The sequence below is a fragment of the Schistocerca piceifrons genome, chromosome 3, assembly GCF_021461385.2.
Source record: "Schistocerca piceifrons isolate TAMUIC-IGC-003096 chromosome 3, iqSchPice1.1, whole genome shotgun sequence".
NCBI lineage: Eukaryota > Metazoa > Arthropoda > Insecta > Orthoptera > Acrididae > Schistocerca > Schistocerca piceifrons.
Window position 1 is genome coordinate 87,130,887 of NC_060140.1, and position 72,089 is coordinate 87,202,975.

A 72,089-nucleotide genomic window follows, 5' to 3' on the forward strand; every position below is an offset into this window, starting at 1 on the left:
AAGTTTTTCATTTTTGCCTTCAAAAATGATACTTATGTTTTCTTAATTTAAGTAACCTCTATTAACAGCCTTTCATAAAGTATTTATAATTAATAATTTATATTTGAAATGAAAACAGGAATTTCGAGTGCAGTATGTAATCAGGAACAAGAAGACGTCCATCATTCATAAAAACTGATGAATTTTACAACTGTGAGATGTAGATATTTCAAAGAAAAACAATTACTCAGATAAAACTTGAACCAGCAAGTCTCAACTATATGCAATACAGTCCCTCGAAAAACATCAAAGCTGATTATCTCTGAATTCATGGAAAACAAAAAGAACAACCTATTTCTCGAAGCATTTTAACCGTGTTCTACTGCAGAACAGTAAGCAGCGTCAGCCATTTTTATACTGCGTATTAATAGCGCGACAATCAGACCACAACAGTGCACAGACAGTGACTGTACACGATTTTTTAAATGAACGCTACATAGCTGAAACGTGATTGAGAAATACGTCGATTATTGGTAATACGTTTGAATATCTTATTCTTTTAACTTAACTTAGTAATGACGTATCCCATGCATAAGTAGGACCTACTTCCAAGAGTGCAACAACACCAGTGTACGTGTGATACGACTGGCCTCCGACCAATCAACGCGTTTGTGATTGTTTACATCAGGTTTATTCTTATGGTGGACGGAGTATATCCCCCTATGTTTTACTTATGTTTATCCGTGTAGTTCGTTGTGCCTTTGAGACTTCTCCCGTGTATGCGCGTGTTTATCGTCAGTTCATTCTGCCTCCTAGACTACTACTGTGTATGCGCGCGCCTGTTTGTCTTAACTCTTTTCGGTGCATCATCGTCACTATCGCCGTCTCCATCTCGCCGCAGTCTTGTCGCAGTTTCACAGTTGCCGTGGCTGCCGATGTTGCTACCACTGCCGTCACCTTCGCCGCCGACTTCGTCAGCCATATATCCACTAGTAACTTCACCGCCACCAGACAATTCTCCAATCACGACTAATGTTTATACAAGCCCCTCCCATCACCTGCTATCTTCACCTGAAAGTCTTCCACCTTTCATCAGGCCTATCCCATCTCTCAGTCCTCACCTCTCCAGACATGCCTTCCTCAGCGGCACCCTCTTCTGATCCAGCACGAGGACCAGCATCATCAAGTACAGCACCAACACCAGAACTGTCACCACCATACATCACCATAGACTCAGCCAGATCGTTTCTGCATAGGTTCCTGGACTGTGGCACCCCTTTCCAAACAATCCCATCACCTGTTACCTTCAGTTGTGCCCACCACATCTTCCTTACATACGAACATACAAAAGACCGCCAAATGTCTCAGCACTGACACTACCCCTACCCCTGATAAAAAAAGAGCATCTAAACTAACGGAAAGCCCAGACTTCACGGACCGCCACATCAACCCATCTGCCACTAATTCCAGAAATCTTCATACCTTCATCCTGTCCTGACTTCAACTTCCTAAAATTCAGAACCCTCTTCCTTAAAATCATAAAATATATCCCTTACACACCCATTACTTATATAATCCCTAGAAATGACTGGGTCCTCATGAATCCCCTGATCGAAGTTTCAGACCAAACTCCTCCAGATGATCCCTGTGCCATTTTTGGTCCCTATGCAAACCTTTCATCCTTTCCCATAAACTCCAGGACCAAGCAACCACAACCTTCTCACCATCCACCAACCACCGTCATCAGACGGATCGACGTGGACACTATGATGGAGGAGGAGGAGGAGGAGTCACAGCTCAACAGCCACTACATCTGTTTTGATATCTTCTTTTGTGGCACTAATTTTCCACTCATCTGCGTATATATTTTAATTAGTCACTGAACCAACTTTTTACATTTTACTTATGGAATTAAGGATCTGTCTTTCTGTTGTACAAACTGTTTCTCTTGTCAACCACCACATCCAACCTTTATACTATGTCTTTCAAAATTTCCCTCTTATGTGGCAGAAGAACGGCAAATGTATTCGCTGACAGCCAACGCCTTGCTGATATGGGGTGGGGAAGTGAAATTACAAGAAAGAAAAAAAATATTCTGTTGACAGATGTAAGCTGTAGTCCAAAATTTCTAGGATGCAAATGAGAGGGAAAGGACTTTTACCAAAGTGAACCGATCATGACTACAAGAAAATAAGTCGTAAACTTAACTTGTTAAACACAATATGATTTATTTAATTATGAAGAAACAATGTAACAGTTTATTAATGCCATTTATGAGCAACATTTTGGCTCCTTTTTTAATCCCTCTATGTGTATACAGCAGCTCTCACATTGTTAATGTAATTGTATGACAAACGGGTTTCTACAGTAGTTTTTTGCTCTCATTCTTAGGTTATATGATTACAAGTACTTTCCAAATGCTTTGTTTGTAGACTGAGAAATTATTCAAGTAATAAGCCGACTGCTTTTTTTGTGGGGAAGCTATTTCACTCAGCTTCAGAAAATACGAAAAAATTACACATTTCAAAATGTTCTCAATTTTTTTTATTTGATGAAGTGTCCTGAAGAGGATGAAATATTATTTACAAATAGTGCTCCACATAGAAGAATGTATGTGTGGTGCCCCTTTTAAGAGCTGTCAGGGGCATTTTGTCTGGTTTTTCGGTAGATATTTGCATTTTCGTTTTTACAATGTGCAGCTGGAATCAGTCCAAACAAATATTGCTCATCACACATTTCGTACGGTGCCCCAGCGTCAACGGAAAGCGTCGGTTTGTTTCCCATTACTACAAAAATGATTTTAAAGCTGGATTTTCTGTGCCCGTTCGATAAACCTGTCCCAAATGGGTCTAATACGGTATTCGTTGCATCGATATTCACTAATAAGAACATTAAGACACGCAGAATAACCCGTACCCCAGGCAACAACTGAGCAGCGTTGCCGGCAGGAGTGGCCGAGCGGTTATAGGCACTACAGTCTGGAGCTGCGCGACCGCTACGGTCGCAGGTTCGAATCCTGTCTCGGGCATGGATGTGTGTGATGTCCTTAGGTTAGTTAGGTTTAAGTAGTTCTAAGTTCTAGGGGACTGATGACCTCAGAAGTTAAGTCCCATAGTGCTCAGAGCCATTTGAACCATTTGAGCAGCGTTGCAACATGGCGGCAGCAATCAGTGTGTACTAGGGCGGCACGTGTTTGCTGATTTATTTAATTATGAAGAAACTGTACAACAGTTTATTAATGCCATATATAAGTTACAACATTTTGGCTCTGTTTCTGTATCCTGTATTTGTATACAGCAGTTCTCACACTGCTAAGGTAATTCTTCGTGTTTTACTCTACATACATATCGATAAAAGAGTATCACACTAAACTAAGGTGACACCACTCTTTTGAATATCCATATAGTAGTCCGCTTTAAAAATTATTTTGTTTGTAACGGGAAGTAAGCCAGCACTTCCCATTGACACTGAGTGTCGCATGAAAGATGTTACGAGCAGTGTTTGTTTGGACTGACTCCAGCCACATATGCATAGGTATGTACACCTATGAAACTTTCGTCGTGGTTGTATCATATGAAATACCACGTACAAAATTTTTAAACTTCACTTGTACAAATCGCAGAACTCAAAACAGTATTTTGAATTCTATAACCAGCTGTTCAAACGAAAACTGTACTTCAAATAACAACAATAACAATGTAGTCATACACACAGACTTTTTCCCACTTGTAACATTACACAAATGAGATTTAAAAGTTTTATACGTTGTATTTCATACGACACAAACACGACAAAGATTTCACAAATCTGTGTGAATGTATATATTCCAACATTCCACTTGAGACATTCAAGCTCATGCTCAGTGAATTAGTAGGCAAATAGACTTCTGTATAACAGAAGATTATACGTCCTCAGTTCGTTTTCAGTTTCTTGGATCTAAACAATTTGTGGATTAGAAAGCTAGCAATGTGGTAGAGAGCTATACAAAAGGCCATTACAATAGCCAGCACGAAGGCAACGACATCTAGCAGCAGGTATTGGTACCAGGCCAAGTCTCTTCCACCACTACGCAGATGTGGGGCTCCATTGTGGCGAAGTACATACTCGATCCACTTCACAGCTTTAGGCAGGCTCTCTTCCTTATGCTCACGGTATACAGCTGACAAGCGCTTCATGTTCTCGCTGAATCTGTAGAAAGAAAGAAAGAAGGAAGGTTGATGACAATGCATTTCTGCAGTGCCTGAAAGCGATAACAGGTCATACTTCAGTGCGCAACAGTGACTAGAAGAATCAAGATAGCTAATTTTTGGTAAGTCGCATGGAGACATAATGTGAAATATTCGCACTGCAAGTCTGGTCGTTGCAGGGGAAGTAAATATGAAAACGAAGATAAGTGGGAGGAATTTGGGTGCAGAAGGTATTTATGATTGGAACATGGCTCACTTTACGATCAAAAACTTGTGTAACAGAAGATGGACACCCAATGAAGACGTAATTAGGTTTTACAGTGAGTTCCTCCCATCAACAACGCATTGATGGAGACAGTTTTCTAGAAACTGAGGAGCAAATAATATTTTTAAAAGCAAGACAAATAACTAAGTCTAAAATGTGCGTCCATTTTATTTAAACATTTATAAAAATAATATTGACTGGCAGTGCTCATAATAATTCAAGGAGGCGATGGAAATTTCCAGACACCTCAGTACAATATGAGGTAATATAGAGCAAAAGAGTTTTCGGTTTTCATTTCTATGTAATTCTGGTATTATCAAGCCTACTGAACAATATAAATTCCAGTGAAAATGAGGTGACATCATCAAACATAACACTTGTGATATGGTTCATAATAAGGTACAGAATATATCGGTATCTAGAGTAAGCTAAAGTGTAGATACGGATCACACAGAAACGTGTTCTAGTAACTGGAGATTATCCGAGACGCTTGATGTCTCTTAAGAAAAATCAGCCTCATGAGTGACATGGAAGCCCTCCTGTTACCCAATCCACACAATCTGCAATTATCAAAAGGGTAGCAAACTGATTAGAAAATCAATGAAACAGTTTTGTTTCTCAGTTTCAACCGAAAACGTTGGGGATACTGTGGTATACAAATTCCATCTGGTCATGCCACTAGCCAGTATAGATCCAGTATTATTTGGTGAGTTCTGAAGTTGTAAGCAGACTGTCCTAAGTCACCTCTCTTCTACAGTAAAGGAATAGGCTGCTGAGAATGGTTCACTAGTCTTAACAATGCAGTAACTCTGATTGTCCACACTGCGATTAGAATATGTAAAGGCATCGAGCCTGTTAGTTTCACTTCAGTTCCTGTACATTAAGACCACTGAAGATTTAGCAGTGTTCAGTAACGTCGTTTCGAAACAAAAATTACCCATACGTCAGAGTCATAAATCGTACAGTATAGAACGGCATCGTCCAAACTCCTGTTCGTGCTACCCATTTCAGTGGAGCATTTTTGTATAAATAATAAAATATCTATTAACTTATGAATCTAGTAACAACTGATTCATTCACACATAGTATTTTGTACCTTTTATCCTGAATAATCGTTCGAATACCGTCCGAACTCGTGTCTTTTGTGACGTCCCACAATTTGAGCTCTATGCCAACACCAGCGTCGACCATTTTCGCCACGTTATGTTGCTGGTCGCCGAAGATGGGAATCCCCAGTAGAGGAACTCCGTGATAGGCTGCCTCGTTAAAGCTCTGCAGACCGCCCTGAGTGATGAACACACGGACATTGGGATGTGCTGGAAAGCAAAAAAACAAAAAATTTATAAAAGTTGCACAAACAATCAAACTTTTCTAACTTGCCAAAAAATTCCTATATGTATACATGTATCAATAATATGTAAGACAGAACAGTGTACATAGCGGACCAGTATCATTCCCACTCTTCGCTGCCCTTTCCAACTTCATTAGTGAATGGCGCAAGAGAACTACAGTAGTTAAACCTTTGTACAACGCTGAATGCATGCAATATCACTACGCTAGGTATTGGTAGAAGCAAGGACGTTCGGTATTTTTTGAATCGCCTTATGGCATGTGCCCTCGTAGAATCTGTTCATAGTGTTAAGCTACGTTAGCCGTATTTGGGCACTAAAATGAATCAATGCTTTCCGAGATAAACACGTGTTCATAGGAAGGACTGCGCGACGCTTGGTTGCGGATTGCAGCACAGTAGTGCATTGGCGCTCCGTCTTGAGGGCTCGTAAAAATCGCGTCAGTGAGCCGTGCCTCCTGTTATACAGCGTAATCTACAGCCGCACATGAAAAGAGGCTACTGTTTGTCGCATAGGTGTGAACGCGCCATAACAGACCGACCATTATCCATGAGGAACATGTAGCTAGTGCCCCAGAAGCACATTACATCGGATATGGGCACAGACTACGAGAAACGAATGCATAACCGTTGTCAAATATAGATTACCCCAGGTTGTCAATCATTTCCACTGCGCTATCCCACGGAACCTCCTATGCTCTTTTTAGTGCTCTCATGACTGTATCTCTCTTCCTGCATTTAACTGCTGAGACGTCTGTGTGTTAGCAGTACCGTAAGTTTCTCCAGCTAATGAACGCTTGGACAGAGGACTGGGTAGTCCATAGCTAACTTCACTGGCGAAAAGGCGCTCTGTTATGGCTCTGATGGGTTCTAGGACGCTACTGAACCCAAAAAATTGATGGCTTGACACCTCAGACTATCCCTGCGTGCACCCATTACCCCAGCCTATTACTGTATGTCACGGGGTGTACATTTTGAATCTAGTCACCAGAGAGCCGATTGCAACGTCTAAGTGTGGCAAACTAAGTTGCTACCTCGCCAGTGTCTTGCAGCGACTCAAATAATTAGACGTTACGTCCAGGTTCAGTTTACGTCAACAGGAAACGAAGGAATTAGCACTGTTATCGTGGAAAGATCTTCATCGGAATGGTTATGATGACATAGTGGTAAGTTCCTATGGGACCAAACTGCTGTGGTAATCGGTCCCTAGGCTTGCGCACTACTTAATCTAACTTAATGAAAGTTACGCTAAGGACAACACACACATCCATGCCTGAGGGAGGAATCGAACCTCCGACGGGGGGAGCAGCGCGAACCGTGGCAAGGCGCCATACACCGCGTGGCTAACCAATATGGTGACATCTGGATTTTGATGGAAGTCATGGCTTGCACATTGGTGGTCAGATATTCTACGGATCAGATGACCAAATATAGCTGATGATTCTTTTTTCCATGATAGGCACGCGAGGCAGTTATTTCCAAAAATAGAGCCATACACCCAGACAGTAGTAACTCATTGCGAACAATAGAGAAGGGAGTTTCTGCTGCCTAGATCTGCAGGAAGTTCCCATATGATTCTTGCAAAATCGATTAATTTTCAGGAAATGAGACCGACAAATGCTGAAAAGAGATATACAAATTAAGTTTGGTACTTGCGATGTTGGTGACGTACCCAGTACAGACTGCTGAGGCAGCCACTTTGAGACTTTGACGTTGGGCGGCAGGTCGTCCATGTCGGCCTCCCACTTCCACAGCACCCTCTGTGGGATTTTTCTGAAACCCTCGAGAAATGCCAGTCTTTTATCTTCAGGCATCGAACTGCCCATGACAGTGGAACCCATACTGAAGTATACGGCGCCGTGTTCTGCTCCATCCAGCCACTCTTGTAGGTCCTGATCGTGAAAGCAAACACTGAGTTGTAAGCACCTGTAATAGCTGGTCTTCAAGTTCATCAAGGGAATTTCAAGGCAGGTGTGCTGTAAACCGTAACTAAACGTACGTCCGCATCACTCTTTCCCATATGCAAATACAATCATGCAAATATACCACTCCACCAGTAACCAATTGTAAAGAATAAATGAAAAAGAAATATTCACTGTAACAGTCCAGATTCCTCCACGAAATGGAAATGTGGCATTGGTATAGTAATAGTGTAGTCTCTACTTTGGCTATGCACATAACAAAAGATTAGGGCCTAACATCCAGTAAACCATCAGGCCATTCGATACGCAGAACAAACTCTGATTTGATATGGGTCAGAAAGGATGTTGGCAGTTTCTTTTTCAGGGCAACCCTCCTAGCATTCACTTTGACGATTCACATCATATCACGTCACATCACTTCCAAATCTGGATGGCTGGATAAGGCGCTGAACTATGTTCGCCCTGAATGGAGTCCCAGTGTCTTTACCACTGCGTTGCCTCGCTATGACCCATAAAGTCTCTGTCATGTCTCAATTTAGTCGTGAGCAAAGCTTAGAGTCCTGTCACTGTTTGGAAAGGAATGACAAAAAGTGGTCATTTGGACCATTTCGGGAGGGTAAAATCCTTGTATCTGATTAGGTACAGACTGCAGACTCCACAGCGTTCACTGTATCACCAAGTGTCTTATCACGGCCTTTAGAGATGGCTTGTAGGCACAGGAAATGTTCATCATAAGTCGGTAGAATGTCGGAGAGAGTAACACAACTCAACCGTCATCTACATCTGGGTTGAGGTAAACAACGAAGTCCAACGACGAATGTAGGACGTACAGCTGTCTCTGGTGTTTCAGTTTCCCAGGAAACTATGCGCCAGAAGTTCAGAGCAGCTCATCAGTGTGCCAGGTGTCCAGTAGTGCGTGTTCTGCATGCCGAAGTACAGGAACTTAAACTTTTGTGTTCTGCCTCGTCAAAGAGGTCCACCGCACGAGCGTCTAGGGAAGGGATTCCAGTGGTGGTTTCCCGTTGCCTTCCACTGACGATGATATGATAATGAGGACAACACAACACCCACTCCCTGAGCGGAGGCAATCGACGCAGCCGGGAATCGAACCCGCGCCCCTTGGCGTGACAGATCACTGCGCTGACTATTCAGCTATTGGGGTGGACAAGTACAGGGAAGGTCCCATTTATTATGGAGTACGCTTAGGTGAAGCTGTATGCTTGTTTTAGTTGAGCCCGACTTCAGTTTTCAGAATAGTTATCGGCATAAGTTGTCGATATAATAACAAGAAAAGACTGAAAATGAGTCTGTTTGGTGGTGATGGGATCCAGTGGTTAGGGAGGCACCATATCAGATGAACTTAGAGGGGCTCATGGTGGTCAGAGTGGGCTGAGAGGTACTGACAAAGTAATGTAACGACGTCCATATTTTCTGATGTCGTAAAGGTACAAGACTCCCTGTTTGATACCGATAGCGCCTATCTGGATGGAGCTGCTCCAGTGGGTGAAGTCCTTGTAAAATTCGTCAGAGAGGTCACCTAATATGAATCCTGCAGAGGAAGCCTCTGAGTGGAAATTTAGTCCTTAACCTGTCTCTGAGGACCATTCAAGGACCTGTACACAGTCCTTGTTGAGAATTGTAATGGACTACCAATAGAGCTCTTGAAACTCCCCGTACAAAGCACGACACACCTGCTATCATGCACATGTGATCATAGTATGCATATTCCTAATGAACAATTTTCTTTTCTCGAAAGTGATTTTCCCAGCTACTGAGCGGGGTGGTGCTGTGGTTAAGACAGTGGACTCCCATTCTCGTTGATGGAGATTCAAATTAGCGTCAAGATGCTGTGAATTTCATAAATCGCTTTACGCTATTACCAGGATGTTTACTTTCAAAAGTACACTGCCGACATCCTTTCCCTTCCCTCCACAATTCGAGCTCGCGTTCATTCCATCAGTAACAAGCTCGACGTCGACTGTACATTAGATACTCACCTTCCTACCTTCCGTCTTCTTTATAGTTTCGTTATCGAATTTTGTTATGTATCTTGTTTCGAGGTTTTCCATAACTACATGTCCTGGAGAAAGTTGTACCTTGTTGTTCTGCATTTCGATACACTTTTGAGGAATTCATTTGTTGATGGTGTCATGTTTTTGGGTATGTATGTAATGTTATTATGGTAGTCTTTTAAAATTACACACTGCACTTCAAAATTAGTGATAATTTTGTTATTTTTATAAGTCAGGTGGTGTCAAAGTGATTTGTACTAATGTAACGACAGAAGAAAGCGTAGTTACCTTAGGAAGAGGTGCTGGGTTTGGTTCCACATGTAGTCCAGTCAGTTCTATCATGTGCGGCAGGTACGGTCGAGGGTAGTTTATACTGAAATGGTTATTCATAAGCATCAAACTGAAATTTTTTTCAGTTTCATAAACTGATGGAACGTCAGGCCCGAAATATTTTCTCTTGATTTCTTCTTGGTGCGGCATCATTACGTAGAAGTAGCGATAGTTCGTGTAGAGCCATACCCATGTCATGTAAAGCCTCTCCCAGAATGACATGTGGTGTGAAAAGGGCACCATAAAGCTTGGAATGTAAGCGGGATTGCTGGGGTTTCCATCGGTCCAGAGGCTGGGTATGCCTGCGTTTATGCTAATGTACCCGACAAGAGGCGGCGAGCCCACTTTATGAACCAAACCGTAGAAGCACGGCGACAGCAATCGTTCCAAAATTACCAGGTCGAATTTTGGAGGTGACCTGCAACAAATTTGCGTGTTGAGTGCTATTGCTACCTGAAGTCGTTCAAGAAATACTGCATTAATGTAAATGGTACAATATGTGGCTTACGGCAAACAGCAAGCCGGCCGGAGTGGCCGTGCGGTTCTAGGCGCTACAGTCTGGAGCCGAGCGACCGCTACGGTCGCAGGTTCGAATCCTGCCTTGGGTACGGATGTGTGTGATATCCTTAGTTAGTTAGGTTTAATTAGTTCTAAGTTCTAGGCGCCTGATGACCTCAGTAGTTAAGTCGCATAGTGCTCAGAGCCATTTGAACCAATTTGAACAAACAGCAGAACTTCCTTGACAGAAGACAAATAATGACTGGGACTTCATTGCTGCCTGGAGATTGTACAGAAAGATATGGGGCGCTGTTTTTTAAGTAAGTGCCGTTTCGAAATTAAAAAAAGGCGAGCTAAGATATCACAATTTTTTTTTACATGAAAGCATATACCTTTATCTACTTTTCTACATAATTTCCGTCAATACTGAGGCACTTGTCTTAGCGTTGAACCAGTTTTTGAATACCCGCCTCATAGAAGTCTGTCGCCTCACTTGTTAACCACTGCATCACCATTGTTTTGACTTCGTCATCGTCTTGAAGACGCTGACCGCCCAGGTGTTTCTTCAAGTGCGGGAACAAATCGTAGTCAATGGGCGCAAGATCGGGGCTGTACGGAGGATGATCTAGAGTTTCCCATCGGAAAGATGTAATGAGATCTTTGGAATGATTCACCACATGCGGACGGGGATTGTCTTGCAGCAAAACGATGCCCTCGCTCTACTTCCATGAACTGTTGCTTTGATTCTGGTGTGACGTAGGCCACTCATATTTCATGGCCCGTAACAATTTGGCTAAAGAAATCATCACCGTCGTTGTGGTACCGCTCAAGGAAAGTCAATGCACTGTCTAAACGAGCTTCGGTAATTCAAGTGCTCGGTCACAATGCCATACAAAACACTACGAGAAACATTAGGAAAGTCATCCCGCAAGGAGGAAATCGTAAAGCGTCTGTTTTCTCTCACCTTATTGTCCACTTCCTGCACCAAATTTTCATTAATGACCGAAGGACGCCCACTCCGTTGTTCATCATGCACATTTGTGCGGCCATCTTTATATGCTCTCACCTACTTTCTTACCATTTCATCACTCAATGTTTTCTCCTTAAACTGCACAGATCTCATGATGAATATCGATCGCTTTTAGGCCTTTAGCACTAAGAAATCTTATAACAGCCCGTACTTCGCAGTCGCCGGACTCAACGACTATCGGAGGCATCTTAAACACTCATTACACAACGTAAACAAGGAAGAATCAGACTGTAATGGCGTCAGTGCGTAGATTAAGGTACAGGTTTTGATGTAAACATAAAATTCAGATATCTTAGCACGCCTTTTTTTTTATTTCAAAACAGTAGTCACTTTAAAACCACGCCTAGTACTTCATAAATACGTGGAGACTGGACGGATTAAATGAATAACATGTTATCCATTTCTAATGCTTGTTTTCTAACTCTCCCGTAACGCACTGATGGTTTCTGTGATGTCCACAACACCCCCCCCCCCCCCCCGCGCGCGCTAATTTTACAGGGGTCTTACATTTCAGATAAGTATGATAGATGGCTTTTATTTCATTCATTGGTCGACTAGGGATCTTGTTTAAAGCCCACACTTTTGCTATGACATCTCGTTCAGCTGTTACAAAAGACTGGAATTTACGTGTTGTGGTAGTATAATTATCTTGTGGAGAACGGATAATATGGTTGAGTGTACACTAGTAAAAATTAAACGGGATTTCGTAGCTGTACAGGAGTCAGAAGGTTTGTCTTCGTTTCTTGCCCTTGTAACACGAGAGTGGAAGGAGCTGCGGGGCTGCACGTTTTGGTTTGAGCGCGTGGCCGCTAGTTCGTGTATGCTCGTTCGTGGTATCAGTTCAAGGAGGTAGGCAGCAGCTGACCCATTTGCTCGTGTCAGACTTCCCATCGTCTGGAAGTGGCGTCACGAAAGTTGCTACCGCGATCCACGAGAAAGACAGGCATCACAACGAATGTTGCTCGTCCGCCAACATTTCGGGAAAGCTCGGCTCCGTACAGGGCCCACGAGAAATCAATATTTAATTGATAAGGTATCCACAAAAAGGTCTTGACAGTTGTGTGCTACCGAGAGCTAGTATGCATTTAAACGCGCAGTCAAGAATTCTTAAACTCGTCTGAAATATTTACTGGCTCCCCATCGGAGACGGCTGTTGGCACTGTGTGTCACGTGCAGTGACGTAACGTGCCACCGCTTTCTCGTACGTCTCGAGTCGCCACCATTCTGACCCCCACCGACGCGCAAGTCGCCGAGGTGGCGTCAAATCGAAAGACTTGTAGTGGGCAAAAGGTCTACCCGACGGGAGGCCCTAGTCACACGACAAAGACAGTCGTCGCATTCCACATTCGTTCACGTGGACCGTAAACCACTAAACGTACAGCACAGCTCGATACATCAAATTTGAAAGCTGAAGGAGACAGTTATTCTGATGAACAGATAGTCTTTGAAAGTGAAGTATTTAACTACAGGAATCTGCAACGGCTTTTGCACTAACTGATCGGCCTACCATATGAAAGCGCTCATCGACACAAAACGAATGAGCTACGTACATGTTTGTTTAAATATTTAATTAGATAATGGGAGGTATCTGAATTGGATCATTTATTAAAGTGAGCATAACTAACATATAAAACAGATACACGAATATCACTGTAGCATTTGTTAGAAAACGAAGCACACATGATAAACAACATTTACATTGTGAGTTTTCAGTGATTAATAGCGTGCAGCAGTCCTATAAATGGTTCAAATGCCTCTGAGCACTATGGGACTTAACTGCAGAGGTCATCAGTCCCCTATAACTTAGAACTACCTAAACCTAACGAACCTAAGGACGTCACACACATCCATGCCCTAGGCAGGATTCGAACCTGCGACTGTAGCGTCTAGAAGCGCTCGGCCACCCCGGCCGGCAGCAGTCCTATACTGACTGATCCAAGCCCTCTTACTTCATCCTCCGATAGAAAGAACACCACATACGGGTGGCAGATGAAACAATGCCCCCCCCCCTTATTGTTATCCTTGTCAAACGGCTCCTCAAACCGTGTAACTGGCTCAAGGGCGGTGGCGAAAAGGAGCATCGATAGCGGATATCCTTGGCGGACCGAGCGCAAGGTAGTAATAGGGCCCACCACACGGCCATTGACCAGTACTCGCGACGTGGCACCTCGGGGAGCCGCAAGACGACGTGTATAAATCTGTGGTGGAAGGCCATCCGTCGGAGTACGTTTCCTAGTAAGTCACGACTTACTCTATCAAAGACGCGGTCGAAGTCTACTGTCACTAAGGCACCACGACTGCGGCAGGTCGTAGCCAGAGCTATGACGTCACGGTAATCGCTGAGTGCTGTCTGAATGTTACTGTCACCACCAGAGCGATGACTTGACGGATGAAGTGCCGAAGGCGAGCAGCAAGATCCGGCTAAAAATCTTGAAGTCACAATTTAACACGTTCAACGCCTGATCATGTCCAACTCCCCGACCTCCCGACGGCTTGGTGACCGACATAAGCAAGCCTTCTACGAATTTCGGTGGGAGGGCCAACTGAGCTAACCAAGCTCGTCTCACGATCCGCTTCTCCCAGAACCTCGTCTCCTACCTTCCAAACCTCACAGAAGTTCAACTGTAAAACTTGCGGAGCTCAGCTGGAAGAGCACTTGCCTGTCAGAAGCAAAGATACAGAGTTCGAGTTCCGGTCCATCATATGGTCTTAATCAGCCAGGAAGTTTCATCAGCGCACACTCCGCTGCAGGGAGAAAATTTCATTCCGATGACACATGTCAAAGTTTAGGTCGCACACATTCCAACTTTGCGATGCTTCCTACTATAGATAAACCCCCAGGCATTCGTATACTTCCTATTGTGGGTGCGTTGTCTCTATGTGTTCTTACACCCCTTACCATACATGTAACAGGGTGTGGGTCTGGGGGGGGGGGGGGGACGGTCTTCTCTGGAGAGGAAAAAAAACCAACCGCCCCTCCCACACAGAAATTAGAAAATTGTTTTAGCGTCCTACCAACGAGCAAGTCCACCCCCAGGAATGATATCACCCCTGGAAAACTATTGTAGCTATTACATGTCTGCTGTTCAGCCATATGATATTATAGATTGTTTACTATGGCTGGAATCTGCGCAGAGTATCAGGGACTTCAGCCTACAAATTGCAAGATTGAGGTGTGCCAACACCTTGCAGCAATGAGAGCTCACTGTTCTGGGAATTAAAGATGTCTTTAAAACAGCGAGAAACGTCTAAAAACTGGTTCCCTCCTTTTACATCCCACTCTGCCCAGAACGTATTCGCCTTTTTTTGCGCTATCATAGGAGAATTTTTCATTCTGGTTCCCAACTTTTACTGTATCATAATTCTGACACTAGACCACCATTGCTTGGCAACGGAAGTAGATTTCTGTTGAGCCGGGCGACGACTGATCCGGTACAGGTTACCGAATGAAGCTTTCACAAAACAAGACGACCGTTAATAACATGTTGCTTGTCTACTTTTAAAGTTGAACTGATTCGCACACGTCTGGAACCCAGAATTGGTGCATGTAAAAACACTCAAAAAACTTGTGTGTTGCACGTAAAATCCGAATGAAGCTAAATTTTTGAAAGCGAGTTTTAAATTTTATCATAGGAATGCAATTTTTATTTATTTGATTCACTTTAAACCGCCTCCACTCATTCATGTTAGAACGAATTTTATATGCTATATTTAGCTCCATGTTAATCGTCACTCGACATTTGATGAGGACTATTGGGTACAAAAAATTTCGTTCTGACTTTATCCATTTATCTATCTTCGAGCAACGTTTGAACCGATTCGTACGAGTTTAAAGTATAGGAGTGAAGCGCTTCAAAAACCTTACAGAAAAAGGTGTTTTTTGCACGTAAAAAGTTTCACAATAAACGCGTTTTTGCACGTAAATCCGAATGAAGCCAGATTTTCACAGTTCGGAATATTACCAAAGGCCAAAAGAACAATTCATATGGGATCTTCGTAACAAGCTATGGAATGCCAACGCGATGCAAAATAAGTTTCTGCGTGATTCACAATATTGTAACTCAGCTTTCTAAATCAAAAGTGCCGAATCAGGTAGGTTTTTTTTGCTATAGTTTTCTTGATATGTAAATATGATGCTTCAAACCATCGTACTATTTATTTTTTAACTCATCGTTTTGGGTATAAGGAACTGGTTGGGATCGCTGCGTTGGCGGTTAAAGGTGAGAATATAAAAATAGAGGTTGGAATATAAACGGTATCTCTCCAGAAGTGTTACTCAAATATCCTATCATTTGCCTCCTAGTTACCAATCATGAGATGCCACAATACCAGCAAATTCACGTCCAAGCTATCCCACCTCCACACCTCACTCTCTCCCAGACGACGAAATCCTACCTAACACTTATATTTCCTGTTAGAGATAATTCACACCTTCCCATCATTTCTGATGTTGGATTCCCTCCTCATATCCCGTCCTATCCTTTTCTCTCCTTCCATGACTATGGTCCAGTCTCCATCGCACTCACGTCTAACAGAAATCCACAGAGTGCTACTATTCACTGTGTCACACTACATCTCCTGCATATCAGCCCATAAATTACGTTTCCAGTGAACCCCTCACAACATCGTCACTATGTTTCGTCACTAGTATTATTTAGTGATCGCTTGGGGGAACAACATAGTGTACAATGGATTAAGATTCTACTACTGCTTATATCATTTGTCAAATAATATTATTGAATCAAAATAATAAAAGCAATACCACGATATTAGAATAAAACTTCAACTTTCATGAACCGTTGACAACATTCCGTGTGCGCTAACATTAGCCTTGCTACGTGCGATCGTACACTGCCTGCCTTTCTGCGACCGGAAGCTCTCGAGCTACTACGCCTGATGACCCAGCAATAACGACTGCCGCTCTAGCGCGTGGGCTCAAGGGCAAGGGCAAGCAACCTTGAAACTAGTGGCTGAGACCATGGAGATGTTCAAGCGCGAGGCGTCGCACCTCCCGGAGGTTGCACTTGTTCTCGTATCGATCGAGACTCACAACATTCTGCAACTTAGTGCAGCAAACTAACGTGGTTCGTTCTCATCGTAATGAAAACCATTAACTTCATGTTTAAAAAGGCAACAAACAGTTTTTAACAATTTTAAAAACTTTTAACTTTTTTGTTTTCATGTTAAAATGGTTCAAATGGTTCTGAGCACTATAGGACATAACTGAGGTTATCAGTCCCCTAGAATGGAGAACTACTTAAACCTAACTAACCAAAGGGCATCACACACATCCATGCCCGAGGCAGGATTCGAACCTCTGACCGTAGCGGTAGCGCAGTTCCAGACTGTAGCGCCTAGAACCGCTCGGCCACAACGGCCGGCATGTTAAAAACTATAATTGTGTGCTCTGTGAAATTTCAATATGCTATTAAAAAACTGGATGTCATAAGCATAGCTGAAAGTTAAACACCCAAAGCATGCGTGTGCTACTGTTGGCAGCAGAATTTGTTGAATGTAGAAGCAGAAGATGCTGGAGGTGGAGAGGAAAGAGGAAGAATAGAAGACTGAGAAGTAGTAGGACTGACAGAGCAGCTACGTACTTTATGAATTCCACCATCTCTGGAGCACTCAGGTCACTCTCACAAACACCACGGAACTGTTCCTTCCACGAATATATGTTATCGGTTGCTGTAAAATGAGCCATCGTCATCCAGTCCCATGTTGCGCCTGTTCTCAGAAACTTGTACGACGCTGATATGTCAACTTCTGTAAAGTTGGCAATGCTTTTCTGGAAGTAGAAATAATCATTATGTATAACGGCTATTTGATGAGACCTTCAGAGACAAAGTATTTAATTTCTTACAGTTATAGAAGTTTCACAGCAACACCCAATGTACGTCTCTATACTATATTTGCGTCCAAAAATTAAAGCGACAAACCGCTATTTCCCCGCGTTGTGTCTAATTCGCGGTATAATCAGGCAACAGATGTCCGTACGATCGTGTTCTGCATGGAAGATGGCCATTCCGGTCAATGGACAACCACGTCAACGATGACGTAAGGGCACTTATCAAACGGGGTAGTGTTTGCCAGGTAGTCCCACATCCACAATCGGTGTGTACACAGTCACAGATGGAGCGGTATGGCACAAAGAAGACGCCTACCACACTCTCTGCGGTGGAGGGTCATAAGAAAAACTGGCAAACTGATGTGATCCGAAGGATGGGGGTGACAACATAGAGAGACCAGAACAATATAACTAAGACCTGGGCAGGGCCAACCACGTGTGATATCAAAGAGAAAGGAGAGGACCGTTGTTTGGCCATAAGGGCAAGACGGTACTGTCTTAGTACTGCACGGCAACTGGAATCAGACCTCGCAGCATCCGCTGGACGTGTTGTATCGAGACAAACGGTACACAGAAGGCTTCGGCAAAGTGGCCTTCATTGTTGGAGACATGCTGTATGTGTACCTCTCATACGTCTTCACAGAAGGCAACGTCTGAAGTGGAGTCGTCAACATACCACCTGTGCAGTCGAACAGTGCGCCAATGTTCTTTTCACAGGTGAGTCCCGATTCGGTATGGAGAGTGATTCTCGTCGCATTCGCATCTGGAGGGACGTGGAACACGATTTTGGGACCCAAACATTATGGAAAGAGACCGATATCGAGGACGATCTCTAATGTTGTGGGCAAGGATTATATTGACAACATGAACACTTCTTCATGAAATTCTGTGGGTGAATCGGCAAGGTTTAACAGCTGTCAGGTATCACGATGAGATCTTGGGACCTCAAGTGCAGTTGTTTAGAGGTGCTGTGGGCCCAGACTTCATATTGATGGACAATAATGATGGACCTCAAAGAGCAAGAGCGGTTGATGTTTTCTTGCAAACGGAAGATGTTGCACGCATGGCGTGATCTGTTCGCTCTTTCGATTTCAGTCACATAGAGCATGTCTGGGGCGAACTAGCAGCATCCATCAACCACTCTGCAAGACTTGCCAGCAGCTCTCCAAGGAAAATGGGCGTTATTGCCTCAACATGAGACTGCTGACGTCACTCACAGCATACCCCATTGTTGTCAGGCCTGTACTGCAGCCACACATGATAACACCACATTCTGAGAACATTAACCAGCTGGCGGAATGTGTATGCAAATCTGTTAAGTTGGAATAAAGGAAGAACGTTTTTGTCTACCGTGATGCATATTGTTTTTGTGTTCTTTGCATTGTATCTACTTTATTGTCAGCGGTTTACACTGTTTTATGGTAAAATAAACGCAACTTTGCAAAATTTCCGTTTGTTGCTTTAATTTTGGAGACCAGTGTAATTTATACTAATTTAATGTATATGCAACAAGAAAAGCTTTTCGTGTTTTGTGCGTTACACTACTATCGAGTTTTAACAGAGCTTTTCCCAGACGACGCTATTACCTGTGAGAAATTTTACCTCCTTAAAAACCGAATGAACTTCCAATCCGCATCGACAAGATGGATAACGATAATCTTTAGCAGGTACGTTGCCCATCAAGGGAAAAAGTTTATTGTTTCCTATAACCGACCGTTTGGAAAGCCATACGGGAAATACCGAGGCAGAAATGTTACTGCTTGCAATTACTACAAATTTTAACACTCTACTACTGAGTCTTTTTGGGATCTTCACAAGCACGCGACAGCTTATGGAAGAGGATGGTCTTACAAGACAACATTCGCAGATGTTAATAAAAGACGTTGATGAAACTTAGCGAGTATGTGGAATATTAAAATACTGCGATACACACTTTTTGGTTTTTGTCTAATTTCGCTTTTAATGGATAAAACACATCCCATAAGGTAATTCAACACATTACGTTTAGTGTGAATATCTTCGAACCTACGATATGTAAAAATGTGTTTCAAATAAAAGTTTTTCACAGGACCACGCCCTTTTCTTAGTTTTCAAGGAAACTAATGGAGAGTTTGGACCTAGAATTTGAGAATCTCTTTTTGAAGTCCTAAATGTTCTTGTGTCAGCATCGACAAATGGTGAACTCCCGTCTGACTATTTGACAGAAGTTTTCTCTCCCAGTCTGGGAGACACATCGGTACTATTGTAAGATTCTTGAGCGCGTCAATGTAAAAGAACCGTTTTGAACCTCGTACCTGATAAGGATCTTGTTTATCTGGTGATCCCAAAAGGCGGGGCCGGCCGCGGTGGTCTAGCGGTTCTAGGCGCGCAGTCCGGAACCGCACGACTGCTACGGTCGCAGGTTCGAATCCTGCCTCGGGCATGGATGTGTGTGATGTCCTTAGGTTAGTTAGGTTTAAGTAGTTCTAAGTTCTAGGGGACTGATGACCACAGTAGTTAAGTCCCATAGTGCTCAGAGCCATTTGAACCAAAAGGCGGGATGTGACGTGTGCATCCGCTGGCTATAAATGGCATTTGATGTTGGAAAAACATCGTGAGAAGGTTTTCAGATCTAGGTCTGCTGACTGATTACGGTATCAGTCTCCACTTGAGATATGATATAATGAAGCTGAAGCCACTAGTACATAATCAGTTCTTTTTGCCAAGGCTTTCCAGTGTACTGAAATATGCCTGATACAAATCAGGATATTTAGAGGCTCGAATATCAGAATCTGAGAATCCTGCTGAATTTTATTTTATATTGTGTTGTCTATCATGTGCATTATGTGAAAAATTTATATTTTAACTTTTTCTATACATATTATCAGTATTTAAATGATTTTCTACCATAACAATGAGTTACTTATAATTTTCAGTTAGCAAAATACACGTGTGTGAAACAGGAAACTAAAAAACAAACAAAATTATTTTAAAAAATAAAATAATTACAATAATAATGAACATTTAGGTATTTTAATTAGCTATGCTGAAAATATTCTGACAGTACATTTACAGCTTTTTCCAAAATTGGTATTTCAGAGATCAGCTTTATTACACATGGTTGGATGTGGTGAGAAAGCTACAACTACATTAAGTAGTGTGTAAGCTTAGGGGCCAATGACCTAAGCAGTTTGGTCCCATAAGATCTCACCGCAAATTGACAAAATTTACCAATGTAACGCAGTGCGATTTTCCTGTGTAGGTGTATGTGGCAGATCCAGTTTTTGCGCTATCTTACCAGCACAGCTGCCAGAAATACGAAGCTAGTCCTTATAAGATGGGGATACGAATACGTTACATCGAGTAATGCTGAACTTCATTAGTGATTCGCCTCCTTCGGAATCCAAAGAACACACACATTTAGCACCCGTCGCTAAAACCTGATGAGTTGCCGTTTTTAAAACAAAGTTATGCGGTATTCGGTCAAATACATTGATGAAAGTGGTCAACTGACTTTTAATAACACTATATTAAACTGGTTACTCAGAAAAATGCAGCGTAAGGTCTGAAACAAAAGAAAAGACACATCACATCATTGAGGAACCACTCGTATTTACCACTATGGGTTTGTGCACACTCACGCTAAGACAAGCGTCATTAATGTCGACAAATCAAATACCTGCGTTCCACAAGAACAAAGTCTGCCGCAAAATAAACGAGTCTGATGTTTCAGATTTGTATAATTATCAAATACATACAATGATTGAGAACAGCCATCTAAATAGAACCTGCATGAGTTCACAAATGTCAGCATTCATTCCAAACAAATTATAAAAATAATTCTGCTTGTCGTCGAAGGCCACAAAAAATATACTGAAGAGCCAAAGAAACTGGTACACCTGCCTAATACTGTGTAGGGCCCCCGCGTGCATGCAGAAGTACCGCAACATGACGTGGCATGGACTCTACTAATGTCTGAGGTAGTGATGGACGGAATTGACACCATAAATCCTGCAGGGCTGTCCATAAATCCGTAAGAGTATCAAGGGGTTAATATCTCTTCTTAACCGCACGTTGAAAGGCATCCCACATACGCTAAATGATATTCATGTGTGGGGACGTTAGTGGCCAGTGGAAGTGTTTAAACTCAGAAGAGTGTTCCTGGAGCCACTCCGGCAATTCTGGACGTGTGGGGTGTCGCATTGTCCTGCCAAGTCCGTCGGAATGCACAATGGACATGAATGGATGCAGGCGTTCACACAGGCTGCTTACACACGTGTCACATGTCAGAGTCTAGACTTATCAAGGGTCCCATATCACTAACTCCAGACGCCCCCACACCATTATAGAGCCTCCACCAGCTTGAACAGTTGCCTGCTGACATGAATTCATCAGGCTGTCTCCGTACTCTTACACGTTCATCCACTCGGGCCATTTGAAACGAAACTCGTCTGACCATACAACATGTTTCCAGTTATCAACAGTCCAATGTAGGTGTTGGGGTGTTGAGGGGCCCAGGCCAGGCTTAAAGCTTTGTGTCGTGTAGTTGTCAAGGGTGCATGGTAGGCCTTCGGCCCCGAAAGCCGACATCGGTTATGTCTCGTTGAATGTTGCGCACACTGACACTTGTTGATTGGTTCAAATGCCTCTGAGCACTATGGGACTTAACATCTATGGTCATTAGTCCCCTAGAACTTAGAACTACTTAAACCTAACTAACCTAAGGACAGCACACAACACCCAGTCATCACGAGGCAGAGAAAATCCCTGACCCCGCAGGGAATCGAACCCGGGAACCCGGGCGCGGGAAGCGAGAACGCTACCGCACGACCACGAGATGCGGACGACACTTGTTGATGACCCAGCATTGGAATCTGCGGTAATTCGCGGAAGGGTTGCACTTTTGTCACTTTGAATGATTCTCTTCAGTCGTCGTTGGTCCCGTTCTTGGAGGTTCTTTTTCCGGCCGCACCCATGTCCGAGACTTCATGCTTTACCGGATTCCTGGTATTCACGGTACACTCGTGAAATGGTCGTACGGGAAAATCCCCACATCATCGCTATCTCGGAAATGCTGTACCCCGTCGCTCGTGCGCCGTCTATAACACCACGTACAAACTCACTTAAATGTGATAACCTGCGGTCGGCTGAAGTGGCCGTGTGGTTCTAGGCGCTGCAGTGTGGAACCGCGAGACCGCTACGGTCGCAGGTTCGAATCCTGCCTCGGGCATGGATGTGTGTGATGTCCTTAGGTTAGTTAGGTGTAAGTAGTTCTAAGTTCTAGGGGACTGATGACCACAGATGTTAAGTCCCATAGTGCTCAGAGCCATTTGAACCATTTCTTTGGCGCTTCAGTGTAGTTGCTTGATAGGACGCGGAGGCTCTTTTCATCTGTTCCTTCAGATCATGTATTTTCGTATTTTCAGCTGTTACACTTTTTCTGTTAGTTTTAATTTATTACTGGTGTTGCGTCCGCCATTTAAGTTTAACGACAGTTTGCCCACCGCAATTTTTGAACAGACGAGAAATGAGGTACCTTGGACGGGTCGGTGGTGATGAAGGTGACCTGGTGGCCTCTCTTGGCCAGCTCCAGACTTATCATCCTGAGGGGTAGTTGGTGACTGACGGCCGGGAACGCCACGACGGACAGGATCTTGGCCGCATCCGAGGCTCCCAGCACCGACAGCATCACCAGCAACAGGCCGGTCATCATGGCGTTCGCCTGCCGACAACCAATAGCTGTACTGCACTCGTTACACACGCTCACGTCTTGATGACAGTTTATGGGGCTGTTATAAATGATCCAACAAACCCCAGTTTATAATCTTCACCATATTACAAGTGCAGTAGAAGCAGTGAAACGATATACGTATTATACAGCAAGGTAACATGACACTGTTGAAGCAAGAAGAAGATCGTTAGGGCAGCTAGTATAAAAGAGAGGCGAAGGCTTGAGACTAGAGACAGAGTTGTAGATTGAAAAAATGTTGAATGTGGAAACGTCAAAGACAGAACAGGAAACATGTAAAATTTGTGTATAGCAAATACGCAGCAAATTAATTGATTACATGTAATAGGAACTCAAGAGGGCATGAAAGCACTTGATAGCAGATAGGTTCGCCACCATCAGCCATTCGAGATACAACAGGCTCCTTTCAGATTTCTGCATGCATTACGAAGCAGTTTCGTCTACACAGTTTCCAAGACATCATCTTCACGGTCTTTTCCTGCCTGTTGGAAGCCAGTAAGAAACACCGTTGGGCTATCTATTTTCTTTTCTCTTGGAAGCCAGCAATAAACTTACTTGTGCTATCTACCGCCCTGGCTACACGTCCGTTTGACTTTAATGACCCTCATAGTTAAGTGTTCCTATTGCCTATCCCCCAACAAATTGTTCGTTCTCGTGTCTCTACGAGTAACTTTGGACAAGTCTATCCGAAATCTCGCTGAAAAACTACGTGTTTTAATGGTTTCCGCGCCAAAAGTAGCTTGTTTTATCTGTGTGCTTTATAGTTTACGTTTCTTGCCTATTTGTGTATTTACTAGGCACAGTATCACATTTTAATAACAATGGAGTGTAGAGTTCCGTCGTCTTTGGTATGGATAGGGACGACAGTAGTTGAGTCTGGACGATAGCTAAGTTATGACCCTTCGCTCACAGCTCAAGGTGCTGCTGGGTTTGATCAGACATCTTGAGGCTGTTGCCAATGGGCTTCAATTTGAGGGCAGACATGGGGATATCTAAGGGACATCCAGCATGTCCCATGTGTCCCCCAATCATTTCACTATTGTGGCTGCCCTGGTTACACCTATGGACGAGTAAAAGCCACTTGAAAGGCCGTCCTGCGTCGTCTTACAACCAAGTGCCAGTGTCTGTTAAACATATTGAGTCACATGCAATTATTTGCTCTGTTTCAGAAGAAGCATATTGGCCTTCAAGATACGGGAGTTCACAGAAAACGAGGTAGATGGGAGTTCCAAAATTAGCCATGTAATAAGTGTCTTTAAAGATACGACAGTAAAGGAGCTGTGTACTTTCTGGTGCATTTTTCACCATATCTACATCTGTGTCATAAGGGTTCAAGGAGATTTATGACCTTATTAGTATAATTTGATCCTAATCGGACAATTTATGAATTTATTTGCGGAATTTACTAACCAATTAGCATAGTTTGACAATAATCTCTGAAATTATCTTAATTTATGACCCAAATTTACGATTCAGTTAGCATAATTTTTTACCCAATCACACCTTCTCTTGAATATGACCTGCTCCCTCACACCTCTAGGCCAAGGGGAATTCAAGGGCAGTTATCCTAGTGGATATCTGAAGGTCAAAGATATCGGGTAAGATGGTAGAACTTTAAATGTCACAGCCAGTCCGAAGATGTTTGCCTATATTATGTCACAAGCAAATATGACGAGTGAGACGGCTGACGGTCAAAGAGTCAGAAAGATGTATTCATAAAGTGTCATATGAATCGCTATGACGTCACTTGCCATTGATAGTTCCCACTTCCCTGCTCCTCCTCCCCCCAAGAGGAATCACTTCCTGCACCTGACACTATGATTTATAACATGATACAACAGAGAGTGTGCCCACCCCTCCTCTCCCTAAGAGGAATCATGTCCTACAGCTGATGAGAATGGTGGCTTGTAAACAGATCTTTCATATATATCCTAATGTAGTAAACGTCGTCGAACCCATCATTTTCGACAAGTACACCAGAGTGTGATCACTCCCCATTAGTACTCCCAGTAAATACAGATATTTTGTTCTCCCCATTCGTATTAAGATTTTTTTCCACATACTGTGTAAAGTAATTTGTAGGCCCTGCTTGCACTTTAGCAATAGTTTACTCTTGTTCGAGTAGCACTTTATACTTTTCCTTTGTGACATTTGCTTTTGTCAAATACAACAGTTTCCTTTTTCTGAAATGGATCTTCTTTTCCTGTTTCAACAGTAACCATCCTCAAAGGACTAATTTCTTCAATAGGTTTGATACATGGATTCTTTTTCTTAAGACTTTTGGAGCCACATCATTTGTAAGAACAGCAACAATTTATGGTACTTTTTCTTAAGACCTATGTACAGCAGCAAGCGTATCATCCAGTCCAACAGATGTTGACACAAATAATCACCTTTTTTTAAGCAGATCCCGATGGGAGTAGATACTTGTAAATTGATGTCACACATATGGTATAACCTAATGTAGTAAATTCCTTCAAACCCATCATTTTCAGCAAGTCGACCAACATTTGATCACAGCATTGGTATTTACACTAAATGCAGGTATCTTGTATCCCAAATCTACATCCAGAATTTTCCATAATCTATGTGTAAATGTACATGCAAATGAAAAAAGTTTTTTGTACAAGAATATATGTATTCTTATTCCCTACCCTACCAGGCATGACTTGGTGTTTTTAGCATCGAACCGAGATACAGATGACCAACCCAACCTTAGTATCTACAAAGTGTTTGCAGGAGCATCTTTTCTTCTTACTCTGAATGTCTACACAGAAAAACTACCATAAACACACAGTGCTACCTGCCAGAGAAACTCCATATATACACTGAAACACATGGACTGTGGTGGAGGTGGATTGCTATAATACAGCTCTACATCTCCTGACTCTTACAAAAGTTCACTCCACATTACCCAACAAAGGGGACATCCGTTCTTACTTTGTCATATATTATTGACACAGAATACCGATCAACTGCTGCTGTCAAAGCTTTGTATACTCTTACTCTTAAAGATGCAAGATGTATGTGGCAGAGGGAAATAATGTTCGAGGAATAGATTTTATCCAATTACAACGACATAACACAGTGCCCGGCATCACCATTTTGTGTGTGTGTGTGTGTGTGTGTGTGTGTGTGTGTGTGTGTGTGTGTATGCGTCACAAGTGCCCCATGCGTCCAGGGTATCGTTCAGATGAGGATCCACTTGTGCTACGTCTGGGTATAGTTTGGAGGGGGATCCACCCCTGCTGCATCCAGTGTGGTGTTCAGTGGTGGATCTACTCACATTAGTATCAGGTATGGTTCAGATGATATCGACCTGTATTAGGTCTGGGTAGGGTTTGGGGGTCCCAACACAAACACACAATAGTGCACATAGTTCAGTTGGACTGTTGTTGTTGTGGTCTTCAGTCCTGAGACTTGTTTGATGCAGCTCTCCACGCTACTCTATCCTGTGCAAGCTTCTTCATCTCCCTGTACCTACTGCAACCTACATCATTCTGAATCTGCTTAGTGTATTCATCTCTTGGTCTCCCTCTATGATTTTTACCCTCCACGCTGCCCTCCAATACTACATTTGTGATCCCTTGATGCCTCAGAATATGTCCTACCAATCCATCCCTTCTTCTAGTCAAGTTGTCCCACAAACTCCTCTTCTCCCCAATCCTATTCAGTACCTCCTCATTCATAATGTTATCTACCCATCTAATCTTCAGCATTCTTCTGTAGCACCACATTTCGAAAGATTCTATTCTCTTCTTGTCCAAACTATTTATCGTCCATGTTTCACTTTCATACATGGCTACACTCCATACATATACTTTCAGAAATGACTTCCTGACACTCAAATCTATACACGATGTTAACAAATTTCTCTTCTGCAGCAAAGCTTTCCTTGCCATTGCCAGTGTAATATCCTCTCTACTTCGACCTTCATCAGTTTTTTGCTCCCCAAATAGCAAAACTCCTTTACTGCTTTAAGTGTCTCATTTCCTAATCTAATTCCCTCAGCATCACCCGACTTAATTCGACTACACTCCATTATCCTCGTTTTGCTTTTGTTGATGTTCATCTTATATCCTCCTTTCAAGACAATGTCCATTCCGTTCAACTGCTCTTCCAAGTCCTTTGCTGTCTCTGACAGAATTACAATGTCATCGGCGAACCTCAAAGTTTTTATTTATTGTCCATGGATCTTAATAACTACTCCGAATTTTTCTTTTGTTTCCTTTACTGCTTGCTCAATATACAGATTGAATAACATCGGGGAGAGGCTACAACCCTGTCTCACTCCCTTCGAAACCACTGCTTCCCTTTCATGTCCCTCGACTCTTATAACTGCCATTTGGATTCTGTACAAATTGTAAATAGCCTTTCGCTCCCTGTATTTTACTCCTGCCACCTTCAAAATTTGAAAGGTAGTATTCCAGTCAATTTTGTCAAAAGCTTTCTCTAAGTCTACAAATGCTAGAAAGGTTGGTTTGCCTTCTCTTAATCTAGCTTCTAAAATAAGTCGTAGGGTCAGTATTGCCTCACGTGTCCCCATATTTCTACGGAATCCAAACTGATCTTCCCCAAGGTCGGCTTCTACCAGTTTTTCCATTCGTCTGTAAAGAATTCGCGTTAGTATTTTGCAGCTGTGACTTATTAAACTGATAGTTCGGTAATTTTCACATCTGTCAACGCCTGCTTTCTTTGGGATTGGAATTATTATATTCTTCTTGAAGTATGAGGGTATTTCGCCTGTCTCATACATTTTGCTCACCAGATGGTAGAGTTTTGTCAGGACTGGCTCTCCCAAGGCTGTCAGTAGTTCTAATGGAATGTTGTCTACTCACAGGGCCTTTTTTCGGCTCAGGTCCTTCAGTGCTCTGTCAAACTCTTCACACAGTATCATATCTCCCATTTCATCTTCACCTACATCCTCTTCCATTTCCATTATATTTTCCTCAAGTACATCGCCCTTGTATAGACCCTCTATATACTCCTTCCATCTTTCTGCTTTCTCTTCTTTGCTAAGAACTGGGTTTCCATCTGAGCTCTTGATATTCATACAAGTGGTTCTCCTTTCTCCAAAGGTCTCTTTAATTTTCCTGCAGGCAGTATCCATCTTACCCCTGGTGAGATAAGCCTCTACATCCTTGTATTTATCCTCTAGCCATCCCTGCTTAGCCATTTTGCACTTCCTGCCGATCTCATTTTTGAGACGTTTGTATTCCTTTTTGCCTGCTTCATTTACTGCATTTTTATGTTTTCTCCTTTCATCAATGAAATTCAATATTTCTTCTGTTACCCAAGGATTTCTATTAGCCCTCGTCTTTTTACCTACTTGATCCTCTGCTGCCTTCACTACTTCATCCCTCAAAGCTACCTATTCTTCTTCTACTGTATGTCTTTCCCCCCGTTCTTGTCATTTGTTCCCTTATGCTCTCCCTGAAACTCTGTACAACCTCTGGTTTAGTCAGTTTATCCAGGTCCCATCTCCTTAAATTCCCACCTTTTTGCAGTTTCTTCAGTTTTAATCTACAATTCATAACCAATAGATTGTGGTCAGAGTCCACATCTGCCCCTGAAAATGTCTTACAATTTAAAACCTGCTTCCTAAATCTCTGTGTTACCATTATATAATCTATCTGATACCTTTTAGTATCTCCAGGGTTCTTTCATGTATACAACGTTCTTTGATGATTCTTGAACCAAGTGTTAGTTGGACTATCTACTTGTAATTTGATAAAGTCAGTTACTCAAACATTATTTCCATCTGTAACACACAGCCTGGATCTTTAGAGTATATACCGATCTTCGACAGCTGCAGCGATCGGTACTCTGTGTTAATAGCACACAGTAAAGTGAGATTGTGTGAAGTCTTTGTCAGGTGGTGGTGGTGTGATATTTATACAAATGATCAGCATGTCCTGACTCTCAAGCACACTACTGTATACAGTAAATGACACTAACAATAACTAGAATAACACACAAAGAATAATACACAACATTCCATGTGTTTTGTTTGTGATTGTTTGCTTCACCGTCATGGGGAAGCGGAGACAAGAGTAGTGGGGTTCCTGAGGTGGGTGCTGCAAGCTAAGGAGCTGGACATCACTGTCAGTCAGCCGATTGTCAAGCACTAGGAGAAGAAGCCGTCGTTATTATGACCATTTCCTGTGCCTATTATTAAAATATGAAATTCATTTGTAAGTATTCAAATGAAAAATGACCTATTTGTAAAATGAAGTCAGTCTCCGTTAGTATTCAGCGGAAAGCACTGCATGTAAATGTGAAGATTCGATATATGTCGTCTTCTGTAACAATATATAAATGTCGTAGAATAAAACGAGACAGAATTATTTGGGAGGCATATACACTCGAATAGTAAATTTTATTTCCAACGTATTTACTTTGAAGAAAGTACTGACCTGCCCAACTACAACGAGAGGTTATAATCTGAAGGACTGACATATTTTGACTACAGAAAATTACCATGACGTGTAATATGTTTGGAAAGTACGAGAACTGAAAATTTATGTTGGGCAGAGTGATCATTGCGAAGTGGGAATATTTTCTTGAAGTTATACTGAAAGATCACGTCACACTAGTCTAAAATATTGTCAGAATGAAGAGAGCATGTTCTTTACATAATCTGACTTTACTTTAAAGCAGAGACATTATTGTGACAGTTGCTTTCTTTAGCCCTGGAGGTATTAAAAGAGTGGAGGTCACATTATGTCACAGACTTGAAGCCAATGTCCGCGATCTTAACTAGCCTAAAACTTTATGTTCACCGCATACATACCCCCCCATAGTTCACCTCAGTGATACTGCCCCGTGACATCACTCTGTGTCGTATTACTAGAGTAAATACGCATTCAAGAAGAGAAAAACGTTAGAGATTGCTTTCTTGACAACAGGTTTTTCACGTAAGTTCTATAATTTGTAGTATTTAAAACAGTTCTTGATCGCACACGGCAGAAATAATTAACAAGAAGCACTTGTCAACATCAGTATGCTAATGTTTTTGGGCTACTTAAAACGGCGCCCACTGTGGGTTCAAAACAACGTAAGTCTACAATGGTACGTTCTTTCTTATTTCAACTTTCACGTCTTTACCGATCTGGAAGAGAGTTTGTGATCTATGGGAACCATAGCAACGGAAGAAACACTGAATCTAGATTACGATAATTTCACGAGGATTGACTTAAATATTGCTCACCAATAATGTTAGAGCTGTGAGGACGGAGCTTGAGTTGTGTTTGGGTAGGTCAGATGGTAGAGCACTTGCCCGCGAAAGGCAAAGGTCTCGAGTTCGAGCCTCGGTCCGGCACACAGTTTTAATCTGCCAGGAACTTTCATATCAGCGCACACTCCACTGTAGAGTGAAAATTTCATTCTAGAATGTTAGAAGAGTTTTTACTCCTGATCCGTAGAAGATATGACCTGCAACCTTAGAAAATGTCTCCGGAGAGACAGCAGATATTGCGTCCGGGAGTACGAAGTATGAAAAATCTACGCTGGACGTTGTGGCCGAGCGGTTCTAGGCGCTTCAGTCTGAAACCGCGCGCCCGCTTCGGTCGCAGGTTCGAATCCTGCCTCGGGCATGGATGTGTGTGATGTCCTTAGGTTTGTTACGTTTAAGTAGTTCTAAATTCTAGGGGACTAATGATCTCAGACGTTAGGTCCCATAGTGCTCAGAGCCATTTTATGGAAAATCTACCACGAGTAAACGAATTCACTATTACCCCTCGAAGACGTAACTGATACAGAACGGCCGTGGGAGGCTGCTTGGATTGAGGGGGTACAAATATTGTTGAATAATCTCGTCAGTGTAATTGCATCTCGTTATTAACGAGTTATATGTGTATTATTCACGCGACCAAAGCTAGTGCACATTCCTATCGTATTCTGTGTGATTGAGACACAATCTGCGATCCTAGCGCGGATGTCGAGCGAAATACGGGATGCGGGTAGCGGGAACAAAAGAGAATAAATCAAGAAAGAAACAGAATCGAATCATCATACTACCGGGAGACAGAAAACATGGGACGAGCATCCAGACTCGATTGAGAAGACTCAAGATCAACTTCGAATAAGAAGATGAAGTAAAGCAGAAGAAGTAGTCCTCTGGGAAGAGTGGTTTCTTTTTGTGCAGGTGGTGCAGCTGGTACTAGTGTGGAGAGTGTTCACGCCGGCTGGCAGCTACCAACACGCCACGACGAGCAGTTAGCGCCTGCTGCATAGTCACGCCGCCTACACGTGGACACGAGGATGCGGTCTGTGTGCCGACGCCGCGGCCCAGGTATATGCAGAGGACGCAGTCCGCCTGCCTCCATCACCTCTCGCAGCAACGACTAGCAACAAGATTAGAAGCTCGATGAATCAAATCGATTGATAACAGCATCAGAACGATTGATAACAGTATCAGATCGATAACAGTTCGTGTCCTGTACTGCGAGTGTAAAGTGAAAAACGCTCAAATGTGTGTGAATTCCCAAGGGACCAAACTACTGAGGTCATCGGTCCCTAGACTTACGCACTACTTAAACTAACTTATGCTAAGAACACACACACACACGCCCGAGGGAGGACTAACCTCCGACGGGAGAGGCCGCGCAATCCGTGACGTGACGCCTAAAACCGCACGCCCGTAAAGTGAAGGGACCGTTAAGATAGGACTGAATAGACTCAGAGAACAGTAGGTGATTCAGAAAGTACAAGTCGTATTAAAGTAAGACTGCCATCGGTCTACCCATAATAGTCACACTGCCCTGTATAGTAACTGTTAATTGTGACAGCCGTTAATTTAAACAGTTAGCAGAATTGTAAGCACGAGTTTCGTTTGCGGAATGGACACGAAACCGGAAAGAAAGGTTAGCCACTCAAGCTTTAAAGATGAGAAATGAAATGGCTGCTAGTAATTTAAGGCTACAGAAAAAAATGGAAGAAAAATTTAGCTCTTGAAATAATGGCTCTTAATTTAGAACTAGAGAAAAAGAGGCTGAAAATTTAGCCAACCAGTTGCAAATAAAGGTTAGTAACCCTTGACCTAGGTTTAGATATATGCTAAAATATCTTCAGAAGCAGTAGGCCTTGTTACATCACATGATGGTTCATTAGATTAGAAGAAACCAAGCGGCTCTTGTCAAACAAAACTGACAAAACAAGAATTATCGCAAGCGATGGCTTTAGATAGCAGCCAGGTTACATATATCGTACATTAGAATGAATGCTCTCTCGTAAATGCCCACAGGTAGAGTCTCTCGTCAACATAAAATTATAATAGGCTTCACAGGATAAAATATTTGCATAAGTTATGTGTACCTTATGCCAGAGACTAAGGCCAACCAGGTTGGTTGCAGCAAAGATTTTGTGTTGGTTGTGTTGATTTGCGGAAGGGGACCAAACAGCGAAGTCATCGGTCTCATCGGATTAGGGAGGGTAATCGGTCGTGCCCTATCAAAGGAACCATCCCGGCATTTGCCTGAAGCGATTTAGGGAAATCACGGAAAACCTGAACCAGGATGACCGGACGCGGGACTGAACCTTCGTCCTAGCGAAGGAGACTCCAGTGTTCTAACCACTGCGCCACCTTGCTCGGTCAGATTTTGTGTAAAAATCAATTTGTATAAAAGATTCTTGCAGGATTTACTATAGTATTCTTCGTTACAGATAAGCAGATAGACTTGTGACAGTTTACACCATACGTAGCTATGCTGCAGCAAAGCGGTTGTACCAAAATACTCTGCTGGCAGCAGAAAACATTGGTTCGAACACCTTGGGGTTATGTTATAAAATAATACACTTGATGAGCCACTTTATTTGTATAGAAATTTGTATCATATAATTATTTTTCCAGACAGTAATTCGGTATTGTGTCAATATAAAATTGTCTCTGTCGTTATGTGTCAAAATACGTAATATTTCGAGTACAAACACGGTAAAATCACACGCATGCACCACTTGTTGGCACTACTGATACAATCGCATTACGTCACCGATTACTTGTGACATAGCCATCGAGCAGCAGAAAACACAGTTAAAGACGGGTCACAGAGTTGATTGGCAGCTACGGGAGAGGAATAAAATGGGTAATGGGAGGGGAGAGGGCCTTATCCAGGTTGCCTGCTCCTTTGTTATCTTCAGCTGCCACCAGTGTGGCTACACCCTCTTTGGGAAAGTAAACAAAGGATGTACTGTCATTTATAGCTGATGTAGTGGCTTCCCCAAGACAGGGTTCCTGGGTGCATGGCCAATTATTGCAGATAACAAAGTTGCATTTGGCACAGGAAACAAAGGTATTTGTCAGGTATCGCAATAGGAGGTTCCCAGTAAGTTTCAATTCTGCAACAGCGTGTGCAGAGGCGGAGTGTTGTTTAGTAGCTGTTACAAACGGTAAGAAACCTAAATTTTTATTAGACACAAGGGCACAAATGTCAAGGCGAGTTTTATCTCTTGAGTAAAAAAAAAAAAAAGCAGTTGAACCCTTCACGTTAGATGTTAGGTGGGGTACTGATTTGGAGTCACTAGGTTCAGAATTGTTGGGATAGAATGGCAAAATCACTACACAGAATGCGTTTTGTAATAACTTCCTGGTCTGGGAACATTTCAGCTATTAGTCCACGTTCCCTGTGTGGGAGGAGGTCGCTTTGTAGTTAGACTTGGTAACTGCAGGAAAAACTATGCAGGATTGATGGTTGGTTCGAGCCTGAGGCTTGACAATGGATGTAAGTAAGCTGCATTTAATGCATATTAGTGTGTCGAAAAATCCAGAACTGTACCGTTACATTATCGCTGGAAATTGGAGTAATCGCAAAAGGAATACCTGGAAGTAATCATCTGGAACCGTGTTAAATTACCAGAAGATGCAGTGAGGGCGGTGCGTTTTGTCAAGGGTTCGTACAGTGAATGCGAGAAAGTTGCAGATAAGCTACACAAACTAATACTGAGCTTTACCAGCAATCATTCTTTCCACATGATTCGGGCAGGGACGCAGGATAATGTAGTCTCTGCCACACACTACGAAACACTCTGATGTTATTTACTGTAAGACGTAACGACATTATAACAACTCACTGACTCGAAAATTACGGCTACATCTGTCGATTAGGTCCGCATATTAGAGTTCCGGAGCTCGTATTTATGTTCAGTTAAAAATCCACTGCCGGTATTCGTGTCTACGTGCGAGAATATTTGCAGTCCCAAGTCGCGCATGGTATCCATGACATTACCTCCATTATTTCGGGATAATACTAAATTAACTGCCTTTCTTTGAATTTTTCTTAAGCGTCCTCCATCAATCGTTTCTGGTAAGAGTCTCAAAGCGTGCAACAATACTCCTAAAGAGTAGACACCGTTGCTCCCACAGTGGAGCATAATCACCATGTTTTCCTCGACCAGTGTAGGCCCTGCGCCCTGTTTAGTATAATATAAAACGTGAAGAAAGTTAAAAGATGTGGAATTTATTACCCACTTAAACGAGAACTGGAAGATTACAGTGCACAAGCGACAATGAACTATGCTCCGAATGCTGCAGTTGAAATCTGTGTCATAGTGTGAACGCAAGTGCTGCAGGTAATACGCTACGGCGTTACCTGCTTGTACGTATGTAGCACCAACATATATCTGACGGGGTGGAGGGGTGGACACAGCTCACTCGACTGCCCGTGCTCACCTGCAGAGGCGCGCAGCAACCATAGTGTCTATACAGGGTGTTTCACAAGTGATCGTCAATGATTCACACATGGAAAGTACAGGCCAAAAGCAGCAAAAAATCTCCATCATGGGCCCACAGATCAACCTTTGTCGAGGTACACCACATTTTCTGTTGAGGCTCATGTGTCTAGGAAAACATGACATCTCTAAACTTTAAAGTGTTCGAAATGTTGTCCATGCGTCTGAATGCAACACTGAACTCCTCTCTGAAATGCGAATCCTCTCAGGTAGTCATGGAGAATTCTGTGAATGCTGGAAGGCTGCTTCAATCCGCAAGCGTAATTCAAGAGAGTTGACTTCGCTAGCGTAGACCAGGCTTTTGACATGACCCCACAAGCAGAAATCCATGGGATTGAAATCCGGAGACCTTGGAGACCGTCCTCTATGTATCCAGTATTGACCATACGTCCGAGTTAAAAGCCGGCGCACTCGTAAATGAACATGTGCTGGAGCACCGTCATGCATGAACCACATATTCAGGCGCTGGTTCAATGGGACATCATCATGTACATCTGGGAGTACAGTACCACAAACCGCATGTACTGCTGTCTGGTTAGTCTCTGTGGTAGGAAGTGTGGTCCAGTTATGCGGTCTCCGAACAGTCCTGCCCAGACGTCCAACGAATAACGCTGTTGATATCGTGATACTTATGTTGCATTAGGATTGACATCGAGCCAAATGTCACAATTACGGTAGTCAGAAATACAGTCACGAGTAAATCCAGACTCATCAGTGGACAGTGTACTGCTTACAAACAGGGGATTCAGGATGCACTGTTGTTGCACCCATTGGCTGAAAGTCTCTAGGAGGGAAGTCTGCATTGTTGAGGGATTGCACTCGCTGGAGATGATGTGGGCAGAGCACTGCCGATGTAAAATGTCACACACTGCTATGACTCAAGACACGCTCTTGGGTAGCAATCCTCCTCCTTGATGTACTCGGAACTTCGTGTACAATGCGTGACACTCTTTCCTCAACATCTGGTGTTACGGATCTGGCTCGGTCTTCTCGTACATGGTGTGCCAAACTCCCGGTTTCTCTAAGGCGCTGATGTAACTGGCTAAATGTACGCCTGTCGGGCTGCCTGCTCCTTCATAGAATCGTGCAGCCTCAAGGCCACTGCGGTTCGCTTTGCCATACTTTAAGTGCATGTCAGCGTACTCTTCACTGGTGTACCTCTGACAAGGTGTCTTCATGTTCGTAACTAATTGCGACGACGGTACGGCACAGTGCACAGAGGGGGAAAGCGAAGTAGTTGCACAAGCATAAACAAACAAATAGTCGATCCCAAACCTTGAGATACCAACGTAACTACCGCGGTATCCAGATGCGTTTACAGTGGTTCTCAACTCGAATTAATGCGATACGTCGGCAATGTTGATTTTCGGACCCATGTTTACTGGAGGCACTTGGTTACTTCTGGCCTGCACTTTCCATGTGTGAATTACTGACCATCACTTCTGAAATACCCTGTATATGCGCTCTTTAGTAGAGAGGTCTCCGCTGTGTACTGTTTGTCCACAACAATTGGACAATCCTCGCAGTGGCTGTCGGGAAAGGCAGGAGTCATGACCTGCCCCCGCATTCCCAAGGGGAGATGAATGGTGAAAGGAAGGCAGTATGTACCGTCGAATCACGTTGGCTACCCCGTAAACTTCCTCAGACGATTTTAAAGAAACTATGTGGTAAAAAAAAAGGTTTTTTCGTCAGTTACAGCTTTATATGTCAGCTTCATAATTAAGGGCCTATCATTTCGCTAATGATCATAGTTATTATGATGCTTTGCATACAAGAAACATACTGGGTAAAATTCGTAAAGTTTGCAATGAAAAATAGAGGTCTCTTGAATTTGCGTTCGGTGCATATTAGACCATACATTGCTGCACATGAAATTTAGCTAACGTATTGAACTTTCATTTAGACTTGAGAGGAGGAGTCTGTCTATCGCTGATATCGATCAAACTGATTTGTATGCATCGCACTTGTGGTGTCACCGCCAGACACCACACTTGCTAGGTGGTAGCTTTAAATCGGCCGCGGTACATTAGTACATGTCGGACCCGCGTGTCGTCACTGTCAGTGATCGCAGACCGAGCGCCACCACACGGCAGGTCTCGAGAGACTTACTAGCACTCGCCCCAGCTGTACAGCCGACCTTGTTAGGAAAGGTTCCCTGAGAATTACGCTCTCATTTGCCGAGACGATAGTTAGCATAGCCTTCAGCTAAGTCAATTGCTGCGACCTAGCAAGGCGCCATTTATCCTTTGCTATGTATCTAATGAAGCATGTACAGTAACAAGACCAATGTTCACCAATTGTGGATTAAAGTTAAGTATTCCAGCAGCTACGTACTTTTCTTTATAGCATTCATTACGTATCCTGTTTCAGACCTCACGCCATCCTGCGTGAGTTTAAGCGCGTGCCTTTCGGTTACAGACAGCCAGTGCACAACAGCACTCATTTGCGATCGCGCGTGCCAGCAATAAACCGGGAATGGTATACTCTTAACACCACCTGTATCTCAGGAACGGTTTGAAATATCGAAACGAGATTTTGTCAAACGACAGCGCAGAAAGAGAAGAGTATTTTTGCACATGGCGAACAGGTCAAAATTCGTTACCCATCGTAAAATGCGAGTAACTGTAGACTTTTGCGATAAAATGACGTAATTCTGTTAGTGTCATCGACAGCTGGTGAAATGAGAATTATTGTGGCTTTGCAGCAAGATACTGTAAGTGGAGAAATTACTCCTTTATATTTATACCGCGAATCTGATTTTTCATAAGCTTTTGACCCGATTTGTTCTGAGTTCCTCCTTAAATAAACCACTGTTCCAAGATGCCGTCGCATGTGCAATCTGAGTGGATTGTTAGGAAGGTGGCATTGCATAAACACCGGATTGTTATGACAGAAGATGCAAATTTTGAGAAATGTAGGTGATATTCGAAATTCACCACTGACGAAAGACCAGTTTTCAGGTTACAGCAAACATTAGTTGATAAGAGTGTAGAAAGGGGGTGGACCAATGGCCACATCGAAAATCTTTTACATTTGTACCATGAAGTACGTTGTTTGTCTGAATTAACACACAACAATGTAAAAAAATATGTAGTACAAAGAGATGGCTGAAACATTTCGGGACAGTATTCAAACTATGGACAAAGTGTTACTACATTAACAACAATGTCAAACGGGAGAATAACACGCATAAGTGCACAGCGTTTCCGGATGCGAGTGAAAATCAGACATTTCGTACAAGACATGAACATCATTTCTAACGACCTGTTTTTAGATGCTGAAAGCAAGTCAGATAAATACGTTTCATCACGGACGACTGATGATGCTTTACTTCAATAAAACGAAACGCGTGTGCTGGAAAAAACGCACATTTTCTTGTTGTTGCAAAGACGAAATTAAAATACTTTTAATAATTTCTCAAATAATCCCAGTAAGGTGTAGACCTATTGAAAGAAGCGTAAACGAAGGGCAGATGAGTTGACCACCAATAGATTGTTGCTTGTACAACGTTCATTATTGTTGGCTATTACCCGGCCCATAGCTATGTTACATCCATTATTTAACAGTTGTTAAGAGTTACTACACTCAACAAAGGCTCAAACAGCCAGCGACTGCCACAGTTTTCTTGCTACCGTCGTCTATACTTTCTCTCGCTGATATACACTATTTTAAAACTGGGAAAATGTACGGATGGCCAAAAATTCGACTCGCAGACCTTTCCCTGGCACGTGTGCCGTAGCGCTCAGCCGTTCTGGCACTTTTCCCGCACTGCCACGTCACATTATCCGAACATGAAGAGGGGCAAATTACGAACAGGCGAACGCGTCGCCTTTAAATGGCGGTGCAATCTCACTTTGTATGACTGTTTCATGTTTCACATTTCTCAACAACATATATTGAAAAGAACAAGTTTTCACTACTATTTATTTTTGGCGCACTGAAGACGGAATCCCAGTTTGATTTTACGAAGAGTACTCTACGGCATTGGATCCTTATGTCGCTTGCATTTATAGTGAAACTCTCGCCGAGCACAAAGTGCCAAGCAAATGAAAAAAGGCGCAGGTGACTCCAGTAAACAAGAAGGGTAGAAGAATGGACTTGCAAAATTACAGACCAACATCCCGAACTTCCGTTTGGTGCAGAAAAAATGGTTCAAATGGCTTTGAGCACTATGGGACTTAACATATGAGGTCATCAGTTCCCTAGAACTCAAGAACTACTTAAACGTAACTGACCTAAGGACATAACACACACATACACATACTGAGGCAGGATTCGAACTTGCGACCCTAGCGATCGCATGGTTTCAGACTGAAGCGCCTAGAACCGCTCGGCCACTCCGGCCGGCTATACTGCTAACTGTGAATGAAGGGAAACAGGCAGATTCGACATTTCTAGGTTTCCAGAAAGCATTTGACACAGTGCTCCATTGCAGGCTGTTAACGGAGGTACGAGCATATGGAGCAAGTTCACAGATATGTCAGTGATTCGAAGACATCTCAAATAATAGAACAAAGTATGTTATCCTTGACGGCGAGTGTTCATCAAAGACAGGGATATCGTCAGGAGTGCCCCAGGGAAGTGAGATAGCAACGCTGTTGTTTTCTACATACATCAATGATTTGGCGGACGAGATGGGCAGCAATCTGCAGTTGTTCGCTGATGGTGCTGTGGTGTACAGTAAAGTGTCAAAGTTGGTGACTGTAGGAAGATAAGACGACTTAGACAAAATTTGCTGTTGGTGTGATGAATGGCAGCTAACACTAAATGTGGATGAATGTAAGTTAATGCAGATGAGTAGGAAGATCAAACTTGTGATGTTCGGGTACAGTATTTCTGGTGAAATACTTGACAGTCAAGTCGTTTAAATATCTAGGAGTAACATTCCAAAGCGATATGAGGTGGAGCTTGCGTGTGAAAACTTTGGTAGAGAAGGGGAACTTTAGGAGAGAGGACAGTGGTTCACCAGTAAAGGAGAACGCATATAGGATGCCGGAGCAACCCGTTCTTGAGTGCTGCTCGAGTGCTTGAAATCCGTAACAGGTCGGACTGATGGAAGACATCGAAGCAATTCAGTGGCAGGCTGCTAGATTTGTTACTGGTAGGTTGGAACAACACAGAACTGTTACGGAGATGCTTCAGGACCTAAAATGTGGATCTCTGGAGGGATTGAAAAAATTTAGAGAACCAGGATTTGAGGCTGACTGCCAAACGATTCTACTGCCGTCATCACAAAGCGCACTTGGACTACGAAGGTAAGACACGAGAAATTAGGGCTCACGCGGCGTATAAATAGTCGTTTTTCCTTCGCTCTATTTGTGAGTGGGAACAAGATAGGAAATGACTGGTATTGGTACACGGTACCCTCTGCCGTGCAGCGTACCGTGACTTATGGAGTAGGTATGTAGTTGTAGATATACAGGGTGATTCAAAAAGAATACCACAACTTTAAAAATGTGTATTTAATGAAAGAAACATAATATAACCTTCTGTTATACATCATTACAAAGAGTATTTAAAAAGTTTTTTTTTCACTCAAAAACAAGTTCAGAGATGTTCAATATGGCCCCCTCCAGACACTCGAGCAATATCAACCCGATACTCCAACTCGTTCCACACTCTCTGTAGCATATCAGGCGTAACAGTTTGGATAGCTGCTGTTATTTCTCGTTTCAAATCATCAATGGTGGCTGGGAGAGGTGGCCGAAACACCATATCCTTAACATACCCCCATAAGAAAAAATCGCAGGGGTAAGATCAGGGCTTCTTGGAGGCCAGTGATGAAGTGCTCTGTCACGGGCTGCCTGGCGGCCGATCCATCGCCTCGGGTAGTTGACGTTCAGGTAGCCTTTTTCGTAGGACTCTCCATACAGTTGATTGTGGAATTTGCAGCCCTCTGCTAGCTCTGCGAGTCGATTTTCCTGGGCTGTGAACAAATGCTTGCTGGATGCGTGCTACATTTTCATCACTCGTTCTCGGCCGTCCAGAACTTTTCCCTTTGCACAAACACCCATTCTCTGTAAACTGTTTATACCAACGTTTAATACACCACCTATCAGGAGGTTTAAAACCATACTTCGTTCGAAATGCACGTTGAACAACTGTCGTCGATTCACTTCTCCCGTACTCAATAACACAAAAAGCTTTGTGTTGAGCGGTCGCCATCTTAGCATCAACTGACGCTGACGCCTAGTCAACAGCGCCTCAAGCGAACAAATGTACAACTAAATGAAACTTTATAGCTCCCTTAATTCGTGGACAGATAGTGGTTAGCTCTGCCTTTCGTCGTTGCAGAGTTTTAAGTTCCTAAAGTTGTGGTATTCTTTTTGAATCACCCTGTATAACTTTTACCTTGTACAAACTGTCGGCAAGCGGACAGGCGCGGATAGTTTCATAGATTTCAGCACTCAGCTGCCACATAATCATCTTTTATTCAGTTTCATGATCGAAAAAAATGTCACTCACTCACACACACACACACACACACACACACACACACACACGTATGTATGTTGATCGAAATACACAATAGCAGCACTTTTGTAACCTCATTACGGAGACGTACAAACTCTGCCTGAGGAAATAAATGTAGACGTCCTGGACAGTTTTTATGTTAACGGGATTGGTCTTCAAAGATGGACTTACCTCGTACATCAATTAGTTACTTCAGCACGTGCCCGGGGGCGCTTTCAACTGAAACGGCAAACTGTCTCGCAAACAACTGAAAGGCAAATGTTACATTGGCAGTGTCCTCAAAACGTTACGATACTTAAGAGGCTACAATGAATCCTTGAAACCTCGCATGTTCTTTAACGTCGTTGAGCTTAGAGATTTGAACAACGCGACTTTCCTTTTAAGTGCATCCCGATCAAATCAGAAAAAAGTTGTTCCTCGCCTTACAATTTCTTACTGTTCCTATTCTTTGCGTTTCTTCCCCTTGTGTATGTTCTGTTTTGTTGTTCTACTGTGTTTACCTTGTACCCATTTTCTATGGTGAACTGTCTCATTATGTTTAGTTCTTGTGTGTAGCTATGTCTGTCCACTGGAATTCTGTTCAGTTGTCAAGGAAGTATATGAGTCTGGCCTATTTGTGGGCTGTTGGGTGGTTTGACATGTTGTGAATTATTGTGGAGGTTTTTTTAAATATTGCGGACTAGTATTTGGGCTTTTTATTTTTCGTGTGATGTCTAGGAAATGTATTGTTTCTCTGTTTCGCTTTCAAGGATGAAGCGGACAGTACTGATATCTTTATGTAACTGTAGCATAGCGCCATGTGTTTCATCTATCATGCTAATTGTGTCACTAACATAACGGCACATGTATAGTACTTTGCACTATTTAGGTTTTATAATTTCATCAAGGATTTTGTTTTCAATGTGGTTAAGAAAGATGCTTGCCATCAAGCCACGTACGACTGATCTCTTCACGAGTCCTTTCTGTAGGATGCAGAATTCCTCTTTAAATTTGAAATAATTTAGCTTTGCAATTACTTTGAAAAGAGTTGAGACTCTTTCTGCCTGTGTTTCTGGGATAATTTTTTCTCAGTTGCCTTTCAATTATTGTGATTGTTCCATCAATTGATAGGTGAATGTACATTGATGTGATGTCAAATGAGAGTAGTATTGCTGTGTTGCGTATATTCATAGATTTTATTTTTCGGTTAGGTCACTGGTGTTTGCTAGGCTTCTGTTTGTGGACGTATAGTGTTTTTGTAGAAAATTGTGCATGTGTTTCGCTATTATCACAGGATGGTGCAGTTCTGAAATTTGTCATAGATCTGATCAGAACATCAGGCTTTGGAGAAGGTTGATTTGTTGCTGTGGCGCATCGAATGTCACAGCCCAGTAAAGCGAAAATCCAGCAGTGCTGATTATCAGTTCTGTTTTCAGCTTTGTGTGTGATATTGTATGCATCTAACTATGATACGAGCGTAAAAGTTTCAACGAAACAATAAACGCACCATCCTCCACAATGTTACTGCTACGTTATTAATGTGGACGCCATATGTAACAGCTGACAGCAGCTCAATATTGTCGTGGAAGATAATAGCATGCCGGAGATTAATTTTGAAGAAATTAATAACAGACTATTGGTGTGGAGGAACTTCAGACTACATGTTAACTGTAAGAGTACAATCATGACAGTGTTGAAAAACAAATTTATGTAGCCTATAGGACATGGGGAACCAAAGTATGCCTAGGATTAAAAATTGTAAAACTTCATTAAAATTTATTGGTAAGGTAAAGAGGAATGTTATTAGTTATCTACACTCCTGGAAATTGAAATAAGAACACCAGGAAGGGGAAACTTTATTGACACATTCCTGGGGTCAGATACATCACATGATCACACTGACAGAACCACAGGCACATAGACACAGGCAACAGAGCATGCACAATGTCGGCACTAGTACAGTGTATATCCACCTTTCGCAGCAATGCAGGCTGCTATTCTCCCATGGAGACGATCGTAGAGATGCTGGATGTAGTCCTGTGGAACGGCTTGCCATGCCATTTCCACCTGGCGCCTCAGTTGGACCAGCGTTCGTGCTGGACGTGCAGACCGCGTGAGACGACGCTTCATCCAGTCCCAAACATGCTCAATGGGGGACAGATCCGGAGATCTTGCTGGCCAGGGTAGTTGACTTACACCTTCTAGAGCACGTTGGGTGGCACGAGATACATGCGGACGTGCATTGTCCTGTTGGAACAGCAAGTTCCCTTGCCGGTCTAGGAATGGTAGAACGATGGGTTCGATGACGGTTTGGATGTACCGTGCACTATTCAGTGTCCCCTCGACCATCACCAGTGGTGTACGGCCAGTGTAGGAGATCGCTCCCCACACCATGATGCCGGGTGTTGGCCCTGTGTGCCTCGGTCGTATGCAGTCCTGATTGTGGCGCTCACCTGCACGGCGCCAAACACGCATACGACCATCATTGGCACCAAGGCAGAAGCGACTCTCATCGCTGAAGACGACACGTCTCCATTCGTCCCTCCATTCACGCCTGTCGCGACACCACTGGAGGCGGGCTGCACGATGTTGGGGCGTGAGCGGAAGACGGCCTAACGGTGTGCGGGACCGTAGCCCAGCTTCATGGAGACGGTTGCGAATGGTCCTCGCCGATACCCCAGGAGCAACAGTGTCCCTAATTTGCTGGGAAGTGGCGGTGCGGTCCCCTACGGCACTGCGTAGGATCCTACGGTCTTGGCGTGCATCCGTGCGTCGCTGCGCTCCGGTCCCAGGTCGACGGGCACGTGCACCTTCCGCCGACCACAGGCGACAACATCGATGTACTGTGGAGACCTCACGCCCCACGTGTTGAGCAATTGGGCAGTACGTCCACCCGGCCTCCCGCATGCCCACTATACGCCCTCACTCAAAGTCCGTCAACTGCACATACGGTTCACGTCCACGCTGTCGCGGCATGCTACCAGTGTTAAAGACTGCGATGGAGCTCCGTATGCCACGGCAAACTGGCTGACACTGACGGCGGCGGTGCACAAATGCTGCGCAGCTAGCGCCATTCGACGGCCAACACCGCGGTTCCTGGTGTGTCCGCTGTGCCGTGCGTGTGATCATTGCTTGTACAGCCCTCTCGCAGTGTCCGGAGCAAGTATGGTGGGTCTGACACACCGGTGTCAATGTGTTCTTTTTTCCATTTCCAGGAGTGTATATTAGGATAGACTGATACACGTACCTTGAAAGCCAGCAACGCTTCATAAAATGTTCGAAATATCGATAGGAGGTTTTGGATGAGTGGTAGTGTGGAAAGGAACAAAGAGTGAAAATTTCATTCTGGAAACAAATATTTTTGTTAATTTCTGAGATCCATATGTTATTCTCAACAGAATTTGACAGTATTTTGCTGTATTATTATTATTAGTCACATTATCTTTTTGAGTTACTTGCGTAACTGATTTATTTTTAACAGTGCTTGACAACTATTTAAGTAAAACTTAACATTCACAGATAAACATTTAACAAATGAATGTGGTAAATGTGCGGGTGAAATTCTCCTAGGAAGAGCAGTTTCAAACCTGGCAGACTATATTTACATAGCACTAGATGTGAATTCTTTTCCTGTTGTAGACATTATTGGCTACTTTCTCGACACGGTTAACGGAAATTAACCCAATTAGCCGAGAACACACTCATCGCAAATATTTTTTTGAATTACTTTCGATTGCTCTTTAAGGAAAATATGTTACGATACAATGACTCCTAACATACGTTGCTTTAGCGTTTCATAGAATTAATGGGAAAGGCGATAAAAGTGAAGCCGATGTCCCCCAACTCGTAAACTCGCAACTACTTGAATCAGAGGTCATGACATATATACGGGGTGTTCAAAAAGTCTCTCCGCAGTTCCGTATGATTATTCGCCTGCCTGGGTTTTTCACCGAAACAATAAACGCACAACGATACTGCAGTGATATTCTGTACCCATTCATAGGAGAACTTGGGTTAAGTGAAATTCTGAGCGGTTATTTTCGTCAAGATGGTGGAACCGCGCATACAGCTCGCGTTTCAATGCTACTGCTTGCTGATGTTTTTGGGGATCGCCTAATTTCACAGGAACTTCTGCCTCCACGGATGCCTGACCTAGCACCACCTGACTTTTTCTTCTGGGGTGCAGAGAAAGCAACTGTCTATAAAAACGTCCAAAATCCATCGATGAATTGAAAACTGCAATATCCACTTTCACTGCGTCTGTTACAGAAGAAATGTTACAGCTTGTGTTTGGAAACATGATTAGACGTATTGAATTGTGTATTCAACAACAGTAGGGACACTTTCAACATTTAATGTGAAAATTTGTAAGTAAAAATGAATATCAAATAAATTAGTAACTTGTATTGCACTGAGTTTCATTTCGGTATGTTGAATGCGGCATACGGCACGCGCGGCTAACATTCATACGGCACTGAGGAAAGACTTTTTAACACCCCGTACTAGGATTGATACTGAAAGTCGTCAATCAGTTCACTTCTCATATAATATTGGGGTTTTAAATTAACATGTTCGCGGGGTATATTCTCTGTATCTGCGTTTGTTCCTATTTCTCATGTAAGGTGGAAAATCACGCTGGGTACCTAATTTGAGTGTGTTGAATATTCATTTTATTGATATTAATAGTCAGCACAACATGTGCGCCATCTGTCCTAAACATGGATGGTCGATCGTTTTGAATGAATGTGGGTGTAATTAGAAACGCCTGCAACTGGGTTAATTCAGGTGGAATTCTTAGTTTAATTTTGTTGTAGCAGACTGGAAAGACAGTTGAACATAATATTTGAAGTCCTCTCCTGTGACAAAAGTCTGTCGCAACATTCAGTTTTTTTCTGATAGCAGGAAACGCATGCAACCTCGGGCCAAATCGTCTTGCTGATTGGTCAGTGCATCCCTACGAAGTTTTTTCGTCCTCTGTACGCGCAACAGAGGAAGTTAGGATTTTGACTGGGAGTTACCGGGGCACGGACGACTTGGATCGCAGTTCCATTTAACGTAGATTCAGATGGTAGCGAACTTGGTCCTTAATTGGCCTTAATTCACTTTATGTATCGTGTGCCCAGTTAACTTTCAAGATTATTTTTGCTGTGAGTGACGAACCGCCTTTGAAGATTGACCAGTTGTTAATGCAAAGTGGCGAAATTTACTCTCGATTACTCGGGGAGTTTGAATCTTTGTGTGTGGGCAATATCGCGTCCATGATACGGCCCTTAATTCACTCAATACTTTGTGACAAATTGTACGTTATCACCGTTTGGTTGTGTGGAAGCATACCATATTACTGTTTATATGTCATCCATGTAAGTGCAGTTTCAGGAGTAAGCTCCATCTGTCAAATAAATGAGCATTATACAGCTACTTAGATCGTTGAACTTCACCACAATGTACAGAGCGCCACCTCCCCCTGCCCCCCCCCCCCCCACCACCACTCCTGCAGTCTTAAGCCTCAATAATCTGTTCCAGAAAACTATTTGGAACGTTTAATAAAGGGCAAACTTTCATTGGTCGCTGCATGTTCACTAATTAAATTTTCGATAGCAATTTCAAACTGACGATAGAAACTAGCGTAATATTAAATGAAAATTCATGGAACTTCAAACGATTTGGCATTCAGCGGCTCAGTTATGGTTAAGCACTGTTATTGTGCAACAGTTAGCTCTTACATACGAAACATCCTTGGTACAAGGTGAAAGAGCAGGACAAACACACTAACGCCACCTTTAAAAGCTCACCTCGGCTTTCTGTTTCAGCTCGAGGTGACTTTACAATATGCTGGCCAACTTTGGCCTTTCATTGTTTCACAATTCACAGCCATTTATGTACACATACAAAACACTTAATCGCAACAACTGTCAGTCATTATAATTCTGCTCAGTCCAAGGACTTCCGAATGTGATAGAAAGAGGACGAAATTCACTTAGTATTTGGTAGGTACAAAGGTGACAAGTAACAGTAGTACAGCAAAAACATTCCTCACTTTTTAGCACTATCACGTGCCAAAAGTCTATTACTTAGGTGCATGCATCCAGAGAGAAGACAGACGATCGGATAAAAGTAGTTGCAGGAAAGGCAGCTAACTGCAAAAATCACAAGCAAAAGTAATACACAAGCAAAATAAGTAGCTCAAAAAACACTCGTTTCCGAGGTTCTTTAGTATTGATAGTCTGGGACACTTAGTTACCAGGAAGAACTAATAGGGAAGATAGTAAACATCCAAAGACGGGAGACACCTTTCACAGGGCCGGCCGCGGTGGTCTAGCGGTTCTAGGCGCGCAGTCCGGAACCGCGCGACTGCTACGGACGCAGGTTCGAATCCTGCCTCGGGCATGGATGTGTGTGATGTCCTTAAGTTGTTAGGTTTAAGTAGTTCTAAGTTCTAGGGGACTGATGACCGCAGATGTTAAGTCCCATAGTGCTCAGAGCCATTTGAGCCAACACCTTTCACAGGCGTTTGTTCAGTAAACTCGAGAGAACCGCGGGGATGTTCTTCAAACTGCAGTGTCAGATGCTGCAAGAAAAGCTTTCCCAAACACAGGTTTACAATTAAAACTGCAAGGTCGTACGTAAGGAAGAAGAGTTTACAGACTTATGACTTCCTTTTTTTATTAAAACCGACCCCAAAGTACAAAACAAAACAGCACATGGTTACGTGCACAATTTTTGTTTAAAATTTTATGTAAGGAGAAAAAATATATATGGGGGAAACAATTTGTCTACTGGTTTATATGCCTTGCTATCGTAGTTAACACTCACTGCAAAAAAGAGAACGAAACGGCATATTTTACAGCAAAGCATTTCCTTTGCTGCAGACAGTATTGACACAAAACCGGAACATTGTTGTTTAGAAGAAATGCATAACCCCCGTCCGTGGAATTGTTTACTAGGGTGTGTAAAAAGCTGAATTAAGGGTCAAGAGCTTCTCGAAATGTCTGTTAACAGTTTTCCCTTTACAGATTACTCTATAAATGCTCGTACCACACATATTAAAAATACGTGGCCTGTGTCTGTCCAAAAAGTTTTGGAGATTTCTTGCTAACAGAGCGTCCCCATTGTATACTACGCGCATATATTTATAGTGTGTATGTATTAAGAAGTATATATTAAGAAGGAATGTATATCTGCCTGAACGTTCAGAGAGTATCGGATAAACAATTGAAGTAAATAAGTCAAGAACTTCTCGAGACATCTGGAAACAACCTTTCCCCTTTAGATATTGTATTTATATATTATACATATTTAAAAAATATGTAGCCTATGTCCGCCCGAACGTGTATTAGAGTAGCGTATACAAATTTGATGTAAATCGGTCAGGAACATATCGATAGTTTTGCTAACATTTTCACTTCATAAATCTAAAATTTACAGCTTATGTAGATTCGAATGATTATGAGAGCATCATGTAAATATATAAAGTAAATCGGTTAAGAACTTTTCGAGTTGTTCTGTTGTTCCTCTACTATGTAACCGATTGAGGAGACAATCTGAGCAGCCGTCTTAGGTTGTTTGCTGATGATGCTGTGGTTTATCGTCTAGTAAAATCAGAAAATCAAAACAAATTGCAAAACGATTTAGAAGAGATATCTGAATGGTGCGAAAATTGGCAGTTGACCATGAATAATGAAAAGTGTGAGGTCATCCACAACAGTACTAAAACGAATTCTTTGAACTTCGGTTACACGATAAATTAGTATAATCTAAAGGCCGTAAACTGAACTAAACACCTAGAAATTTTAATTACGAACAATTTAAATTGGAAAGAACACGTAGAAAATGTTGTGGAGAAGGCAAACCAAAGACTGTTTTATTGGCAGGACACTTCTGAAAGTGTAACATCTACTAATGAGACTGCCTACACTACGCTTGTCCGTCCTCTTTTGGAGTACTGCTGGGCGGTCCGAGATCCTTACCAGATAGGATTAACAGAGTAAATCGGGAAAGTTCAACAAAGAGCAGCACGTTTTGCATTATCGCGAAATATGGGAGACAGTGTCACGGACATGGTATAGGATGAACACAACTAAAACAAAGGCGTTTCTCGTTGGGGCGGAATCTTCTCACGAAATTCCGATCACTAACTTTCTCCCCCGAATGCGAAAATATTTTGACGCCGACCTACATAGGGAGAAACGATCATCATAATAAAATACGGCAAAACGGAGCTCGCACGCATAGAGTAAATATCTCTGGAGTGAGCATTCACATGCGCAGAACAGATTTTGTGTTGTCAACATACATTGCCGGCCTGGTCACGTGTTCTCGGGACGTCGTTGTGTTTGTCCGTATAGCGCCCTGTATATTTAGAATGTCACTACATCCCTAGTACAGACGGATTCTTTTCGTACGTGCCGTGGATTATTTATATATGTTGCGCAGACATTTTAACTGTATCCGTTTGATACCGGGAATAAACCAGCTACGTAACTTTTAAGGGCAAGTGATATTACATTCTGCTTCTTTGCGATAGGTTTCACAGTTGAGATACACTCGATTTTTTGTAGTTTTCGATGTGATACGGCACTTTATAGTATTGCGGAGCCTGACGTACATTTTTGCGGTGATGGTCTTGCAAAACGACTTGACAGTACGCTAGTCTCCGAAAAACACCGAATTTGCCACACATTAGCGATTATATCCCTGCTAATTCGTCTTTTTTTCTGCTATTTCTACGTATTTATTTTCTCGTTTTTGCGAATTAAAGCACAATTTTTCTTACTGGTGACACTTTGAAGTATTTATTTAACGCATTTTACGTACTTGCTCCCAGTTTATTAAATAAATAGTAGACTGAGTAATCTATACACATAATCGGCAAGTCACTGAAAAATGCATGGAGGATAGTATTTGCTGAAACAACTAACCATTCCCTTTCCTGTTCCACTAACAAATTTACGAGAGGAAGCGATTGTTTGTAATCTTTTGTACGAGCCGTAATATCGATTATATAGTCATAAAATCGTAGAAAAATAGGTTTACAGAATCAAGCCTTAATTATAATGCGTCTCGAAATTTTTAAACATATACAGTGTCTCTTACTAATATGATAACTATAATTAGAGCTACATTGTATGTACCCATGAAAAGTTACTATCCCTCCTTTCACATATTTTTCTTTGCATTCGTAGCAACAACAGTAATTTACCATCGCTATTACACTATCAACAAACGGTGAAATAACAATAAAAGCTCTTGATATTATAAACTTCAAACGCTGCAGAAAGCACACACGCACAGCGAAGTCCCGAAAACACGTGACAATCCTGGTTCAATGTTGACAACATGCGCAGAACACAATGCTCACTCCAGAGATATTTACTCTATGCTCGCACGGAAATATGTAGTGCGTTTTCTGCGCGCTGTTCGAGGATGGAGTAATAGAGAATTATTCTGAAGGTGGTTCGATGAACTATCTGCCAGACACGTGTGATCTGCAGAAGATCCATAAGAAGAAGATTTGGAATAAAAATTTAAAGAGCGTCTTATCTTTGTATAGTAGTATGGATATAGATTAAAACAAGACAGTTCGGTACAAATACGCAAAAAATACAAAACGGCTGTGAATGTATAAATGGAACAGGTTGGTGGTACTGTTTTTACAAGGTGACTAATAAGTCGAAACTTAGAAGAGAGGCGGTGCCAAGCAGAGTTTGATCGAAATGAATTCGCGTACTGGTAGTGTGGTAAATGTTGAGTATCTTCAAGGTCTTCTAAGCATTTAAGCCTTAGCTCTTTGCTTGTTATTTGTTCCTATAAAAACGCGTTATATAAGGCGTTCACTGACCTCAGTAACTAAGGAAGCTTTTCCGTGGGCGTTGGCTACGCACGAGGTGTGAGCAAGTGTAGGTCGGGTACAGTTGCTCAGTCCTCGCACTGCTAGCGTCCCGGCCACTGACTGCCGGCTGCTGAGTCTTCGCCAACGTTTTATAACGGGCGCGACCTTGACGTGCGCAGTGTTGCATCATCGCTGCTAACTCGCACCAACTCGGCGCGGCGCGGCAGAGATACTAGACCGTTAAGATAAAGCTCGCGTCGCGGTGCACGTGGTATTTTCGATGATTGGATGCTACGATAAGTGTGTCTCAAAACGTGGTGATTAAATAATACACGCAGTTGTGTAACAAGTCGCGTTCTGGAGTGAATACGAACGTACTGAACAGACAAAATACAACTCTGATAACTGCCATCCTATGGAAATTTGACGAATATTTGCAGCTCCTCACCTATCTGCGTAGCAGAGGTAAATAACGCAAGCTCAAGTTCTAGTGTTAGAAATTTTGCACACTCATTGTTTGCACACTCATGTTCAGAAAGAAACAGAACGCCTTGAACGACTCATTCCTATTCACAGGATATTTTTTTTATTTTATTTACGCGTCAAGTTCCGTAGGACCAAATTGAGGAGTAAATCTCCAAGGTCGTGGAACGTGTCAGTACATGAAATCACAACATAAAAGTAATACCAGATAAAAATAAATGTTTATGAACCTGAAAAAAGTCAGTCCATAAGTTTAAGTAAACGCAAACAACAATACAATAAGAATCAGCTTAATTTTTCAAGGAACTCTTCGACAGAATAGGAGTGACCCATGAGGAAACTTCAGTTTCGATTTGAAGGCATGTGGATTACTGCTAAGATTTTTGAATTCGAGTGGTAGCTTATTGAAAATGGATGCGTCAGTGTGCTGCACACCTTTCTGCACAAGAGTTAAGGAAGTCCGATCCAAATGCAGGCTTGATTTCTGCCGATTATTAAGCGAGAGAAAGCTGCTTATTCTTGGGAATAAAGTAATATTGTTAACAAGAAATGACAGTAAGGAATTATATATTGAGAGGCCAATGTCAAAATACCCAGACTAGTGAACAGGGGTCGACGAGAGTTTCGAGAACTTACCTGCTTCTGAGACAAAAATATCTTTTAGAATGGGAAGAGTTACCCCAAAATATAATCCCATAGAACATAAGCGAATAAAAATAAGCAAAGTAGACTAATTATCGTGTCGAACGATCACTCACTTCAGATACCGTTCGACAAGATCCTGAACGTGGACTTCCCACGACAGCTTACTATCTGAAATTTGAACTGTTCAGTTTCACTAATCATATGCCCGTTCTGTGAAATTAAAACGTCAGCTTTAGTTGTATTATGTGTTATAAATTGTAAAAACTGAGTCTTACTGTGATTTGACATTAGTTTATTTTCTACAGACCATGAACTTAGGTCATGTACTGCACTATTTGAAACTGTGCCAATGTTGCACACAACATCCTTTGCTACCAAGCTAGTGTAATCAGCAAAAAGAAATATTTTAGATATGCCTGTAATACTAGAGGGCACATCATTTATATAAATAACAAACAGGAATGGCCCCAACGCTGATCCCTGGGGCAACCCCCATTTGACAGTACTCCACTAGACCCCACATCAAACAGTTATCAACGTAGCGAATAATGACCTTTTGCTGCCTGTTGCTAAAGTAAGAGGTGAACCAATTGTGAGCTACTCCCCATATTCCGTAATGGTCCTACTTCTGAAGCAATATCTTGTGATCAACACAATCAAATGCCTTAGTTAAATCAAAAAATATGCCAAGCGTTCGAAACCTTTTGATTAACCCATCTAGTACCTCAGAGAGAAAAGCATCTTCACTTGTTAAACGACTTCTAAATCCGAACTGTACATTTGATAGCAAATTGTGTGATATAAAATGATCATTTATCTTTACATACACAGCTTTTTCAGTAACTTTTGCAAACACTGATGGCATAGAAATAGGTCTAAAATTATCTACATTATACTTTTCTCCCTTTTTATAAAGGGGCTTTACAGCTGAGTATTTAAATCGCTCAAGAAACTGACCATTTTTAAAGGAAAAATTACAAATATGGCTAAATACAGGGCTAACATGTGCAGCACAGTACTTTAATATTCTGCTAGGCACTCCATCATATCCATGAATTTCCTTAGTCTTCAGTGATTTAATTATTGAATCAATTTGCCCCTTTTCTGGATCACAGAGGAGTATTTCAGACATCAATCTTGGAGAGGTATTTGCAAATTAAGTCATATGATTCACTGTAGAAACTAAATTTTTATTTAATTCACCAGCAATGTTCAGAAAATGATCGTTAAATACTGTGCATATATCCGATTTATCAGTAACAGAAATACTTTTAATGCGAACTAAATTTATATCATCGAACTTGGGCTGCAGACCAGACACGTTCTTCACAACTGTCCATATGGTTTTAATTTTTTCCTGTGGATTAGCTATTCTATTTGCATACCACATACCCTTTGCCTTCCTATTATTTTAAGCACCTTACAATACTGTTTGTAATGGGCTACTGTAGCTAGATTGTGACCACTAATGTTTGATGTAATTCCCACTTTTTTATCCCACTAGTCAGCCACCCGAGCTGCCTATTACTGCCAGTATCCCGTTTAGAACGTTCGATTGGAAAGCAACTCTCAAAGAGCATGAGAAATGTGTTAAGGAAAGCATTGTATTTATCATCTACGTTATCGGCACTATAAGCGTCCTGCCACTCTTGTTCCTTGACAAGGTTTAAAAAACTATTGCTGTTGGATTAACTTTCCTACATAGTTTGTAATTAAATATGACATTTGTTTGAGTACAAAAGCCTTTTAGTGTTAAAATTTGAGCATCGTAGTCTGAAAGGCCATTCACACTTTTACTAACAGAATGCCCATCTAGTAATGAAGAATAAATAAAAATATTGTCTATGGCTATGTTACTGTTCCCCTTCACCCTAGCTGGAAAAAACACCATCTGCATCAGATCATATGAATTTAGGAGATCTACCAACATCCTTTTTCTTGCACAATCATATACAAAATTAGTATTGAAGTCACCACATATAACTAATTTCTGGTACTTCCTACAAAGAGACTCAAGAACCGTCTCCAGCTTAAGCAGAAATGCTCTGAAGTCGAAGTTAGGGGACCTATAAACAACAACAATTAGAAGTTTAATTTCACTAAATTCAACTGGCCCTGCACAACATTCAAATATCTGTTCAGTGCATTGCCAAGATACATCTATGGACTCAAATGTAATACTGTTTTCTCACATACATAGCCACTCCCCCAGTCCGCAAGGAACTCCTTGAAAAACAGCCAACTAATCTGTATCCTGGTAAAGGAAGCCTCTGAATTGTCAAATTATTTAAGTAATGCTCTGATATACCAATAATTTCAGAGTCAACATCTATAAGCAGTTCACTATGTTTATCTCTAATACCTCTTATATTTTGATGAAATATGCTAATTCCTCCTCTACTTGGAAACATTAGATCCTCAGAAGGTGAGCCCTTAATTACACGGACTTCACTTCAGCAGGTATACCTATCAGCTGACTTCAATCTAAGAAGGTGCAGCTCTAAAGCCAAATACTACAGGAATTTTTCCATTAGTGACCCCACCACCACCCACTACACTGTCACCTGTAAGCTTAGCCAGCCTCCCCTTCCTATACTTATTGAGGTGCAGGCCATGCCTAGTGAAACCCGATCTACTGATAGACCAAACTGGCACCACTGAGATGTGACCCATGCTCTCTGCCATCAGCGCACTCCCCAGCCTCATGTTAACGCGCCTAACAGCCACATTAAGACGAGGCCGATCATGACGGTGAAACAGTTGCACGAAATGCACATTAGTGCCACCACTTTGAGTAGGTATCTTCACCAGGTCACCACCTACATCATATTCCCCGTTCCTATCAAGACTGTTCCTTGCTCCACCCACTATCACTACCTGATCCTCCTTGGTAAAATTCCTAAATAACTCCCCTATGCTGTCAGTCATCTGGACAAACCCTGCACTAGGCTTCGCAATGCTGGTGACCTGGTACTCACCAACACTTCCTGCAACTGCTGGCCCACACCTCTACCGTGGGAACTACCTAGCAGCAGAACCTTTCTGTTCGACTTTGCAACTGACCTATGCCTCCTAATCGCTGAGGACTGCTGCATGTTCCGTACATCTATAGCGACAAGATGCTCCCCTCCACTCAACTTTGACAGTTGGTCAAATCTATTGCATATACGCAAAGTAAAACCGTCTGAATACCTGTTCCTCCTAGCTGCCTTCTTGCCAACTGCTTGTTCCCACTCCCCACCACCCTTCACCCTCCTCAACCCTTCTAGTTCGTCCTCCACGCGCTATAACTGCACCTGAAGGGCACATATCTTACGCTTCCGTTCCTCTGTCAACTTGATTCTAATACAGATTCTGAAGTCTCAGGTGAGGATCTCACTAGAATGCCCACTGCATTTCCCCCCTCCCCCACCCCACCCCCCCCCCCAATGAAAATACTTTGAAAAAATCCCACACCGCAACCCACTACTCACAAACCTACGACAGAGCCCACACTTCTCACTCATGGTAAAATTTTACTGTTACTGAAAAAAACTCTACGTCTACGTTACCAAAATTCAGTTACGGCAGAAGAGCTAGTCTACTTAGTCTACTAAGAAAGCAACGACTTGTATTAATACTACTACACCACAGCTACTACCAAGACCAACATTCACCAAATTATTAGCTAAAACCAAACAATTCAAACGGCCACTAAACGAAGTTAAAACACTGAATGAAAATTTTACTGAAATATTTCACTAGAAACAATAAGAAATGTCAGTTGAAAACTAAAGCACGAATTTTACTAAACGACTTCAACGCACAGAAAACTCTAAAAAAACACAGCGAGCGAACGTTTCCACAAGTTTATTAAATCGTTATTTCGCCACAATCGGCACGAAACACCGCTGAAAACTATTAAATTTAACAACTGTATAACAGTGCAAAAATAAGTTTGTCAGTACTTAGCTATATAACCGCTACAGCTCACGCCGCAAAATGTAAACACACAACTGAGGCGAGAAGCTTAGACGAACGACGTAAGCACTCTCACGAATAATAGACCACTCGAGTCAACAACACAGGAAGAAAGACTAAGATTAATGAAAATCTACTAATAAGTTACTTTTACAGCAAATATTAACACAAAAACCTCTAAAATAAGTAAATGAAGAATAAAACTTTAAAAAATATTAACGAGCAATTTCAACAGCAGTGCAACACACGTGACGTCACACCAAAGTGACCTGGTACTCACTCCCTAACACTTCCTGCAACTGCTGGCCTACACCTCTACCGAGAGAACTACCTAGCAACAGAACCTTCTTCTTTATGCTAGACTTTGCAACTAACCTAGGCCTCCTAATTGCCGGGGACTGCTGCACGTTCCCTACATCTACAGCTACACGAGGCTCCTCTCCACACAGCGCTGAGTGAGTGTTGGTCAAATCCATTGGATATACGCAAAGTAAAACTGTCTGAATACCTCCTCTGCCTAGCTGCCTTCTTGCTATCTGCCAGTTCCCATTAGCACCTCAGTCACCTCGGTTCACCATATCTCCTGCTGCCTTGTAGGCACAGAGTCTGCCATGGGCCCTGACAACTTGTTCCATGCCTGATGGCATCGACGCGTATAAGGCGCGAATATCGTCCTGTGGTATAGCTATCAATCCTGCATTCACCTGGTTTCAAGCCTCATCTGTGGTAGTTGGCGTTGGGTCACAGTGCTGCACCTGTCGTTTCACTATACCATATACATTTTCGACTCGGGACAAGTCTCGTGAACTGGCGGACCAGGGAGAAAGGCTAACACTCAGTGACACCAAGAAGGCACAAGTTCGTGCAGCAACGTGTGGCCATGCATTGTCTTGCTGAAAGATGGTATCTGGGGTGTTGTGCAGAAAGGGTATGGCTTCGAGTCACAGGATGTTATTTATGTAGGTCACACTGGTCACGGTGCTCTGGACTCACACCATATGTAATTTGTGATTGTACCCAAAACCACTCTGTAATGTCTCTTGCAGCGGTCTCTCCACGATATTTTCAGAAATTTTATAAATTATATAACTCAGTACATATCTCGAAATATCTCTTCTTATCTTACCGATTCCTAAACTTTAATATACGATGATTATCAATGCAAAATAATTTCAAGTCCTATTATTCCTTGGAGCGTGCATTTACTCTACGGAATAGCTTCTCTGCCATCTATGTTTTCTCTTATAAAAAGAATGATTCAGATCTTGCGGATTAGCCGTGAAAGAAGGAGGATGTATATGTATGTATTGTTGAGCTAGTCGCCATCTTGATGAGATTCTGTATGAGAAGGAATTTAATACACGAACTAAACTAAAGTAAGTGTGTTCGCGTATTATTTAACTGATTATTATTGACAGTGTCTGCTTACTACGCTGTGTTGCACGGGATCAGTGGGAAACGTCTGATTTACACTGGACGAACCTGCCGTTTTGTATGCTCAAGATATCCAGTTACTTCAAATAAATAGGCTAACACGGTCTTACCAGCAGATCTCCGGTCTTCCCCATGTGATCACCGAAAGTTAATAATTATTACAAATGTTTTGAGGAGATCGACTGACAATTTTCGTCGCACTGAGACTTCGAAATTGCTTCACTGCCTTATGGAATTTAAATTAAACTCAATTTAATCAGGATAGAACAGTATTGAACTGTGTGAATGTGATAAGCCTGCTTTGTGAATGAAAATTCCCTTAACATACGCATGTTTTTACTATCCTGATCAGTGAAGCTAAATCAGGCCGGTGTGAGAGAGGTTTTAAATTTTTTGAATACCACAACTCCACACCATAAGACCTTGTATTTCTTACGCAAATGCAGTCACTGTGAAGCCGTTCCCACTGCCCGCGTCAAACCAAAATGCAGCCGTCATTTTCAAACAAAGAGAACAGGGTTCAAAAAATGGCTCTGAGCACTATGGGGCTTAACTTCTGTGGTCATCAGTCCCCTAGAACTTAGAACTACTTAAACCTAACTAACCTAAGGACATCACACACATCCATGCCCGAGGCAGGATTCGAACCTGCGACCGTAGCAGTCGCGCGGTGCCGGACTGAGTGCCTTAACCGCGAGACCACCGCGGCCGGCAAAGAGAACAGGGATTGGTCCGAAAACACAGTCTGATGCCATTCCTGTGTCCAGTGAAGTCGTTCCATACACCATTGCCGTCTAGCGTGTTTTGGGACATTCGTCAAGGCCAGACCGAGAAGTGGACGACCCGAACTTAACCCATGTCGTAATAAGAGCGACGGACTGGCACTGCGGATAGTGTACGATGTGTTACGATGTTCCTTTGTTACGCCAGGGCTGAGCAGGACTCAGATCTGTCCTGCAATGCAATTCCGCTGAAGTGTCGATCTTTTCGGGGTGTGGTCTGGGTGGTGCGACATGACTCATCGCGTCATGTTCTACAGTCATCCGGCACATGACTGTTGCACTGCCGAAACACTTCGTCCCACACGAGCAGCAGTTTTCCCTATGGATGCATCACATTCTCCTGCCGATAATGCGCCATGTTTCAAATTGACTGATTTTACGGTAAGGTTTGCGTATACATCTGCGAGGCATCCTGCACGTCTGCTCAAGTCCCACTGATCCATTACCTTCGGTTTATAGCGACAACGAGAGCCGCAGGCAGATTTTAGCGGTAGGTGACGTTGCGCCGCCATATTGGTGTTGACCTTGAACCCGCGGGCCGACATGGTTCAAATGCTAATTGTTTCTCCAGCACACCAATGTACATATCCTATGGATGGGAACGTCCTATCCCTACTCGTTCAAGGTATCCTGTTCTATTTCTGAACATGAATATACCAAGTAGGTCCGCCATCTTAATGAAGATAAGGATTAGCTACTCGTGTAAACTATATTGCCTAACAAACAAGTGATGCACCAAGACGAGGAGAAGTAAACGAAATGGAAAAAAAAATGGTTCAACTGGCTCTAAGCACTATGGGACTTAACATCTGAGGTCATCAGTCCCCTAGACTTAGAACTACTTAAACCTAACTAAGGACATCACACACATCGATGCGCGAGGCAGGATTCGAACCTGCGACAGTAGCAGCAGTGCGGTTCCGCTTTGAGGCGTCTAGGACCGCTCGGCCACAGCGGCCAGCTGAATCCAAACTGTCTAGACTTGAAATTGGTAACTACATATCGATCAAAACTGTGGTGTCACCGCCAGACACCACACTTGCTAGGTGGTAGCCTTTAAATCGGCCGCGGTCCGTTAGTATACGTCGGACCAGCGTGTCGCCACTATCAGTGATTGCAGACCGAGCGCCGCCACACGGCAGGTCTAGAGAGACTTCCTAGCACTCGCCCCAGTTGTACAACCGACTTTGCTAGCGATGATTCACTGACAAAATACGTTCTCATTTGCCGAGACGATAGTTAGCATAGCCTTCAGCTACGTCATTTGCTACGACCTAGAAAGGCGCCATTATCAGTTGCTATCGGTATTCTAAAGAATTGTACAGACAAGAGCTACGTTCAACATTAATGGATTAAAGTTAAGTATTTCACCAGCTACATCCTTTTTTTTCTAGTCTAAATTCATTGTCCTGTTCCAGACCTCACGCCAGCCTACGTGAGCTTAAACGCGTGCCTTTCGGCTTCCTCCATTCATACGGATTGGCTCTCCTGCCAATCCACAACAAAAACAGTTACAGCTATGAAAGGCAAACGAAATGAGACTTCACAGGTTCAGCAGACATGTAGTATTTCAGTGATTGCAAATTCGAGTCACATTTGCAAAGAACTTGAAAGTAAGAGACCACTTGTCAGTATGACGTTGCACTCCCCCCTCCTCTCCCTCCCCTCCACCGCAACCTGGATGCATTCACTCACGGGTTTGGGAAGGGTGTCATCAAAAAACCGTTGTATAATCTCCTGAGACAAGGCAGCCCAAAACGGTCGTAACTCGTCCTTGATATCATGGATACTGGAACTGGAGCGGAATTGATGTCCGACGTGTTCCCACACAAGAGACAAATCTGAGGATCTCGTTCGAAACGAGTACCACAACGTGACACCGGCCGTTCATAGTGACACGTGCTATTTGTGGATGTGCTTTATCTTATTGAAAAACGGCACCACGATACAGTAGCATGAGAACTCATTACATCTACTATCACACCTGGAATAACACCGCTGTGTCTCTCCAAATTGTGGGAAGAATGGGACTTCTTGACAGGTTGCGGCCACACTCGCCCACGACGGTTTTCCGGGTAAGTGCGGAACTGAAATTTGTTGCTACTCACCACGCAACGCCATTCATCAACAGTCCATGTTTCCTGGGACCGGCACCGCCACAAACGCAGCCATTTGTGTTGTGGTGTTAACGGTAGTGTCCGCATGGGCCGGTAATTCCCTAGTCCGGCTGCTGGTAGTCTTCAACCAATCGTGTGGAGTAACACAGAATGTTACATGGAGTCCATTACTTGTTCTCGGATGACAGTCACAGATCTGTAGGGGTGACGATGTGCTTTGTGCACAATACAGCGTTGTAGTGGTCAGATGTGGCAACTCGACGACGAGCATCCCCTCCATCACATATCCATGGTGTACCACATCGGGGCACTGTCACGTACGAATGCCCCACATGTCTGGATACTGCACGATCTGACTAGCTGGTCAAATGGAGACTAACAGTGCGGCCGGGTTCAAATTCTTTGCCAGGTGTTGATAGCGCTATCTCACACCAGTACACTGCGGCGCTGTGTACTTCATAGTGATCATCCTATATCTACTACTATTCGAGCCTCTGCTATACGCCCTCAGCCTTGTAACAACACCACAAACGAATAACACTAATGCTCTCTGGTAGCCACTCTAGCTGCCACACAGAATTTTAACTGTAGTCACCGACACATCCGCCAATCTACATGTTCGAAAGTAGACTGACATCCTAGTGTATCTCCTGCGTGCTTCCCCTTTTTGTCATATTGTCATACTGCATATAAAGGGTGATTCAAAAAGAATACCACAACTTTAAAAATGTGTATTTAATGAAAGAAACATAATATAACCTTCTGTTATACATCATTACAAAGAGTATTTAAAAAGGTTTTTTTTTCACTCAAAAACAAGTTCAGAGATGTTCAATATGGCCCCCTCCAGACACTCGAGCAATATCAACCCGATGCTCCAACTCGTTACACACTCTCTGTAGCATATCAGGCGTAACAGTTTGGATAGCTGCTGTTATTTCTCGTTTCAAATCATCAATGGTGGCTGGGAGAGGTGGCCGAAACACCATATCCTTAACATACCCCCATAAGAAAAAATCGCAGGGGGTAAGATCAGGGCTTCTTGGAGGCCAGTGATGAAGTGCTCTGTCACGGGCTGCCTGGCAGCCGATCCATCGCTTCGGGTAGTTGACGTTCAGGTAGTTACGGACAGATAAGTGCCAATGTGGTGGCGCTCCGTCCTGCTGAAATATGAATTGTTGTGCTTCTTGTTCGAGCTGAGGGAACAGCCAATTCTCTAACATCTCCAGATACTGTAGTCCAGTTACAGTAGCACCTTCGAAGAGAAAGGGACCAAAAACTTTATTGGCTGAAATGGCACAGAAAACGTTCACCTTAGGCGAGTCACGTTCATACTGAGTTGTTTCCCGCGGATTCTCAGTGCCCCATATACAGACATTGTGACGGTTGACTTTCCCATTAGTGTGGAAAGTTGCTTCATCACTAAAGACAATCTTTGAAACGAAAGATTCATCTGTTTCCATTTGAGCAAGGATAAAATCACAGAAATCGATTCTTTTAATCTTATCAGCTGCAGACAGTGCTTGAACCAATTTCAGACGATAGGGTTTCATAACTAACCTTTTTCGTAGGACTCTCCATACAGTTGATTGTGGAATTTGCAGCTCTCTGCTAGCTCGGCGAGTCGATTTTCCTGGGCTGCGAACAAATGCTTGCTGGATGCGTGCTATATTTTCATCACTCGTTCTCGGCCGTCGAGAACTTTTCCCTTTGCACAAACACCCATTCTCTGTAAACTTTTTATACCAACGTTTAATACACCACCTATCAGGAGGTTTAACACCATACTTCGTTCGAAATGCACGCTGAACAACTGTCGTCGATTCACTTCTGCCGTACTCAATAACACAAAAAGCTTTGTGTTGAGCGGTCGCCATCTTAGCATCAACTGACGCTGACGCCTAGTCAACAACGCCTCAAGCGAACAAATGTACAACTAAATGAAACTTTATAGCTCCCTTAATTCGCCGACAGATTTTGCTTAGCTCTGCCTTTCGTCGTTGCAGAGTTTTAAATTCCTGAAGTTGTGGTATTCTTTTTGAATCACCCTGTATATCGATAAAGTGGGGGCCAATTATCCTTCCTCCCATAACGCTGCACCATACATTAACCCGCCAAGGTCGCTGATGTTCCACTTGTCAAAGCCACCGTGGATTTTCCGTTGCCCAATAGTGCATATTATGCCGGTTTACGTTACCGCTATAGGTGAATGACGCTTCGTCGCTAAATAGAATGCGTGCAAAAAATCTGTCATCGTCCCGTAATTTCTCTTGTGCCCAGTGACAGAACTGTACACGACGTTCAAAGTCGTCGTCGTGAAATTCCTGGTGCATAGAAAAATGGTACGAGTGTAATCGATGTTGATTTAGCATTCTCAACACCGACGTTTATGAGATTCCCGATTTTCGCGCAGTCTGTCTGCTACTGATGTGCGGATTAGCCACAACAGCAGCTAAAACACCTACTTGGGCATCATCATTTGTTGCAGGTCGTGGTTGACGTTATACACGTGGCTGAACACTTCCTGTTTCCTTGAATAACGTAACTATCCGACGAACGGTCCGGACACTCGGATGATGTCGTCCAGGATACCGAGCAGCACACATAGTACACGCCCGTTGGACATTTTGATCACAATAGCCATACATCAACACGATATCGACCTTTTCCGCAATTGGTAAACGGTCCATTTTAACACGGGTAATGTATCACGAAGCAAATACCGTCCGCACTGGTGGAATGTTACGTGATACCACGTATTTGTGTTTGTGACTATTACAGCGTCATCTATCACAAAGCGAAAAAAGTGGTCCAACTAAAATATTCATATTTCCTTACGTACTAGACGAATATGTAATAAAAATGGGGGTTCCTATTTTAAAAAACCACAGTTGATATCCGTTTGACCTATGGCAGCGCCATCTACTGGTTTCCCCCTTCAAGCTAGACGAGTTTCTTTTTTTGTAGTTTTTTCGTTTGACGCTTATTTCGTGAGATATTTGGCCCGGTCACGATCGACGGACTATCCTGTGTATACGATCATACCGTTTGTACTGTATCTTACAAAATGTACCGGAATTGACGGCCGTCACCCTCAATGCAAGCGTGTCACCGGCGAACAAGATACTCTCGCATCCTGACAAATATCCCTGGTGTGTTGCGAATCACATCAAAAGCAGCTACAATTCGGGCAACCAGTTCCACCTCCGTATCCATTGGCGTCTCATACACAAGTGACTTTAACCATCCCCTTAGGAAATAATCAAGGGTGTTCACGTCAGGTTGCGGGACCTCCTCTTCAAATACGGGTGTGCGAGTGGTCCTCATGTTTCCAGGTCCCTTTTTCTTCTTGCCAGTCAACCAGTCTCCCACATTCGTCGACCAGGAGAAATAGTCGTAGTGACGGATGATGCCTGTTAGGAATCGTTCCCTGTACAGCCTTTCAGCAGGGAGAGCACTGCAACGTATTTCCCCATACACAAGGTGTATAAAATAAATAAAATAAATAAAAAAATATATTGTTATTTAAATATTAATTATTCTATCTGTATGATGGTGATTGTGATTGCAATTGTAATTAATATTTTGCTTATCTGGAACGTGGACGATTAATTATTCGGTATCAGACGCTTGACAATGGCTTTTTCGTAAAGGCAATGTTACTCGTAGTTGACCGTGAAATAAAACTGAATAATCGGACTTCGTAATTAAATCGTTTCCAAAGACTGCTGCGGTAGGTGCGGACTCATAATCTAAATCTCAATATTACAATAATTTGCCAGCCATGCCAATACGTCGTACAGAGGTGATTGTCTACTAAACATAAAAAAGTTACACAGTTAGTTAAATCAGATATATTCAATGAATAAGCCTACAGTTCATAATCCTACTTACTTTTATAAATATAAATTCTTTACAGAATCGAGTGCCTAGTGTGGTTGCAACTCGCAGTATTCTTCTATAACATGAAATATGGCGGTGTGCCAGACAATAAAATAAAATACGTGCTTCTCGCACCACTTCAACCAGAGCTCTCCTTTTTTAATCAAACATAAGAGTAACGTAATTGTGCTTTTGTTTTATCAGCGACACAGCGCTGCAGTTGTGTGCCATAGGCTTTATTTATTTGTCACTGATCATTTATTTAATTAGTATTTCGCGTTTCCGCGGAAACTCACGCTCGTTATGCAAATGTGCCTTTGTATTTGCATGTCATTGAGTTCTACGAAATTGTACCGGTACTGCTCCATTGTCTTGTACTGTACGTCTCGAAATAGCACTGAGTAATGAATGAGTCTGCCGTTGATTTATAGCACGTTCTGACATGTAAATACGGCACAACAGAGCTACCTTATGGACAACTAAAGTAAACAGAATACGCATTATGACTCCTTGTTACCTTGTAGGAAACAAAGAATGTACATGTAAATAAACAGCACAGTACATGTAAACTTGAACGCTTATTAGTTGTAAATATGCTGGAAAACAGTAATGCTAGACAAGTTTACTTCCATATCTCTTTAAGCTGGCTTCTCCGACCCCAGGTTCCCTACGTCAAATGTTTCAGTGGAGCATTCTCTATGTCCTGTTACATTTTTGCACGCTTTTCCAGAAACATTCTGTATACCGTACAAAAACTTATCATTGTCTGTTGGTAAGTGATTGAGGGCGGCCGTGCGGCATACAGTGTACGCCACTGGTTTTTCCTCTGCTCACAAAGAGGATCTCGACACATTGCTTAAACGCAGTACGATCTATACTACCTTACTCACCAGCATCACGTGTAGTGCAAGTTTCTGGGGAATGAGAAAACGAGAAATCTGAATGACGGGTGATATACCAGGGGCGTTCAATGAGAAATACATTTTTTCCTCGGCCAATTTCGATTGAAAAAAAAAATGCGGAATTTGTTGGGGGACATCGTGGAATATTCACTCTTCAACTCCTATAATTTCACGAAGTTCCGATTGTTGGCGGTTCTGTACCTAAACTTCAAAGTGGTGTCTGTAACGGAGGTGCCATCCAAACAGAGAGCTGTCATAGAGTTTCTTTTGGCGAAAATTAGACGTAAGTCCACTGAAACCCATTTAAAGTATATAAGTCCTGTAACTGGTAGGAACATTTAGGATTAACGTAATTAGGTGAAATGTGGATCAAATGATCGAGTACATTGATCAAACTCATTTCTTCGAAACTGAGATGGATTTGTGTTAAAATAATGACTACATTAAAGTCTGTTGTACTTAAACGAAAAACCAACTGAGAGAATCAGAACTGATTAGAAAATTAAAATGTAACTAGCGAAAATGTTATAAGTGGCGTGTAAACATAGGTAGTTCTTTAGGTATTTTGCCGACAGTAAATAAAAGACCTATTTTGCCATACTCAATGGGAGACTTCGAAACATATATATTGGTACGAACATTTTCCGATCCATGTATCTTCTGCATTTTATAAAAACAGTAAAAGTATTGATAATATTTCATGAATATTTTCACACTTCGAAAATGTTAAATGCGTAAAATTCGATAAATGTATTTACTCTATAAGTGGCAGTGCAACTGTTGAAATTTGTTATTAATGTTAAGACAACAGTTTTAATTATAATTTTATTAAAAAACCCTTTACAACAATACCGAGGATTGTTCGGACTTATATAAGATGGGGCAGCCATGTTGGCATGAGAGAGCAGTGTCTTATTAATTTCCGTGCAAGAAGCATGTAATGACTTAAGGAAGATGTACGTCAGTGTTGTAAGCATGTCAGTACAATTATGAAGTTACAGAATAAAAGTTCTGAAACTTAATGTTTATATTTATTATTCATGGCGTAACAACCAACTGGCTTCAAATGGTTCAAATGGCTCTGAGCACTATGGGACTTATCTTCTGATGTTATCAGGCCCGTAGAACTTACAACTACTTACACCTGACTAACCTAAGGACATCACACACATCCATGCCCGAGGCAGGATTCGAACCTGCGACCGTAGCGGTCGCGCTGTTATAGACTGTAGCGCCTAGAACAGCTCGGCCACCCCGGCCGGCAACAACCATTTGCAGTCGACAACATGAGGCTCAGGCAGCAGCAGATTTAAGGAAAATGAATGAGTACAGCCTACAAAATTATAAGCTTTGTTAAATAAAAATGATTTCACAAAAACCAGATTGTCGCAGATATTGAGAGGCACTCACAGAGTAAGCAAAACCACGGTGGGCCGTAGGGCGAGGCGTCTGTCATCATCGCAATATGGTCACGCAAAACTGTCCCATATCGCACGTTGCGGCCTGACGCACATCGTTCTGCAATGTTGGAACGTGGAAACTCTCATTCGAGGTGGTCGACGAATCACAGACATCTCGCTGCTCTCTGTTGGTACTGCTGACACACTCGTCCACCAGTTGGAATAATCAAAGGTGTGTGCCCGCTGGGTTCCTAGCCTCCTAACGGAATCTACACTACTGGCCATTAAAATTGCTACACCACGAAGATGACGTGCTACAGACGCGAAATTTAACCGACACGAAGACGATGCTGTGATATGCAAATGATTAGCTTTTCAGAGCATTCACACAAGGTTGGCGCCGGTGGTGGCACCTACAACGTGCTGACATGAGGAACGTTTCCACCCGATTTCTCATACACAAGCAGCAGTTGACCGGCGTTACCTAGTGAAACGTTGTTGTGACGCCTCGTGTAAGGAGGAGAAATGCGTACCATCACGTTTCCGACTTTAATAAAGGTCGGGTTGTAGCCTATCGCGATTGCGGTTTATCGTATTGCGACGTTGCTGCTCGCGTTGGTCGAGATCCACTGACTGTTAGCAGAATATGGAATCGGTTGGTTCAGGAGGGTAATACGGAACGCCGTGCTGGATCCCAACGGCCTCCTATCACTAGCAGTCGAGATGACGGGCATCTTATCCGCATGGCTGTAACGGATCGTGCAACCAAGTCTCGATCCCTAAGTCAACAGATGGGGACGTTTGCAAGACAACAACCATCTCCACGAACAGTTCGACGACGATTGCAGCAGCATGGACTATCAGTTCGGAGACCACGGCTGCGGTTACCCTTGAAGCTGCATCACAGACAGGAGCGCCTGCGATGGTGTACTCGACGACCAACCTGGGTGCACGAATGGCAAAACGTCATTTTTTTCGGATAAATCCAGATTCTGTTTACAGCATCACAATGGTCGCATCCGTGTTTGGCGACATCGCGGTGAACGCACATTGGAAGCGTGTATTCGTCGTCGCCATACTGGCGTAACACCCGGCGTGATGGTATGGGGTGCCATTGGTTACACGTCTCGGTCACCTCTTGTTCACTTGACGGCACTTTGAACAGTGGACGTTACATTTCAGATGTGTTACGACCCGTGGCTCTACCCTTCATTCGATCCCTGCGAAACCCTACATTTCTGCAGGATAATTCACGACCGCATGTTGCAGGTCCTGTACGGGCCTTTCTGGATACGGAAAATGTTCGACTGCTGCCCTGACCAGCACATTCTCCTGATATCTCACCAACTGAAAACGTCTGGTTAATGGTGGCCGAGCAACTGGCTCGTCACAATACGCCAGTCACTACTCTTGATGAGCTGTGGTATCGTGTTGAAGCTGAGTGGGCAGCTGTACCTGTACACGCCATCCAAGTTCTGTTTGACTCAATTCCCAGGCGCAGCAAGGCCGTTATTACGGCCAGAGGTGGTTGTTCTGGGTACTGATTTCTCAGGATCTATGCACCCCAATTGCGTGAAAATGTAATCACATGTTAGTTCTAGTATAATATATTTGTCCAATGAATACCCGTTTATCATCTGCATTTCTTCTTGGTGTAGCAATTTTAATGGCCAGTAGTGTACGTTTGGCTCTGGTGATTCTATCAGTTTCCCTTCAACGTAACATTGATTTTCTGCATTATTCCACCATATTTCGCTTTTCGACCAGGGCGACCATTACCAACAGGTACGATAGAGGTGACGCATGGTACTTCCTATACTGAGTTGCATAGCCTAAGCTTTCTGAACGCAAACACAAGTGATTTGTGGTCTGTCAACACCGTAAATGGTCTACCGTTCACGTAAGGCTGATAGTGCCTTATTGCCTCTTATACCGCTAATAGTTCTCAGTCGTACGCACTCCAGTTCCTTTGTGCTTCCATAGGTCTCCGTCAGAAAAACCCTAACGGCTGCCAGTGTCCAGTAGTCCATTGATGTAATGCTGCTGTAGTGGCTATCTGACTTGGATCGACTGTGATAGCTGGTTTCGCCTCATACTCAGAATGGGCCAGTAAAACCCCTTGCTTCAGACTTGCCTTGATCTGTTCAAAGGCTTGCTGCGCGCACTGTGTCCAATGTAGCTTCTAATGTTTATGGTTATCAGGACGTGCCAGCGCCACTGTGAGCCGCGCTTGCAAAGAAGCTGCTCTCAGCTGATTTCGGCGGTAAAAATTTACAACACCTAAGAAATTACGTAAATGCTGCAAATCCAACGGCCGAGGTATTTGTTGTGCGAGTTCCACTTTCACTTCCAGCGAGCGGATGCCGTCTGCTGAAACTGTGTGACCCAGGTGCGTTACGCGTTCTTTTTGCAAGTTGCACTTATTTTCATTCATTCTTATCCTGTACCTGCGTGGTCTATCAAAAATTGCTGTAACGTGCGCCTCGTGGAGATTTGCGTCGCTGAAAACACCAGTATATCGTCGAGATAGGCGAAGATGTAATCTAACCCTCGTAACACCTCATCAACACAACGTTGCTACGTTTCAGCCGCGTTTTCAGGCCGAATGGCGTATGTAAAAATTCGAAAAGCCCAAGGGATGTAATGACAGCTGTTTTCTGTATGTCAATGTCTGCAACCGGTATCTGATGGCATGCCTTTTGACAGTCTACGACGCTGAAGGATTTTGCTCCCATTTAATAGGGTGACCAAACGTCCCGGAAAACCAGGATTGTCCCGGTTTTCGTCTCTGTGTTCCGGTGTCCCGAAAATTTATTTCTGGACGCTCAAAAGTCCCGGAATTTAGTTTTTAAATACATTTCGTGAAACTTTCTCAAATTTTTGGGATTTCGCTATATTAAAGGAAATACAACACAAGAAATTAATGTATTTTAGCTTATTTGTCTAAAACCTCCATTGTCCCATACTAGTAACCACAGTATCAGTATTGATACACTCAGGCAATAATTTACTTTGAGCGGTACTTTGGCCAACAAGTAGTAAGTTGTATTATTGTAACAGAGCTATGAAACCGTCCGATTGTCGCGCCACTTACACACTCATTGTCAGAACAGTGTAGTAGTTGATGTTTTGTCAGAGAAACTGCAATAGTTTTTTCTCATATTAGTGGTATTTTTGCTGCAGTACTGTGAAATGCAATGCCAAAACGTCCCTCCAAGATCAGTGACTGTTATTCCAAGGAATGGAATTTCATTAAGAAAGGTCGTGTTCCGTATGTAACTGTTTTATTAGTATAAGTCATGGTGGACGTTCCGACATAGTTGATCACATCAGGTCAAAGAAACACATTAACAGATACAGTGCACCGAGCTGCAATAAAACTCTACAAAATTATTTTGTGAAACATCAGTCAAGTGCAGAGACGAAAGTTCGAGCAGCCGAGCTTACACTAGCCTACCACACGGCAAAACATCACCAAACTTATAGATCTAGTGATTGTACTAATAAGCTTAACAGCATTATGTTTGATGATTCTCCCATTGCAAAAAAGTTTAGTTCAGCAAGAACTAAAGTGTCAGCCTTAGTGAAAGGAGTTATTGCTCCCTAGAGTGTAAAGGAAAGCCTTGAATACATCAAAAAGTCTTCTTTCTACGGGATATCCACTGATGCCAGCAATCATAAGGCCACTAAAATATTTCCGTTTGTTGTTCGGTTTTTCGATATTAATCAGGGAATTCAGACCAAACTTTTGAAGGTGAGTTCCCTACCTAATGAAACATCTGACGAAATTTCAAGTTTTTGTATACTATCGAAATGTTTGATCTTGAGAAAAATAAACGTGTGGCATTTTGTGGAGACAACACCAACACAACCTTTGGTGGTTTAAAAAGACAAGGCAAATGCAACGTATTTACCAAATTAAAGGCAACATTACATAAAAACATTGAAGGCATAGGGTGCCCTGCACATGTTTTACACAATACCGTGCAGACATCTGCTGACAGTTTAAGCTGTGGTGTTGAAACTATCGTCATGAAGGTATACTCACACTTTTACATATATACTGTTAGAACAGAGAGGCTTAAGGAGTTCTGTGATTATGTGGGAACTGAATACACTCCTGGAAATTGAAATAAGAACACCGTGAATTCATTGTCCCAGGAAGGGGAAACTTTATTGACACATTTCTGGGGTCAGATACATCACATGATCACACTGACAGAACCACAGGCGCATAGACACAGGCAACAGAACATGCACAATGTCGGCACTAGTACAGTGTATATCCACCTTTCGCAGCAATGCAGGCTGCTATTCTCCCATGGAGACGATCGTAGAGATGTTGGATGTAGTCCTGTGGAACGGCTTGCCATGCCATTTCCACCTGGCGCCTCAGTTGGACCAGCGTTCGTGCTGGACGTGCAGACCGCGTGAGACAACGCTTCATCCAGTCCCAAACAAGCTCAATGGGGGACAGATCCGGAGATCTTGCTGGCCAGGGTAGTTGACTTACACCTTCTAGAGCACGTTGGGTGGCACGGGATACATGCGGACGTGCATTGTCCTGTTGGAACAGCAAGTTCCCTTGCCGGTCTAGGAATGGTAGAACGATGGGTTCGATGACGGTTTGGATGTACCGTGCACTATTCAGTGTCCCCTCGACGATCACCAGTGGTGTACGGCCAGTGTAGGAGATCGCTCCCCACACCATGATGCCGGGTGTTGGCCCTGTGTGCCTCGGTCGTATGCAGTCCTGATTGTGGCGCTCACCTGCACGGCGCCAAACACGCATACGACCATCATTGGCACCAAGGCAGAAGCGACTCTTATCGCTGAAGACGACACGCCTCCATTCGTCCCTCCATTCACGCCTGTCGCGACACCACTGGAGGCGGGCTGCGCGATGTTGGGGCGTGAGCGAAAGACGGCCTAACGGTGTGCGGGACCGTAGCCCAGCTTCATGGAGACGGTTGCGAATGGTCCTCGCCGACACCCCAGGAGCAACAGTGTCCCTAATTTGCTGGGAAGTGGCGGTGCGGTCCCCTACGACACTGCGTAGTATCCTACGGTCTTGGCGTGCATCCGTGCGTCGCTGCGGTCCGGTCCCAGGTCGACGGGCACGTGCACCTTCCGCCGATCACTGGCGACAACATCGATGTACTGTGGAGACCTCACGCCCCACGTGTTGAGCAATTCGGCGGTACGTCCACCCGGCCTCCCGCATGCCCACTATACGTCCTCGCTCAAAGTCCGTCAACTGCACATACGGTTCACGTCCACGCTGTCGCGGCATGCTACCAGTGTTAAAGACTGCGATGGAGCTCCGTATGC

At 43.0% G+C, this 72,089-nt stretch overlaps 1 protein-coding gene across 1 annotated transcript; it reads right to left on the reverse strand.

The window, feature by feature from the left end:
• Nucleotides 1–2,508: 2,508 nt before the first annotated feature.
• On the reverse strand, nucleotides 2,509–51,288 carry LOC124787913 (UDP-glucosyltransferase 2-like). The gene is made up of 7 exons (XM_047254899.1): nucleotides 51,163–51,288; nucleotides 22,935–23,120; nucleotides 17,172–17,359; nucleotides 10,002–10,461; nucleotides 7,452–7,671; nucleotides 5,528–5,747; nucleotides 2,509–4,167 (listed from the first exon to the last, which is right to left on the reverse strand). The coding sequence occupies exons 2-7, from the start codon at nucleotides 23,109–23,111 to the stop codon at nucleotides 3,891–3,893; spliced, it is 1,542 nt and encodes a 513-aa protein (XP_047110855.1). The 5' UTR covers nucleotides 23,112–23,120; nucleotides 51,163–51,288; the 3' UTR covers nucleotides 2,509–3,890.
• Nucleotides 51,289–72,089: the final 20,801 nt, after the last annotated feature.

Bases quoted from the DNA above. Each gene is read 5' to 3' on its own strand.
- LOC124787913 (XM_047254899.1), bottom strand. From the start codon at position 23,111: ATGATGACCGGCCTGTTGCTGGTGATGCTGTCGGTGCTGGGAGCCTCG. The intron at 10,462-17,171 runs GTACGTAGCTGC...AATTTGTTGCAG, and splicing joins GAGATGGTGGAATTCATAAA to GTCACCTCCAAAATTCGACC. The intron at 5,748-7,451 runs GTACGTCACCAA...TTTGCTTTCCAG, and splicing joins GCCTCAGCAGTCTGTACTGG to CACATCCCAATGTCCGTGTG.